Raw genomic sequence first — 60,948 nt, forward strand, 5'->3', positions numbered from 1 at the left:
GATATACAGTGTATTAACAGGGCCCCCCACAGACTCACTTGACCCCAGCACCTCTCCTGTCCTCTACTTTCTCATTCATGCACCAACCTCTCCCCTACATCTGAGCTCCAGTGGAACCAGCAGCCTTTGTTGGTCTCGTAGCCTGTATTGGTTGCCCTGGTATTATGATCAGCAATATGTACTTTATCTTTTTCTAAAACAAATATTTCCAAAAGACTTTTAAAAAGAAAGGCATTTCCTGGAGAACAAAGAGCTTAGGAGTCCAAGACTGTTTATAAGCCTCGTGGAGAAGTTAATAGATGAAACACAGCTAAAATGGCCAGTTAGGTGAGAACAAATTCACCCCTAATGACACTCGTTTGACTCCCAGCTGACTTCCATTTGGCCCCTCCCCTTTTAGGGTCAAACTTTTCAGCCAGCTTCCAATTTTTCATGCCTATTTCTGCATGTGCAATTGTTGTGACCACTTCTTTTGTGGGTACAAACCCCACACTGGTGCACCCATGATGGATGACTAACTTCCTGGTGTGCAAATGCTGAAATCTGTTTGCCCACCAGGATGTGGTAATGTTGGACACCAGAGTCAGCTGATCACTGCAGAGGGGGAGCAGAATGGGAGGCCAGGACTGGCATGCTTGTCCTTTTTGGTCTGACCTTCCTTCTCTGTAGCTTCTCCAATCCTTGCTTCCGGGGGTGGAGAGAATCCCTAACCTGGCAAATGTAGCCTGGCTGACCAAAGATGAAAACCTGCATGGTGAAAAGGTGACCAGTGGTGATGACTCCAGATGAAATTCCAAGAACTTTGATCCCTGAGGACAGGAGAGGAGCTGTCTCCATGGTCCATTCTATCCCTTGGTCTCTCCACTGAGGCAGCCAACAAAGGGCCAGTTAGTGGCATTTGATAATGTGCGCACCTGCTCAATCAGCCCTGGCCGGAGACATAAGAACATAAGCATGGCCATAGTGGGCCAGACCAATGGTCCTTCCAGCCCAGTATCCTGTCATCTAACAATGGCCAGTGCCAGCTGCTTCAGAGGGAATAAACTGAACAGGTAATTATCAAGTGATCCATCCTCTGTCATCCAGTCCCAGCTTCTGGCAGTCAGAGGCTTAGGGACACCCAGGGCATGGGGGTGCATCCCTGACCATCTAGGCTAATAGCTACTGATGGATCTGTCCTCCATGAACTTATCTAATTCTTATTTGAACCCAGTTATACTTTTGGCCTTCACAACATCTCCTTGGCAATGAGTTCCACAGGCAACAAGTGTGCATTGTGTGAAGAAGTATTTCCTTATATTTGTTTTAAACCTGCTGCCTATTAATTTAATTGGGTTTGTGTGTTCTGTGAAGGGGTAAATAGCACTTCCTTATTCACTTTCTCTAGACCATTCATGATTTTATAGACCTCTATCATATCCCCCCTTAGTCATCTCTTTTCTAAGCTGAACTGTACCAGTCTTTTTAACCTCTCCTCATATGGAAGCTATTACATATTCCTAATCATTTTTGTTGCTCTTCTCTGTACTTTTTCCAATTCTAATATAACTTTCGAGATGGGACGCCCAGAACTGCACACCGTATTCAAGGTGTGGGCATACCATGGATTTATATAGTGTCATTATGATATTTTCTGTCTTATTATCTATCCTTTTTCTAACAGTTCCTAACATTCTGTTCGCTTTTTTTGACTGCCGCTGCACATTGAGCAGATGTTTTCAGAGCACTATCCATAATGACTCCCAGATCTCTTTCTTGAGTGGTAACAGCTAATTTAGACCCCATCATTTTGTATGTATAGCTGGGATTTGTTTTCCAGTGTGCATTACTTAGCATTTATCAACACTGTAGTTCATCTGCCATACTGTTGCCAGGTCACCCAGTTTTGTGAGATCCTTTTGTAACTTTTCACAGTCAGCTTTGGACTTAACTACCTTGAGTAATTTTGTATGGCCTGCAGAATTTTCCCCTTCACTTTTTACCACTCTTTCCAGATCATTTATGAATATGTTGACCAGCACTGGTCCTGGTACAGACCCCGGGGGACACCACTATTTACGTCTCTCCACTGTGAAAACAGACCCTTTATTCCTACCCTTTGTTTCCTATCGTTTAACCAGCTTGTGATCCATGAGAGAACCTTCCCTCTTAGCCCAGGCCAGCTTACTTTGCTTAAGAGCCTTTGGCAAGAGGCCTTGTCACAGGCTTTCTGAAATTCCAAGTACACTATAGCCACGGGATCACCTTTGTCCACATGTCTGTTGGCCCCCCTCAAAGAATTCTAATAGACGGGTGAGGCATGATTTCCCTTTACAAAAGCCATGGTGACTCTTCCCCAACATACAGTGGCCATCTAGCTGTCTGACAATTCTGTTCTTTACTATAGTTTCTATCAATTTGCCTGGTAATTGCCAGGATCACCTCTGGAACCTTTTTTAAAAATTGGCGTTACATTAGCCATCTGCCAGTCATCTGGTACAGAGGCTGATTTAAGGGATAGGTCACATACCACAGTTAGACCCTCCCAAATACATTTTGCACGGGCCACCAAACTGTCACCGAGGGTCTGTCCACACCGCAGTGAAAGCCCCGTGGCTGGCCCTTGTCAGCTGACTTGGACTGTGGGGCTGTAAAATTGTGGCCTAGACATTCAGGCCTGGGCTGGAGCCCTAGCTCTGGGACCCCTACCTGAGCCCAAATGGCTACACGTAGTTGTGCAGCCAGAGCCCTGTGAGCCTGTCAGCTGACACAGGCCAGCCCTAAGCGTAGACAGACCCCAAACATCATGACTTTGCTCACTACAAATCTGGGCCAGGTTTGACTCAATAATTTAGGGAGAGGCTTCTTCGATCTCCGAGCTGAGCTATCCGCCACACACACACATGCTGTTTGTTTTAACAGTATCTTTGTTATAGATATAAAACAAACAGCAAAGCTCTCGTCTTCCACTCAGATTGTAAGCTCTCTGAGGCAGGGGCTGCCTTTTTGTTCTGTCTGTGCTTAATGCAGTGGAGTCTTGTTTCATGACGGGGGTTCCTAGGTCCTAGGATCATACATACAAATAAATACATAACTCTCAAGGAAGAGCGTGTCCCAAGACACCTTCTGAGCCCTGGCTCGCCCCCAGGAAAAGGGAGCCTCAGCCTTCGCAGCACAGAAACTAGGCACCAGTCACAAGGAAGTGGAGAAAGTTTTCTCCTTCTATGTAAGAAATCAAAGTCATCCTCATTTATACAGGAATCCCACTGTAACCAAAAATCTCCATTGTCTGAGCAAGCGAAACCCACAGCTAACCCAAAAGAGCTGTTGTGCTGCACATGCTCCACCCACCAGACAGCTGGAGCAATCTCCCCAGGAACAGAGGATCAAGTTTTGCATTGCTTGCATCTCAGGATCGCCTCTGTTGCACTCAGGGAAGCCTCAACCCTCACCTGAGGAAAACTCCTTTCTTGCTTCCATTGGACATTCGCAGTGTTATTTGCCTTTAGAAATTCTCTTCTGGCACAGACTCTGCTGCTCTCCTCTCCAGCACCTCCTCAGCCGTCTGCCCACAAAGACTCCAGTGCCTGATTTGCAGAGGCACCGAGCCCACTGAATTCAGCACTTCTTAAAATCAGGCCCTCAAGCAAGGGGTTGCCATGGCTGCTCCAACTGTAACTCAGAGTGCAGCCAGCCAGAAATCTCTCACTTTAAACGGGCCCCTCTCACCAAGCTGGGAACTGGGAAACTCATCAGACTTGTGACCTGTGTGTCAGTACTGAGATAGTACTAACCGCCCCTTGCACTGTGTCGGCTCTGAATGGGCTGGGTATTTCTCAGTGACATAGCAGAGGTGCATGTGGGGGTGATGGCGTGACTCAGTATTTTCAAGGCCTCGACTTGGCCTAGATTTGTGAGCCAGCAGTGCTGCGTGCAAAGAGAACGGTGCATGTAGCGGGCTTGGAATTGAACAGAAGCCGAGAGAGGGTTTGCATGTGCAAATTCTATCCCCAGTGCACCCGCCGAAAAATGCTGGTCCGTACAAAGTTGCACAGGCACCAGCAGCAGCCGTGCTTTGAAAGCGTGGCCCTGTGTGTTTAGCTGGATGCTGCAGAAATAAGAATGGGGGTCGGGGGTGACTACGTAGGTATGTGTATATGTGACTGAACGGTGTATGTCAGGGGTTCTCAAACCTCATTGCCCTGGGACCCCCTTCTGACAACAAAAATTACTCCCCGACCCGGGGGCAGGGGGACCGAAGCCTGAGCCCACCCAAGCCCTGCCACCTCAGCAGAGGGGTGTGGGGAAAGCCAAAGCCCAAACCCCTGGGCACTGGGGCTCGGGCTTTGGCTTCGGCACCGGGTGGTGAGGCTTGGGCTTGGGTTTTGGCCCCAGACTCCAGCAAGTCTAAGCCAGTCCAGGTGACCCCATTAAAACGGGGTCACTACCCACTTTGGGGTCCCGACCCACAGTTTGAGAACCACTGGGGTAGGTTATGGCCACAACGAGCGCTTTGGAAAATCCCACCCATTATGTATATAACTAGTTTGTCAAGTGCTCTGATTGTGAATAGGGCCACTCAGGTGCTACGTCCCACGGTGTGTGATAGCATCGTGTAAGGGGGGGTGTCGATGTGCATGTGATAGGGGGGTACATGTGGGTCGGACTGGGGTGCGTGTGTGCTTTTTCGAACAGTCATTTGTGTTTGTGTTTATTTTAGCATTCAGTGCTCATCACCAAACCAGCCCAGCATTTCAGCAAGGAAAGTATTACATTTCCCCCAACCATTTCCAGACTCCCATAAACACATTTTTGTTTCAGCATTAATGAATTACCTCAATGCATAGCCAGCCGCATGCCAAATACGTGGACACAGATTGCAGAAAAGCCACTGAGAAACAGAACTGGCTGCCATTCAACAGCTCCGATCGACACAATTTATTTTCTTGATTACAGCACGAAAATAAGTTCTAGGCACAGCATCCCATACAGGCAGGAGAAAGCATCTGGTCCACACTGAAACATTTCAAATGTTCATTTGCTATGCTTGACTTTTTTTTTTAATTGTTGGCAGAAAATACTATTTATTAGTATTTGTACAAAAGATACACACAATCCTGAGTTCCTTGAACAGCCAGGACTCTGCTGACTTGGCTGCTTTGAGTCTGTTAAGTGGCTCTGGGTGTGCAAGAAATGCAGGAAAAGACCTGCCAAATCAACGGGGCCATCATCCTTGAGACTTTTGCATAACCGAGTTTGTAAAATCGGTTGAGTTTGTACAATCCCAAGCAGTCTTATAGGAGCTTCTGTACTTCTTATCTGTGTAAACTCGAAAGCTTGTCTCTCCCGTCAACAGAAGTTTGTCAAATAAAAGATACTACCTCACCCGCCTTGTCTCTCTAATATCCTGGGACCGATACAGCTATAACAGCACTGCGTACATTACAGGAGCTCAGTTAATTATATTTATCTGCTGCAATCTCGAAGAAAAGAAAAATCTTTGCATGGACCACTTTCAGGAATAGCTGTTCAAAAGTGTGTACCCTGCCTTGTGCATGCATAGCCTCTGATGGACATACCCAAGGGAATTATGTATGCACATCAGTGTGCACAAAGCCCACCTTGCTTGTGGGTTTGGGGAGCAGCGTGAACAGAAAAGCACACATCTGTTTTCATAAAATCTTGTCCTAAAAGTGTTTACGCAGAAGTGAAGCTGCTGGAGAGGAAAGCAGGACCAGTTTAAGTGCCTGATATCACTCCTCTGCATGCTAAGACTTTTACAATAGGTGGTTTCCCATCAATCTTTGTATCGTTTTGTAATATGTTGCACACTTGTGTCCATGCAATACACATAGACCGATGCCCACACGCACACACAGTCCTTCTGCCACTAATCTACAGTAAGAGAAAGGTTTGCTGTGGACTGTTTTTCCATAGAGAGATAAGGTGAGGGAGGTAAAATCTTTTATTTGACCAATTTCTGTTGATGAAAGACACAAGCTTTCACGCTTACACAGAACTCTTCTTTAGATTTGGGAAAGGTACTCAGAGTATCACAGCAAAATACAAGGTGGAACAGAGAAGGAGCTAACACATGTTGCAAGCGACCATTCAAAGTGAAGTGAGCAGCTAACACCTCTACAGTCTGGGACAAAGGAGAGTTAGTAGGTTACAGATTGTTGTAATGAACCATAAGTCCAGAATCTTTATTAAGTCCATGATTTTTGGTGTCTAGTGGAGTTGTGAATTTACATTCCCAGGGTCATCTGAGGACTGGGAGGTGAGCTATGCAGTGAGTGTTTTGTGAAAAGTGCTCACCTACGGACAATAGGGTGTTTTTGTCCTTTACCATTTTTCTGCGTGAGTTCACTGGAGAGCACAGTGATTGTCTCGTTTCACCCACGTAGTTGTTCCTGGGGGCATTTAGCGCACCGGATGAGGTACACCACATGTTGTGTGATAGGCATGTGTAAGATCCATGGATCTTGAAAGGTGTGTTGGGTGGGTATTGATCAGTGGAGCTATGTCGGCAGGTTTTGCGTGTTATGGCAGGGGCTGAGTTGATGTACCCTGGTCTGTGGGGAGCTTGCCTCTGATGATGAGCCTGCTGAGGTTGTTTTTTCTTAGCACATTGTACTCCAGTACACTGGCCTCGTAAAGAGCTCCCCTCCCTTTCTGCTGACAGCAAAGTCTCTTTCACACCTGGTAGTGTCAGATCAGGTGATCTGCTGGAAAAGAACACCTCCCCCTTCTTGTGTGGCAAACCTTCTCTCCTGGGCTCCGCTCTGAGAGTTTCCTAATCACCAGGTTTCCTTTCTTGAAATTTATTTTATGTCTTGTTACTAAAACTTCATTTGATTGAAGATGTCATAAGAAAAGGTTCCACACAGCCTCCCAGAAAACAATGCTACTTTCAAATAAGGGAAATGAGTTACATACTGTGATGACAATTCAGAAGCATTTGAAAGCAAGGGCATCCCCAACACATGATTCTACGTTGAGTTATTATACCCCACTGCAGAAATATGGATACATGATTTTTAAATGCTTATGGCCTCACCCAGCAAATCCCAGTGCAAGAAAATATCTCAGCAAGTTCCAGTAAAGCACACCCACAAAGAAGGAAGTGGGCACTCCAGAGCTTGAGCTCCAGAAATACGGGCCTCTGATTGTTTGGGGAAGGAAGCAACCTCACAATCACAGAGCAGAGTCTCCATGAGCAGGTCTGTAACGCAGAGTTGGCTAGTGGTGATTGCTGCTCATACACTTCGCCAGATAGCACTGCCTGTCAGCCTGCAGAAACGCAGCTAAGAGTGAAAAGGAACATTCCCCCGTCTTAGAAGTATCTGATATAATAATGTAGGATGTGTACATCTGGGAAAGGTTTTCTGCTCCTCCAAACTGTTGTGTTCCTTGACATGTTCTAAGTTATAACAGACCATTACCTCACCAGCCTTCTGCAGATGGCTGCTGTCTGCAAAATGCACTAAGTAGTTTTCTTGCTTTCCCAGTTGAGTCTGCAGCCCTTTAACTGAGCTCCTTTAGGTTTTTTGGTCTGGTTTCCTAGTTTTGTCTGGTTTCCTCATTGTAACCTGGCTTGGGATTGGCATGCGCTTGTTTTGTTTGCATAGTGCTAGGCTGGGGGCTGGGGATACTGGAAATGTCTTGTAGTATGATTTGCACAGACAGGCTTCACTATGGAGTGGGAGGTTGGAGGTTGACCCTAAGCATGCAATGAAAGAACCCTGGACTTGCGTCTGATGTCACTACTCACAGAGTGGTGCCCAGGAAGCAGAATTCCCAGTGCAGAGGTGGTGAATATTACAGAAATGAATAGCAGCTTGATAACAAGAGGAACCCATTCTGGGGGGGGGGGTCGGGAGAGGGGGAAGGAATGTAACAGTAATAGAGCCCTGCACAGATATAAAATTTGTACCCACATCTGATCCGCAAACAAGATGTGAGGATATCCACAGATTCGCAGGGCTCTATGTGCAAATCTTGCCTTCTAGAGACATGAGCAGGGACTGATGTGTCTTAGAAGAACCAACATCAGCATGAGGTTCAGACTAATGATAACATTTAGAGTCACTCCTGATTAGACACAGCCATCAAATCCCATGATTCCAAGAATCGGGGGATTGACTCTGGGCTAGGAAGGGACCTCCTCTTCCAAAGCACAGCTTTGTGCAGTGGCTGGTTGCTGTACTGAAGGCAAAGTCACCGTCCTCAGAAACATCAGGAATTAAATGTGTGCCAGTGAGAGGAAAATGGATTTGAGGGACCATTTGTCCAATCTCCTCTGGCAAATCATACGATTGTATGGCTATGTGATATGCAACATCCACAGAGCATGTGTTATTCTTTACATAGGAGACAGTGGAACACATTGCAAATATCCTGAAATATGGCCAGCTAGGTAATACGCTCAGTGCATGATGTATACATGACCATGCCCAATAGATTTAAACTCAAATATGGCTAATTTCCTTTACGGGTTGCAGACTGCGAGGCAGCCTATAGATATCAGAGTGCAATGGATGTTCAGCTCCTATTCACCCAAGGCTGGGCAGGAAATGTCCAATCACTAGAGCATGCGTTTGGGGCTAAAGAGAAATGGTGTCTCTTTCAGACCTTGCTACAGACTTGCTCAGGTAATTCACGTCACAGCTCTGTGCCTCAGTTTCCCCATTTGTGAAACGGAGAGAATTTCAGGGGGCAGCAGGTTGACATTCACCCCAGGGCTGTCAGCCAACACAAGGATCAGCTGCACCACTTGAGAATCTGACAACAGCGAGGCTGCAGCTGTGCTGAAACCACTGCCTGGCACCCGGACCAATACTGTTTCCTTGTGTTCCCCTGTCGCTCTGTATCTAACTGTTATTGCTTACCTCATACTTAGATTGTCAGCTCCCTGGGGCAGGGACTGTCTTTTTGTTCCGTGTCTGTACTGCACCTAGCGCAGTGGGGTCCTGGCCCAGGACTGGGGCACCTAGGCGCTACGGTCACACAAATAATAATAATGGTAAGTGGTGGCCCACTGTCCAGGGGTGAAGCCCGTCCTATTGTCAGTAAAGCTCTTTGGAAGGAACCACTAGGAGTGCAAAGAGCAGATTATTATTGTCTGGCAGCGGTGCCTGCAAAAGGAAAGGCTGGTGGTCCCTCCCAGTTTCCTCTGCCACGACCCCTGGCTATTCCCATAAGCAGAGGGCTGGGAGGGGAAGTCAGCGGAAAGGAAAGGGCCAGAAGGAAGCTGACAGCATTACGTGGCTCTGGAGCCTCGTGTGGAGTCGCTGGGCTGATTAGTCAGCGTGGTTCCAGGGGCTGGGAGGAGGGGGAACAACCTGGATCTCACCTCCCTCCAAAACGAAGGGTCTCCCAGCCGAGGGGCAGGATGTGCCGGGGTCATTTTGACCGAGTGCTTCTTTCCTGGAGAGAAAAAAAAAAAAGGCCCAGAAGTTTTCTGTGAAATGACGGTTCCTTTTCTTCTCAGGCCTTGGCAGCTGAAGCTCTAGCTGAGAGGGTCAAGTGGAGAAACGCTTTTCCCTTTCAGCACTGGGTTTCAGAGTCAGCACTGACACCTCCTAAGATACGCCAGCCCCGCGCTCGACCCAGGCCTCCTACCAACTGCCATGCTCAGTCCTGAGAAAAGCGACGCTCCCGTGCAGGGTGGGTGCTTCCCCTCCACGGGGCTCCCAGTCAAGCCTGCCTGTGGCTCTTATCTGGCCTCTACCAGCGCAGTATCCAAGCACCTCACTAGCTTTAATTCATTTACCCTCCCGGTGCCCCTGTGAAGCAGGGCGGTGCTATTATGCCCAATGTACAGATGGGAACTGAGGCCCAGAGAGGCTCAGCCAGGAAGTCTATGATGAAGCAGTGACATGAACCTAGGTCTGTGCATAGGCTAGTGCCCTGGTCACTGCCTCAAGCATTTCTCACTGGTACTTGGCTGGCACTTGTCCTCCACTGCCCCCGCCCCGCACCCCAGCAAGCACTCAGGGTCCGGTCCCTGCACTGATTCCCATTCACAGGGTATGCTGTAAGCTGCGACGGGTTGGCAATACCGTGGGTGAACGCTCACAAATTCTGAGCCAGGCCTCAAAAAATCATGGCATTGGCTTAAAAAAATCAAAGGTAACAACTGCTGGGTTCTTTTTTCTTTGCTCCAGGCTTGCGAGGCTTCAGGCCGCACTCAGGACACGTGCTCAGGCTTTTCTGTTGCACGGATGAAGGCTAGAAATGAAACGTGCTTTGCACCAAACTCGCGCTTAATCGTGAGCGGATGCTGCGCTGCACCGGTGGGTGGGAGATGGGCGGAAGAAAGGCACCGCTGCTCAGCACAGGACCTTTGCCCAAAAAGTAGGGCTAGTGAGAGGGGTGTACCAGCTGCAGAGAAATGCGGGGGTGGGGGGGGTGACAGAGAGAAGGCTATTTGTGACAGATGGAGGTGTGAGTGGCTGTACAGGAAGTACCAGGGATCTGGAAGCCAAAAGGGTTCTCTTCTGCAGAGGAAGGGAGCAGGAGGTTATTGACCTGAGGGTTGGAGGTCACTGGTGGGTGGGGGTCATCGACTGGCACAGTGGAGAGCTTACTATAATTAGGGCATCTGTGTCTGTCACGGAGGGTTCGGAAGTCATGGATTCTGTGACTTTCCGTGACCTCCGTGACTTCTGCAGGGGCCAGTGTGGCTGACCCCAGGACTGCCCAAGCAGCTGGCTCCGGGGCCAGCTGCTCAGGTGGTCCCCGGAACAGCAACACCAGCTGCTGCTGGAGCATCCTCGGGGACAGCCACATCAGCCGCTGCTCCGGCAGCAGTCCCCGGGCAGCGGTCCCTGGGTGGCCAGCCAGAGCAGCCGCGGCCCGGGCAGCTGGTGCACCTGGCCCCAAGCGCCCCCCTTAGCAGCAGCCCCCCATGCCTCCCAGCTCCCCCCCCACAAAGATTTAATTACAGGTCACAGGCCGTGAATCCGTGAATTTGTGTTTATTGCCCATGACTTTTACTAAAAATACCCATGACTAAATCGTAGCCTTAACTATGCTCAACAGAGAATCGCTGCTCTGCTTTGCTCCTGCCTCAGACCAGGAAGGGGGTTGAGCTCAGGGCTCCTGCCTGGCATAAGAGCGTTGGGAAGTGCGAGGCCAGGAAGGGATCTTGCGTCACTTTGCTAAGATCAGTATGGAGAAAAGGTTGCCCTGGCAAAGGATCTGAGATCCTTGGCTCAGTCCTTTGCTGCAGGGGGTGGGAGAGTGTGGTGGGCTCTGGCGTTCACAGTGCTGCTCTTTCACTTCGCTCCTGAAGACCCCTACGTGTATGTGCCTTGCCCTGAGGCTGGCCGCCCCGGAGGATGCTGGGGTGGAGTTACTTCCCAAAGGAGCCAGCTGATGGCCCAATGCTTAGGGCATCAGTTGCCCAGGAAGGTGTCTCTATCCTGATATCTCGCTCCAGGGATCTTATAACACCCATTGTGATGCCATTCCCTGAGGAACCCTCTGTATATACCTCAACTCCTACCTCTCCCCATAACAGTTCCTCTTTCTTAAATCTTTGAACCCCATCAGTGACTAAAATCCTTGTGAGGAGCAAGAGAAACCAAGCACCAGAACTCCTCTTCCCCCCCGGGTCATGTTATAGCTGAAGAAATAAGGTTAGCGCTCTTATCTGATGGAGCTCGAGTCTTGCCAAAGCTTGCTGCTATCAGCTCAGGACACATGTACAATTGGCAAAGGCTCTGGGACAGAATAATACAAACAGTTTTCATTGTGGAGTCAACAATGATGGGAGAAGCAGCGCCACGCTATAACCAGTGTAAAAGGCACACTTCATGCAGGCTCAAGACAGGAGGATGCAGTCAGAAACAACAGCAGGGGCAAGCAGATTATTACAGTTATATTTGTATTCTCGAAGGAGAAATCTGCCATTGAAAATGGCTCGGAGCCAGAAATAGGGAACGGAGGGATTTTGGCTGCCTAGTAAAAGGCTATGAAATGAACTGAAATCAACTGCGTTTCCAGCTTATCTGGAGAAATGTGTACAAACAGGGCAGGTTTGCCCATGTGCCAGGGTCCACGTTAATCTATTGCAGCCTCATGTTGATCTGGAGGAGGAAAGAGATCCTGAAAGCTGGGGGGGGGGGAGATATTTCCAGAAAAGAAGTGATGCAACTGTGACAGTTAGAAATCTGAGGATTTGTTTCCTTATATCCAGATCCTCTAATTTATACGGTGCATGGCCCTGATTTTCAGAATACCTGGATGTGTGCAAAGTGTGTGTGTACAATTAAGCATCTAATTTGTGCATGCAGTTACCCTGGTTGTGCATATACTAGGTAATTACAATGAAAATATCAATAATTAGGTATTTGTGCATATGATCACCTTATTTGCACACACAATTAGTGTACATTAACTATGTGTTTTGCATGTGCCATTGTGAGGATAGGACAAGAAGCAATGGGCTTAAATTGCAGCAAGGGAGGTTTAGGTTGGACATTAGGAAAAACTTCCTAACTGTCAGGGTGGTTAAGCACTGGAATAAATTGCCCAGGGATGTTGTGGAATCTCCATCATTGGAGATTTTTAAGAGCAGGTTAGACAAACACCTTTCAGGGATGGTCTAGATAATACTTAGTCCTTCCATGAGTGCAGAGGACTGGACTAGATGACCTCTTGAGGTCCTTTCCAGTTCTATGATTCTATGAAAATTTGCCTGTGAATATACCATGAATTCTTTTCCAACCACATGATAAGTCTCCCCAAGTGACTACAGTTCTACCAACCCAGCTTCTTGTTATACCCCTGGTTCAGTATGGACTTGGGAACATAGGAATTGTCAGACTGGATCAGACCCAAGGTTCATCTAACCCAGTATCCGGTCTCTGACGATGGCTGGCACCAGATGCTTCAGCGGAAGGTATAAGAGCCTCACAATAGGCAGATGTGAGATAATCTGCCCCTCCATCAGGTCTCATCCAGGTCTTTGATAGTTAGAAATTGGCTTACACCCTGAAGCACAAGGCTTAATATCCTTTCCAGAATTTTTGTTAGTAATGACAGTTATAACTCTGGATATACTTTTGTATCCATTTAAAAGCCTAATCCCTTTGAGACACTTGTTAAATTCTTATCCTCAATAACTTACTGTGGTAATGAGTTCCACAGTCTAATTGCATGTTACATGAAGAGTATTTTCTTTTATTAGGTTTCAATTTGCCACCTTTTAATTTTGTTGGCTGGCCCCTTGGTTTGTGTTATGAGACAGAGAGAAAAGAACCTCCCAGTCTAACTTACCTCGACCATTCATTATTTGATGTACTTTTATCATGTCCCCTCTTATCCGTTTCCTTTGTAAAATAATCTTTTCAGTCTTTATTCATACAAGAGTTTTTCCAGGCCCTTGATCATTCTTGTCACTCGTCTCTAATCTCCCTCTAATTCTGTGATCTCCTTTTGACAAGGATTGACCAGTTCTGTGCAGGAGGCTGCAGCACTGATTAATATAGTGGCATTATAATATTTTCTATATTATTCTCCATTTCATTCCTTATTCATCTCAAGTCAGTTGGGTTAGCCATGTGCTTACATACCTTACTGGAGCAGGGTCTTGGCTCCAAATGAAATTGTAAATGGAGAATCATCTTCAAGTGGGTGTGTTTCTAGTGGGGTCCTGCAGGGATCAGATCTTGGCCCTATTCCATTTAACCTTGTGATCAATAATTTGGAAGAAAACGTAAAATCATTGCTGATAAAGTTTGCAAATGATACAAAGACTGGGGGAGTGGTAAATAATGAAGAGGCCAAGTCACTGATTCAGAACGATTTTGATTGCTTGGGAAACTTGGCTCAAGCAAACAACAATTTCAATATAGCCAAATGTAAGGTCACACATCGAGGAACGAAGAATGTCGGCCATACTTACAAGATGGGGGACTCTGTTCTGGGAAGCAGTGACTGAGAAGACTTGGGGGTCCCGGCTGATAATCAGCCCAACATGAGCTCCCAATGCAATGCTGTGGGCAAAGGGGCTAATACAATCCTTGGATGTATAAAGAGGAGAATCTTGGGTAGGAGTAGAGAGGTTATACTGCCTCTGTATTTGGCACTGGTGTGATTGCCGTTGGAATTCTGTGTCCAGTTCTGGTGACCACAATTCAAGAAGGGTGTTGATAAATTGGAAAGAGTTCAGAAAAGAATCACAAAAAGATTGGGGAAACTTGCCTGATAGTGCAAGACTCAAGCAGTTCAATCTACTTAGCTTATCAAAGAGAAGGTTAAGGGGTGACTTGATCACAATCTATAAGGAGCTCCATGGAACAGACATTTGATAATAGAGGGCTCTTCAGTCTAGCAGCTAAAGGAATAACAAGGTAATAAGATTTAAAGGCTGGAAGTTGAAGCTAGACAATTCCAGACCAGAAATTAAGCACGCATTTTTAATTAGCCATTGGAACAACTTTTGAAGGGTTATGGTGGATTTTCCATCCCTGGTAATTTGTAAATGAAGATGGGATTTTTTTCTAAAAGATCTGCTTTACTTCAACTGCAGATATTGGACTTGAAGCAGTAATTAATCCAGGGAAGTCCTGTGGCCTATGTTATATGGGACGTCAGACGAGATGATCACAATGGTCCCTTATGGCCTTTGAATCTATGAATTCTCCCCATGTAGGTTTGCATCAGTTTGTTTTGTGTGTTGCTACTCGTTGTGTTAGGTGAGTGTGCGTTTCTGCAGGACTGCTGCAATCCATCCTCTATACAGCTGGCATCCCCTGTGTAAGTGAAGGCAAGGCAGCTCTTGTCTTTATACTGAATTAGAGCAATGCTTAAAGTCAGCCCTGGCCTTGGACTGAGGTGTGAAATTCAGACGTTGCGTTTGAGGATGTTCGTTCCTTGTACAGATGTTGGCCGTTTAGCCTTGCACGGCATCATTCGCCCCGAATGTCGCTGTGGATGAATTTTAACACCCACCTGCCCAACCCAACCCCATGAATTTCCAACCCACCCCCCTGAGTTTGATTTTACTTTTCCCCATCTGGGAAGCTGCAGCTGGCAGCAGACTGTCCAGGAGTTGGCCTAGTGGCAGTCTCTGCGTTTCCATAGCAATAAGCACCGAGCAGGAAGCAGCGACAGGAGCAGGAAGGAAGTGCTTTGCTCCCTCTGTGTGGCGCTTTGGGGCTCAGGCTGCAGCGAAGCCTTGAAATTATGCCATGAAAACACAAAGCAGAGCAGAGAGGAGGCTGGGGGAAGGCGTGTGTGAAAGGTCGAGGTGAAGCAGCACCAGATGAAGAAGGAAGATCATTTCACAGCCCAAATTGTTGGAGATGGTCAAATAGTTCAGCTCAAAATTATACCTACAGAGTCTTCCAATCTGATGGCAAATGACTTCCAGATTCCATGCAGCGAAGGCAATATACATCCGTACCGCCCAGAGACATGCCTTCAATGACCTGATCCAAACTCATCTCTGGGGTGACTCCTGATGAAGTCACTGATGGGGTAGATTTGGCTTATGATTTTAATAGGGCCTGAATAAAACCAACCTTGTGTAATTTTGCACTTTTTCAGCCAGTTCTGGAGCAAAGGTGGATGCAGAGTTTCGCCCTATGGCAGTGGTTCTCAGCCTATTTACCACTGTGGGACACGTATGCAACTCTCTATGCGTTATGGGCTCATTCTCAAATGACAAGTGCAAACCAAGTGCGTAGGTTCAGGGCTTACTAATGGAGTTCACTGACCTCTCACCCCACTGCAATGAGGCTGACATCCTCACGTCATGAACCCAGCTCTGAAGAGTCCATGCTCTGGAAGAACATCTGGCTGTCACAGGGGAGAGGCCTTCTTTACACCCTTCTCCAGGGCTGGGTTCTCACAGCACAGGCCTGTGGCTGGTTCATTCTCCAGCACCGTTGCCTTTGCTTTCTCTCTGTGCTCTGGCAATTTGCTGGACACCGCCTTAGACCAAGGGAAAGCTGCAGGGAGACTTTACCGACCTCCACCTCCATCAACCCGCCCACTTCCTGTGACCCCACAGGGCTGTTCCCAGACTTCTGTATTTCCGTGACTCCAGGTCTTCCTCCTAGAGTTAGACTGGGCAGCTAGGGTCACTGGGTTCTCAGCCTGACTCTGCCACTGATTCCCGGCCGCCCTCGTCATGTTAGTGAGGGCAGCACCGTGTCTTTTGGGCACAGCCCTAAGTGGGCGGGGGATGGAGTGGAGCTTTCCCGCCCACTCAGGAGTGCAGAGGGCCGCACAACCCTTCCGAACTCCCCTTCTCCTTTCTGTGGGCTGGGTCCATGTCCCCACTGCTCCCCTATTCTTTGTGGGGTGACGCGTGCAGATAAGGAGCTTCCGAGCCTGACCACGACTGCCTCGCGAGTGGATCCGTATTCCTGTCTCCGCCTTGCCTCGCCAACACACCAGGGCGAGTACCCCGCCACGGCATGCGTCACCTCAGGCACACTGAGCAGAGTGGATCGGACAGAGGCTTCTCTTAGAGGAGAGTCTATTGATAGAGATTCTCTAGGTTCTAGTCAGGAGCAGAGGATGGAAGAGGATAATGTAAGGGCCAGATCAGATGAGAAACATTCACATAAAAAATCGGACACATCAGAAAAGGGCAGACAAATAAACAGTGACAAGTTTTTAAAGTGCTTGTACACAAATGCTAGAAGTCTAAATAATAAGATGGGTGAACTAGAGTTCCTCGTGATAAAGGAGATATTGATATAACAGACATCACAGAAACCTGGTGGACTGAGGACAATCAATGGGACCCAATCATTCCGGGGTACAAAATATATTGGAAGGACAGAACAGGTTGTGCAGGGAGTGGCACTATATGTGAAAGAAAATGTAGAACCAAATGAAGTAAAAATCTTAAGTGAATCCACATGTTCCATAGAATCTCTATGGATAGTAATTTCATGCTCTAATAAGAATATAACATTAGGGATCTATTATCGACCACCTGACCAGGACAGTGATAGTGATGATGAAATGCTAAGGGAAATTAGAGAGGCTATCAACATTAAGAACTCAATAATAGTGGGGGATTTAAATTATCCCCATATTGACTGGGAACATGTCACCTCAGGACGAAATGCAGAGATGAAATTTCTCAATACTTTAAATGACTGCTTCTTGGAGCATCTGGTACGGGAACCCACAAGGGGAGAGGCAGCTCTCGATTTAGTCCTGAGTGGAGCGCAGGAGCTGGTCCAAGAGGTAACTATAACAGGACTGCTTGGAAATAGTGACCATAATATAATAACATTTAACATCCCTGTGGTGGAAAGAACATCTCAACAGCCCAACACTATGGCATTTAATTTCAAAAAGGGGAACTATGCAAAAATGAGGGGGTTAGTTAAACAGAAATTAAAAGGTACAGTGACTAAAGTGCAGAGCCATAACAAGGAATTTTTGCACCCGTGGCAAGGGCTGGCTCCAGGCTCTTTGGTGGCAATTTGAGGCGGGTCCCTGAGTCCCTGTCGGAGGGAAGGACCTGCCGCCGAATTGCCACTGCCACTTCATTCATTCTTAGGCGGCAATTTGGCGGCAGATCCTTCCCTCCGACAGGGACTCAGGGACCCACCAATTGCCACTGAAGAAGCGGTGGCAGAGCTGCTGCCGAAGCGCCACCGATCGTGGTAGAGCTGCGCCCCTCCACTTTGCGCGCCCAAGGCAAGTGCCTCACTCACCTCGCCTTTGTTATGGCACTGCTAAAGTGAAATCCCTGCAAGCCGCATGGGCGCTTTTTAAAGACACCATAATAGAGGCCCAACTTCAATGTATACCCCAAATTAAGAAACACAGTAAAAGAACTAAAAAAGAGCCACCGTGGCTTAACAACCATGTAAAAGAAGCAGTGAGAGATAAAAAGGCATCTTTTAAAAAGTGGAAGTCAAATCCTAGCGAGGTAAATAGAAAGGAGCATAAACACTGCCAAATTAAGTGTAAAAGTGTAATAAGAAAAGCCAAAGAGGAGTTTGAAGAACGGCTAGCCAAAAACTCAAAAGGTAATAACAAAATGTTTTTTAAGTACATCAGAAGCAGGAAGCCTGCTAAACAACCAGTGAGGCCCCTGGATTATTGAGATACAAAAGGAGCGCTTAAAGATGATAAAACTAAATGGATTCTTTGCTTCAGTGTTCACGGCTGAGGATGTTAGGGAGATTCCCAAACCTGAGCTGGCTTTTGTAGGTGACAAATCTGAGGAACTGTCACAGATTGAAGTGTCACTAGAGGAGGTTTTGGAATTAATTGATAAACTCAACATTAACAAGTCACCGGGACCAGATGGCATTCACCCAAGAGTTCTGAAAGAACTCAAATGTGAAGTTGCGGAACTATTAACTATGGTTTGTAACCTGTCCTTTAAATTGGCTTCTGTACCCAGTGACTGGAAGTTAGCTAATGTAACGGCAATATTTAAAAAGGGCTCTAGAGGTGATCCCGGCAATTACAAACCGGTAAGTCTAACATCAGTACCGGGCAAATTAGTTGAAACAATAGTAAAGAATAAAATTGTCAGACACATAGAAGAACATAAATTGTTGGGCAAAAGTCAACATGGTTTCTGTAAAGGGAAATCGTGTCTTACTAATCTATTAGAGTTCTTTAAAGGGGTCAACAAACATGTGGACAAGGGGGATCCAGTGGACATAGTATACTTAGGTTTCCAGAAAGCCTTTGACAAGGTCCCTCACCAAAGGCTCTTACGTAAATTAAGTTGTCATGGGATAAAAGGGAAGATCCTTTCATGGATTGAGAACTGGTTAAAAGACAGGGAACAAAGGATAGGAATAAATAGTAAATTCTCAGAATGGAGAGGGATAACTAGTGGTGTTCCCCAAGGGTCAGTCCTAGGACCAATACTATTCAACTTACTCATAAATGATCTGGAGAAAGGGGTAAACAGTGAGGTGGCAAAGTCTGCAGATGATACTAAACTGCTCAAGATAGTTAAGACCAAGGCAGACTGTGAAGAACTTCAAAAAGATCTCACAAAACTAAGTGATTGGGCAACAAAATGGCAAATGAAATTTAATGTGGATAAATGTAAAGTAATGCACATTGGAAAAAATAACCCCAACTATACATACAATATGATGAGGGCTAATTTAGCTACAATGAATCAGGAAAAAGATCTTGGAGTCATCGTGGATAGTTCTCTGAAGACGTCCACGCAGTGTGCAGAAGTGGTCAAAAAAGCAAACAGGATGTTAGGGATCATTAAAAAGGGGATAGAGAATAAGATGGAGAATATATTATTGCCCTTATATAAATTGATGGTACGCCCACATCTCGAATATTGCGTACAGATGTGGTCTCCTCACCTCAAAAAAGATATACTGGCACTAGAAAAGGTTCAGAGAAAGGCAACTAAAATGATTAGGGGTTTGAAACGGGTCCCATATGAGGAGAGATTAAAGAGGCTAGGACTTTTCAGCTTGGAAAAGAGGAGTTATGATAGAGGTATATAAAATCATGAGTGATGTTGAGAAAGTGGATAAGGAAAAGTTATTTACTTATTCCCATAATACAAGAACTAGGGGTCACCAAATGAAATTAATGGGCAACAGGTTTAAAACAAATACAAGGAAGTTCTTCTTCACACAGCGCACAGTCAACTTGTGGAACTCCTTGCCTGAGGATGTTGTGAAGGCTGGGACTATAACAGCGTTTAAAAGAGAACTGGATAAATTCATGGAGGTTAAATCCACTAATGGCTATTAGCCAGGATGGGTAAGGAATGGTGTCCCTAGCCTCTGTTTGTCAGAAGGTGGAGATGGATGGCAGGAGAGAGATCACTTGATCATTATCTGTTAGGTTCACTCCCTCTGGGGCACCTGGCATTGGCCACTGTCGGTGGACAGGATACTGGGCTGGATGGACCTTTGGTCTGACCCAGTGCGGTCGTTCTTATGTTCTTATGCCCTGGTAGAGCTCGGCAGCTCATCAGTGGGCTGCAAACTGGCCACTTGCTGAGGGTGCAATGGCATAAGATGCAGAGCTGCTGCTTTTGGACTTGAAGTCCTGTAGTTCGTGCCCCACCAGGCAGAGGCTCCCCCATGCATGGAGAACTTCCACACAGCCCTGCATGTTGCCAAGGAGAGGGAAGGTTGCTGAAGGGCTAATGAAGAAAAAAAAAAGAGACAATGAAAGAGAGAAACCTACTAAAAAAAAAGAACCAGGGGAGGAAGGGGTAAAACTAGGCTCCAGGTCAGAAATTCATCAATTACCATCAGATAAGTGAGCTGGACCCTGGGGTCTGAGATACCCTCAAGTACAATGATGTCATTACAACGCCCGCGCTGCTGCAGCAGAGGAAGCAGGAAGCCTGAAGCAGCCAGCAAGTCTCTCTTCCTCAGCTTTCCCTGTGTGTTTCAATGAACAATGTGTCCCCACAGCGGACATGATGTGAGGCAGCAATTTCTGGAGAACGGGTCTGGTGTCCAGAGCTTCCTCCTTGCAGCTGATCCTGGCTCCCCTCGATTGAAAAGGCTCTTTGTAAGATTAAGGGAGAATCTCCACAGGGTCATGGTGGAAGGCTCATGGCTTGGGCCCTAAAAGGGATGTCTACACTGCAGCTCGCCGCTTGCTCCCCAGCCTGGGTCCGCAGACTTGCGCTAGCGGGTGCTAAAAACAGCTGGGGAGATGTTGCGGCTCAGGCTCCTAAGCCCGCCAGCCTGAGCTGCAATGGCAAAGCACCGTCTGCACAGCTATTTTTAGCAACCTAGTGTGAGCCCCATTAGCCCAAGTCCGTGGACCCGGCTGGGATGATCCCTCGCAGCTGCAGTGTAGACACACCTTCAAACTAGTGTAGGCTGGGCCAAGCACTAGAATGGTACAGGCGGGAACTGCCCCTCATGGGAGCTAATGGCCCTTTTCTATCTCCAGCTCCAAGCACGGCTCGGTGGACATCCAGCCTGCAGCCAGCTGGGCCCATCCTTATTTTCTCTCTTTCTTTCTTCTTGAAACAGTGCATGTGAGAAAGGCTCTGAATCCAGCCTTCCAGTGTACGAACCTGGGGCTCCCACAGAGCGGCGGGGGAGCTGGGAGTGGTACCCCTTGAGGAGCAGTGCTCAAAGGCACCTTCGAGAGACCTGGAGGGAGCTCGGGGACGGATGCCCCTAGCTACAGCTGTTCAGTAGGTGTAGCAGCCAGCGCTCCCTCTCAGTGCAGCTGTTCTAGCATGGCTTGGTCCCTCCCTGCCTTCTCCCAGTCCAGCTCATCCACCCTTCTCCCAGTCCAGCTCATCAATCCTTCTCCCAGTCCAGCTCATCCACCCTTCCTGTGCAACTCAGTGCTGGGAGACAGATTACACACCTGGCCCCTGGGAAGGGGCATGTGCAAGAAAGCCAGGTGCTCCCACCCAAAAGGAAACCCCGTTTAACCCCTAATGGTCAGGCAGCGATGCTGGCAGACTGGGAGGCAGGAGCTATTGCATTTGATTCCCGGCTCTGCCTCTGAGCCTGTCACCTTCACCTCTGTCTGTGTCCCTTTTCCCACCGATCCCTACCTTCCTGTGGTTGGGGCTAACCAGTTAATGCCCAGAAAGCCTTTGGAAAACACAAAGAGGGAAGTATCAGATCGAATCACCGCCTCTCTGCAGCCAGTCTCATCTACCTCTGGGGCTGGTTGGTTATACCGTGCCCATCGCCCTGCGGTCTCGGCATCTACGTGCTATTAGAATGGGTGCTGGGGCCGCTGCAGAGCAGGACTGGGGTGCTAGTTAGTTTTTCAGTTTTCTGAGCACTATAATTATGCCTAGCAAACATTTATGAAAACAGAAGACCTGACCTCTCTGTCAATAAATCAGTATCTGCTGGCTGAGGCTCCCACAAGGCATCTACCAGTGTGTATCTCCCAAGGAAGATCTTCCCAAGAATCAGTAACTAAAGGGACAACTGCCAGATTCCATCTCAGCCTTTCCTAGTGCTCCCCGCTGCGCTCACCCCACCCCATGCCCACACCCTTGTTTTGCAGAGGGCTGTGAGAAATCCCCACACCAGCCTTGCTGAGGGATGTGGCGGACTCCAGTTGCTGGGGGCTGGCAGCGAGCGTTTGTGCTGGTGCCGACAGGCCGGCTGGCATGCTTTTCCCCAGGGAGGCTTTAGCAGAGGCTGTGCATTTCTGGGAATTGTGTAGGTCAGGGAAGGAGGTTATTGTTTGAGTTACAAGTGTGCAGTGCGCTGATGAGATCAGGGCTTGGTGCTCGGTGGTGGAGCAGCGGAGCTGTCTGCACCGTGGCTGATGAAGCGATAAGCTGGAGATGGATTTTATCTGGGGCACATCCAGGCACATTGGTACAGTGAGAGCGGAGGAGCAGAACGCAGGCTCCTAAAACCCAGATGTCCCCAGCTCCAATCTTCTGCCCTGCTCGCTTTTAAGAAAGTGATCGAAAGACCTGGGCAAAGCCAGAAGCAGCGTGGAAGGGAATACGCCCACGTAACATACAGCTCTGCCACTGCTCCTCAATGCAGACAAGCCACACTCCTGATAATCCAACCCTGGGGCCCCATACCTCTGCCAGCATTCCTCCTGGCTAGCAACACCTCTGCTATCACTGTCTGAACTGTGCAGTTGGACGGTGCTGGCTAGAACAAGACATTATGGCCCAATGTTATGGACGTGTCCCGCACACAGCCTTGCCAATGCACATTCATTGTGACCTGCAGTGTCACTACCATTCTGCATCTGCATACCTCCTCCCCAGCTGCCGACCCATGGCAATTCTGACTTCCAAACCCCTGCCAATTCAGTCCTGGGTCCTCCAGCCTCCTCCCAGCCCCCTGCTGCCCTGTCAGGCACGGCCCTCTTAAAGCCCGTCCTCTTGGTCCCATAGCCCCACGAATCACACTGGTGGGGGAGAAAACACCAGTGTCCCGATTACAAAGGAACGGTGCAGCTGGGGGACGTTGAACGGGTTGCAACCCGAAGCCAGGGCTTTGCCTTCAGCCCTTTAGCACAGATGAGCCCGGAGCTGCTGGGGTTGGCACAAGAGATTGCGCTGCTTTCCCCTGCAGCAGCTCTGCCAAACAGGCTAAAGAGCTTCCTCATCTCCAGCGCACATTGCTCTCCAGGCTTGGAGCTGGCCTCTTGATGGAGCAAGCCATGCCACCCCGGCAGAGACAGCCCTGCGGCCCGGTGGGGGCAAAGCCGTTCTGGAGAGCCTCCTCGCCATCCCCGCTTGGCAGCTCGCGCCAGTGAGCAGGGACAATATAGGAAGTGCTCAATGAGGCAGCCCTGTGTGAGAGTTCGGGAGCCCCTGCCTTCCCACAGCAGCCTTTATCGAGGCCCCATTTCAGATCGGCGCTTTCCACGGGCCAAACGGGAAGTGCATTAACACCGGACTTCTCAGGGTCAAGGATGCAGGGCAGGCCGAGAGGAGAAAGGCTGCGGGAGGCCAGAGGGGGGGAACGCAAATAGCAAAATGAATGACTTTGATTTCCTATGCTTCACGTAGGCAAATAGAGCGACAGAGCCACCCACCCACGCAGACCCCAACCCAGAGAGCCAGATCCTCCGCCGGTGTCAACAGGTGTCTCTTCGTTGGCGTCGGCGGAGCGACGCTGTTTTAAGCCGGCTGAGGATCGGCTCTGCAGTCCCCAAAGAACGCCGCGTTTAGAGTTAAAGGCGGGTACTTAGCACTTCTTCCTCATTAGGCTGTTGCTATTTTGAGTAGCAGCCAAAATAATTAACACAGTGAAAGGGAAGAGAGCTAAGAAGCAGCCCCAGTGTCTCAGAAAAGCATCTGCAGAGCTGGCAGGCCAAATGCCGCCCTGGCATAAGCCCGGCGTCTAGCCCAGGGGAGTTTATAATCTCATCCCTTGCCTCGCCTCGATGCAGCAGGGGCAGGCTTTAGGTAGCTCTTCTGATCACAAGGGGTTGCTTGGACTATAAATCCTCCAGCCACAGCCAAATCAGGCGGTCCTCACTCATGCAGAACTCTCACCACTGTTAATGCGAGCCGTGATAGGGCAAATGCTGCATTTATTTCCCTTTTGGAACTGAACAGAAAACGATCAACTTCCTATTGCTTTTTTGAACTATCCTATGGAATTAATGGAGAATTATCATAGAAACATAGAATATCAGGGTTGGAAGAGACCTCAGGAGGTCATCTAGTGCAACCCCCTGCTCAAAACAGGACCAACACCAAGCCCAGCCAGGGCTTTGTCAAGCCAGGCCTTAAAAACCTCTAAGGAAGGAGATTCCACCACCTCCCTAGGTAACCCATTCCAGTGCTTCACCACCCTCCTAGTGAAAAAGTTTTTCCTAATATCCAACCTAAACCTCTCCCACTGCAACTTGAGACCATTGCTTCTTGTTCTGTCATCTGCCACCATTGAGAACAGCCAAGCTCCATCCTCAATTATATCCCTACTCGTCAACCAAATCTACAGAAAGATGCCACTCTCCATTAACTGCAGAGTCATTTTTGTGGAATTTTGTGAAATTTCTGTAGAACCCTATTGAGTTCTGTTGAAGAGCCTGTTAAATTCTGCAGGGTCTTTCACAAGTGTTGGTACACTGAGAGTTTAGACTCTCTTACAACAGCAAGATGATCCCAGATGATGATCCCAGCCCAGGCTGCAGAATTCAAGTCTGAATTTGGGTCCAAGCTTTCCCAGAGTTGCACGGGTGCTTAGATCAAGAGTTTTGGCTGGATGGCCTATAGGTCTACAGCCAAAACGCCACAAAGGTCAGGGTGTCTGAGCCAGAGATTTTATCCATTATATCGATACCAAACTGGTTCCTCAGGTGATGTAAGGCCGAGGAGAATCAGACCCTGTGTTTGGAATCAGCAGTGCAGTGCAGTGTTTAGTTACATCAGCGCAGCACAGTAAACGGATATATGTAGCAGATAGACATACCCCCCATCTCAAATAGAAAAGAGAATTTTGCAGTTACCCACTCATCCTTAATAATGGCCTGGATCCAACCCCCACATTCCCAAATTCTAGGTGCGTTCAGATGCCGATCAGACTAGCTTTGCGGCTCATGCCCATCTGTTGGTTAATCTGAGAGACACATTTCAGAGATTGCCCATGCGCTGAGAGTGGCATAGATTTCCTGAATTCATTCGTTCATGGGAATCTCTTGGGATTTTTCTGATTCAGATCTGTGTGGCATTGGCACCCTGGAGGTTGGCTTTAAGTTCTGGCTCAAATAAATCCAAAACTCCACTGACTCTGCCCATTTTCACCTGGCCCACCTGCCAAGCTGGAAATCATCTGAGGTTCACAACTTTCCAACAAACCTGAGTCAAGCTCCGGCCTTGGCATGAGACCAGCTGAGTTTCAGGTTTTGCAGTGAACAATTTTCATGGCTCCACTGCTCCCCCTTCACAAGGGGCAGATGAGAAGCCGAGATCCATGTGTACACAGATGTCAAAAGGTGGCTATCAGCATGCAGTGTTTAGCCAAAGTCCCCAAACTCTGCTCTAGGGGTAGAAGCAACCTGGGTCTCTTCTTAGCACATTCACGGGCTGGTTTTGCAAGAGGTAAGGGAAAGTTCATGGATCTGTTGACAGATCAGCCCAAGTGGGAATCTCTCTGGGAATTCCTGCTGCAGCAGGTTGGCTCCTGCGGAGGTGGAGTTTCCTCCAGTTCTCCACCCAGGCTTGGGGAGAATATGCTGGCGACCAACTCTGGACTCCGGAGGCTGGGCTGAGCGACGCCACCGCTGCTGCTTCACAGCGGAGGTCATCCAAAAAACCCAGCAAACTCTGAAAGCCTCCCTGTCTTTTTTAAAAGGAAGCTTGTGGGTGGAAGGGACTGTGTACTGGGTGAGATCAGAAATCCAGGCTCAGGATCTGATCTAAATCCCTGTTTCTGCTAGGGAGAGATGGGTGTGAAGGTTTTCAGCCCACACTAGGCTAGATGCAGCCACTGAAAGGATCGCAGGTGTAGAGTGTGTCATTGTTTGACCTGGGTGATGCCCCTCCTGGAACCCTCCTCCATTGGGCACTGGAGGTGAGGAGGAAGGCGCTGGAGCCAGCACTACTGGCCAGCATCACGGTGCACCGGTGTATGGAGGCAGTGGGGAAGTGGATAACAGCGTGTGCATCAGTCGAGACTTGCTGAAGCTTGGAAGGTAGCTCCGTGTAGGGGACAAAGGGGTAACGGTGCTCCACAACAGCGCCGACTGACTGAGCTCTCTGGAATCTGAGACACGCCACAGTCCATATTTGTGGTTATGAATCACGTTTGAATTGAGATGATACAAACCATATTTCCAGTGTCAACAGAGCCTCTTGCGGGCTCCTCTAAAGCAGAGTCCTGGGGTATCCCAATTTCCCCACCCATGGGCAGGAACTCCCCCTTTTCAGGGTCTCCTGCCTGGAGGGACTCCATCCCACTCCCACTGGGTTCTGCTTGCTTTGAGACATCTTCTCCTCCCTTTCAGAGACAGTCTCCCTCTGCAGTGACCTTCCCCCTTTCAAGCCCAGATGCTGTGAAATCTCCAAACTCTGGTCTGGACAGAGCCCTGATTTGTAAAGATGGGTCTGAGCCATGATGTCCCAAGGTGGAGCTACATTTCCACAGAGATGAGAGTATTTGGAGCGAGGCTTTTGGGTTTGGCCCATCTCTGCTCATCTATGGACTTTCAAGATTGTCCCTTTAGTAACAGTGTATTTGTTACTAAACGATCCCAAAGTGTTGATCATTGACTTCAGTGGGAGCTGCAGGTACCCAGCAATTCTGAATAACAGATTTAGATGCCTAAATATGAATGTTAGCAGCTAACTTGAAACACCCAAGTTCAGAGCTGTTGGCCTGACTTCATCAAAGCCACAGAATTCAGGGTCACGGTGAGGTTAGAACTCACTGGTTCCTGACTTGGGGTCCAGAGATCACAGCAGCAGACTATATTATCAACTCTCTGCATGATTTACTTTAACTCCCGCTGAAGCACCACCACCTCTGGGGCAGAACGCAGTAGCAGTCTAACAGCACACAATGGGCCTACGCAACCCTTAAGGAGAGAAATGCAGCGGGCCCTATTTAACTGCAGAGGCAATGCAAAGCCTCCTCCTCTGAGGCATCAGCTGAAGAAAGCAACATTTCCAAAATAAGTCCCATAAATAGGAGCTTTACATGTAATGAGTAGGACCAACTCACTAGTGAATATGCATCCAGACATAGTCTTTCTATGGCTCAAGAGTCCCATCTAGAGGAATTTTGGAGACATTAACACTACACTCACATAGCAGCAGACCCTAGAGTGGAAGGCCCAAGACTGCTGGTTGGGACTTTTTTGACAGTGTTTTTTCATTGGAAAATGTCCGTTTGTAGATACAGAAACTTTTCATGGAAGTGGATCAGTTTTTGAAAAACCTTTGGTGGGGAAATGGTTTCTCAAGTCCACGATAGAGTTCTGGGCAAAATCAGAAAGAGGGAGAAGAGCCTCTCCCCGCCACATTCTTTTCGCAAAAACCTTTGAAAGATCTCAGTTTCATCCTGATGCAGAGCAGGAATAATATTCAAAATCTTGAAAATCTTCATGAGACAGGAAAGTATTTCCTGCCTAGCTTTGCACAAGGGTCAACTTTGGTTTACCTTAAGTTGGCCTTTCCATTAACTAATTCTGGGAGGGCATTTGATGCATTATTCTACCGGAAAAAGTCCTGCCAACCAGATTGCCTTGACTGTTAGAGGTTCACGTGCTTCCGTGCTCGGTATTTGAAAAACAAACGTTGCTGCATGCATAGAGAATTTACATTATGTGGATGGCCTTAACACTCCAACACATTAATGTACATAAAGACATCTTGCTTTCAGACATCTTGAGACTGATTTTCAAAGCACCAGAAGATTAGAGCCATAGGAAAAAATAAGTTGGTGCAATTAATGCATATGCAATGCAAATCAGGTTTTGGCATATGCAAAAGGCCAGTTAGTAGCCTACCACACTTTTTGCATCCACAAACACCTCATTTGTCTTTGCAGATGTCATAAATACCTATTCAAACTACGTGTGCAATAGTGCGCACATTGCGGCATGCATCTGATGGTACAAAAATGAACCCTAGAATGTTTTGTTGCTTTATCAGTTTACCCCAAATTCTTTTTATTATTTTTAAAAAAGCAAGTAGGTACTTTTTTTTAACGAAGGACCAGATTTTTCACCAAATTAGTTGCACAAAAGATACATGCAAAATGTGTGTGCACTCATATGCCTAACTGATGTGTGTATTTATTTCAGTTGTGTGAAAACTGGGAGATTGCTCGTGCAAAAGGCCCACGAAGGCCATCTGAGGGTGCAAACATCCAATTTGTGTGCACAGTCACAGTAACTGCTTGCAAGCCAGGCATGCAATTGCTCTGCAGGTAAACAGGCTCTGTCAATGAAGCCCTGTATGTTTGAAACTAAATTTATCGTTTGTCTGGGGGAAAAAACGAATGAAGAGATCCAAAGGAAATGAATATCTGTGTGACCATGTGAGAAAGAAGCAATCTGCCCCAGCCACATGTCTGGGACCCTTCCTCCACGACAACCCCTGTTTCCGAGAGAGCATTTTTAACTTGACCTGCATCCATTTCACTAACCCTTGCAAAGAAGAAAGGAAGGAGAATATAGCCAAGGTAAGGAAAATATATATGCCCAGAAATAGCAAGTAAAGGGTTCACATATTGTACATGACATGAAGACAAGAATAGATGAGGCCAAATTCTGGAGTCATTAGTCAGTTTTTATTTCTTCAAAGCTCCGTGCCATGGACTTTTCTTTGCCATTTTGGGTTAGCAGAAGCCATTGGCATCAGCTTTTTGTATTTTTATAGCTCAGTGGTCTGATAAGCAGTGGCAGCATTTGTTGTTATTCCTATAAATGATGTCATGAATAAATCAAGCTTGCCTGTGGCTCTGTTCACCTCCATAGGAACATTTTTGGGGCAAGAACTCTTGTTTTCCTTGTAAAACCACCTAGCCAGAATGGCTTCAGTTTTTGGTAAAGGCAGCGCAGTCACACTGCCAGCCTGCTAGGCAGAAAGGAGAGGTTTTAGACACGCTCCAGGTGTAGAATATCAATGAGAAGCTGCAGCAGCGCTTTGTTACTGTGCAATATTATATGCATGCTGGCGTCTGGAATATTTTCTGTTGATCTGTTGCTCAGAAACACGGCGGTATCCTCCATACCACATCAAAGAGCTGTCACCCTGCCCCGTCGTTACATGGATGGCAGGACAAGGGTTGGGAATGACGCAACGCTATCTGTGTTAACCACCTGAACACTGCTAAACATGCCACTTAGAACACAAGCACCGCTGCACATACACGGCTACACATAGTGGATAGACCTTAATGCTTCATTACCTTCAATGGACTATGATGGATCCTGGTAGCACTATAAAGGGGGCGAGTGAAGCAGCAGCCCGGGGGTCAACCTACCTATAAAAACAACAGTAGCAGCTCCTGCTGCCTCACTAGCGCCATCAGCTGACTGTGCCATATCGATTTCTACAGAGCAGCTTGGCTAAGTGATGACTAGGGTGTAACATTCAGGAGTAGCTAAAAGGAGGGAGGAGGGGGGGAATCAGAGACGGTCTTTTTCTGATGGAAGACGAGTATTAATTATTGTCAGTTTCAGGTGAGGGTTGTTACTCTTCCCTTGTGCAGGCAGAATCCCTGATCCGTTAGCGGTCAGGATGGAAGGCTGGATTGGAGGCATAGCCCCACTGTTGGATGACATTCCCCCGTCTCTCCCAGTAGCAGGAGGCAGCATCAGATGAACAGACAAAATCAAATCTAGGACCAGGCTGTTGAAATTCAAGAAACCCCATGGCATGAGATTCTCTAAGCGTGACACCCATAACTTGGAGCACAAAGAGGAAAGAAGGGACACCAAACAAAGCCAAAACCCCTCCAGGGAAACCCCTTTTGGTTTACACTGGGTCTCCTGCTTCTTAATCCATGGAAAATGACCAGGCTGTTCACAGCCACCCTGCCAACGTTTCTAGTAGCCTTTCTAACCCAAACAATCTTCACTCAACAACAAGAAAACCTTGAGCAGTCTCAAAGCATATCAGCACAAATCCCATTTTTTAAACAAAGCTCCATCAAGGTCCCAGCATGAACCGTGGTTACTAACATGGCTTTGATTAAACGATTTTCAGCTTTTTCCCCAAAGTTCTAGGCTTCCTGGTTCATAAATCTGCTACTGTCACTCTCCTGGAGGCAGGCCAGGTTGGTTGGTCCATTGCCACAACACCCCCTCCTGTTTCAGAGGGGCAGCCGTGTTAGTCTGTATCAGCAAAAAGAACGAGGAGTCCTTGTGGCACCTTAGAGTCTAACACATTTATTTGAGCATAAGCTTTCGTGGGCTAAAACCCACTTCATCGGATGCATGCTCCCTCCTGTGGCGCTGCTGACCTATGGAGGAAGGAGACAGTAGAGGAGCTAACCAGACTCCTTTTCTTACTCAGCCTGCTGGTTCCTTTGTCCCACCTAAGCTCTGCGCACCATCCAATCACACACATTAGAAGGCCACTTCTAGCATGCACTTGTTGTATGGTGTTTCTGCACCAATGCTTGATTGCCTGAGGCCTTGTTTATACTAAAGTCACGCAGGCTTACCTAAAATTATTTTGTTTCTAAATCAGTTTAGTTAAAACAGTGCAAAACCCAGCATGGTCACTCTTACCCCGATTAAAGCCTAGAGAATAGTAAATGTCCGAATTAAGTGTAATCAACATAAACTAGGATTAAATCAAATTAAGACCATCCACACTGATGGGTTTTACAGCAGTTTTACTAAAGCTATTTAAAAACAAACCTTTAGTTGAATCAGGTCAATTCTGAATACAAGCAAGGCCCGAGAAGTGCCCCTGTCTACACTCAGGGTTATAGAGGATCACAAACCTAATATGAGTCAACAATCTATGTAATATGGTTGCCAAAAAAAAAAAGAAGCAGCAGCAGCAAACATTATTATGGGATGTATTAGCAGAAGTGCTGTAAGCAAACATGAGAAGTAATTCTTCCATTCTACTCAGCACTGATGAGGCCTCAAGTGGAGTACAGTGTCCAGTTCTAGGCACCACATGTTGCAAAAGATGTGGACAAACTGGAGAAAACCCAGAGGAAAGCAATAAAAATGATTAAAGGTCTAGAAAACATGACCTATGGGGAAAGATTGGAAAAATTGGGTTTGTTTAGTCCGGAGAAGAGAGGACTGAGGGGGGACATGATAACAGTTTTCAAAGATGTAAAAGGTTATAAAGAGGAGAGTGGTAGACTGTTCTCCTTATTCACTGAGGACAGGACAAGAAGTAATGGGCTTAAATTGCAGCAAGGGGGATTTAGGTTGGACGCTAGAAAAAACTTGCTAAATTAAGCACTGGAGGCTGTGGAATCTCTGTCACTGGAGGTTTTTAAGAACAGGTTAGACAAACACCTGTCAGGGATAATACTTTATCCTGCCTCAGTACAGGAGACTGGACTAGATGACCTATCAAGGTCCCTTCCAGTCCTAAATTTCTGTGATTCTATGTGTGCACATGCTCTACACAATTCTTGACTCAGCACTACACGAGCTGCCCAAAGGACAGCTGAGCAGTTCTCCATCTCCTAGAAGTTGATCCCATATCCCTCTCTAGCCTGCTGGAATATGGGAGAAGAACTCATTATCTCCCTTCCCAGCCCAAGTGGGGGAAGGAACTCCAAGACAACCCATACCAGTGATACCGTGAGACTTAAGCCTGATAACACATGATGCAAGTAGTACAAAAAACTCCCTGACAACAGGCACAGCCCTGCAAGGTGTTAAGCACCCTCAACTCCCATTGAAATCAGTGCTTAGCATCATGCAGAATTGAGCCCAGAAGTTCTATCAGGCTGTGGAATAGTCTCCCAGAGGGAATGATGAAAACATCCCTCCCAGACCTCTCCATAAACCGGGCCCTGGGCTCTCCTCACTGTGGGGTCAGCGGAACCCCAGGGCACTGGGCTAGCAATTGTGTTGCAGCCCTCGTTGTGTATTTGTTCTACACCAGTCAATGAAAAGACCCAGCACCTTCCAAGATGGGGAGGGCCGACTCCTCTCCAGCACCAGTGAGAGCCAGGCAGCCTGTAACAGCAGTGCTTTCCCAGACCATGTCTACACTGCAAAATGAGGTTAACCTCACTTACACCGGCATACAGCTACTGCAGTTATTAAATCGCTTGTGTGGGTGCACAGTTGGCTCCGTGTGTCAGCATTCTCATCAGGAGAGCGCTTGTATGGATTGTCCTGTGAGTGTGGGGCATTGTGGGATGGCTCCTGGAGGCCAGTAATGGTTGACATAAGCAATGCAGTGCCTACTCTGACACTGCATGGCCCGGGACGCTGCGCCAATCGGGGAGATGGTGGTACTAAATCGGCGCAGAGAGGCACTCACGTCCACAGCAGACAAATGTAAGGGAAGTAAGACACGCCCACAGCTAGGTCCCCGCAAGGCAGCTTACGGGGCCCTAAGCCTGTCGTATAGACCGGGCCTCAGGCTCAGTTTACCGCCTTCCCTTTATTTTCCCTTCTCTTGTCTTGTCCTTCCTTTTTCACTCCCTCCTCAAGGCCGCTTGATTTTCTCTCTTGATCCTTCTCCCCCATTCTCTCGTTTGTTCTCTCCCTCTCTCCATTATCCTTCCCTCCCTCCTCCATCCCCCCTTTTCCTCTCCTCCCCTCGCCCATCACTCATTCCCCCTCTCCGCCCCTCCCGCTGTACGCCCTCCCCCTCCAAACTGTCCCCCTTGAAAACAGCTGTAGCCCCAGCCACCCACGCCGGTCCGTTCTCAGCCTGGCCCTCCGGTGACTGCTGGGGCTTGTAGTCCTCGCCTCGCCCGGAGAGCGTGGGGAAAAGGCTAATGTGGACTACAAATCCCACAATGCCCCGCGGAGGGGGCGGGGGGCCTTGCCGGCGCACTGCCCTCTGGCGGGCTGTAGTCCCGCCGAGACGCCCCGCTGCGGGAGGCGGTGCGAAAGAACTACGAGTCCCATCGTGCCCCGCGCTCGGCAGGGCTGGAGATCGGGTGGACTGCGGACGCCGGGGTGTGTGAGTGCATCGCAGCCCCCCCTCCCCGCTTCGGCCCCGCCGCGTCCCCCTGCTGCGGGGAGCGGAGCCATGGGCGGGGAGGACGAGATCGTGCGCATCGCCAAGCGGCTGGACAAGATGGTGTCCAAGAAAAGCGCGGTGAGTCCGGTGGGCGGGGAGACCCAGGGGTGCCCCCAGCTCCCGCCCCGGAGCGCCCGATCCCGGGGTCCCCCCTCCGGAGCCCCGCCCCTCCCAGCGCCTTCCGTGCCCCCCTCTTCTCCCTTGGGTCCCCCCCTAGAGCGCCCCTCTTCCCTCCTCAGCTCCCGGGGTCCCCCCTAGAGCGCCCCTCTTCCCTCCTCAGCTCCCTGCGCCCCCCGGGGGTCCCCCCCCAGAGCACCCCCCTTCCCTCCTCAGCTCCCGGGGTCCCCCCTAGAGCGCCCCCTTCCCTCAGCTCCCGGGGTCCCCCCTAGAGCGCCCCCTTCCCTCAGCTCCCGGGGTCCCCCCTAGAGCGCCCCTCTTCCCTCCTCAGCTCCCTGCGCCTCCCGGGGGTCCCTCCCCAGAGCGCCCCTCTTCCCTCCTCAGCTCCCTGCGGCCCCCGGGGGGTCCCCCCCTAGAGCGCCCCTCTTCCCTCAGCTCCCGGGGTCCCCCCTAGAGCGCCCCTCTTCCCTCCTCAGCTCCCGGGGTCCCCCCTAGAGCGCCCCTCTTCCCTCCTCAGCTCCCTGCGCCCCCCGGGGGTCCCCCCCTAGAGTGCCCCTCTTCCCTCCTCAGCTCCCTGCCACCGGGGTGCCCCGTCCCTGAAGAGAGCCGCACCAGCACTTCAGTCATGTCCCCTGGGGTGCCCCCTCCCAGGCTGTGCCCTCCCCCACGAGAGCACCCCTGTCTCCCATTGTGTGTCTCCCCTCAGAATGTGCCCACAGGGGTGCCCCCCACTGTCCCTGGTTATCCCCTTCTCTCCTGAGTGTGCCTCCAGCCCTCTCATGACCTGGTGTGTGCGACCCCCCCCCCCATGCCCCTCTCCTTACAGCCCTACCTTGGGGTGTCCCCTTCTGAGCCCTTGGGTCCCCTCTCCCTGCTGCCTTTATGGAGCGTTCCCCACACCCCCCTCCTTTGTTTTCAGTTATGTCCCCACTACTGCACCCCCCGGTATCTCCCCAGAACACCTAGTATTCCCCAGCACAGCCCCCCAAAGCCTGCTGCTGCCCCTCGTGCGTTCTCCCATACAGCCCCCTATCCCCTGCCGTCCCCCACTATGTGTGTGCCCATAGCAACCCTTCACCTACGGTCAAGTGGATCTAGCTCCAGTGCCCTCATGTTCCCTATCAATAAGGCCCTACCAAATTCACGGTCATGAAAAATGCATCACGGACCATGAAATCTAGTCTCCCCCCATGAAGTCTGGTCTTTTGTGCGCTTTTACCCTATACTATACAGATTTCAAGGGAAAGATCAGGGTTTCTCAAATTGGGAGTACTGACCCAAAAGAGAGTTGCAGGGGGGGTAGCAAGGTTATTGGGGGGTTGGATTGTGGTATTACCACCCTTACTTCTGCACTGCTGTCTTCAGAGCTGGGTGGCCAGAGAGTGGTGGTCCTGACTGAGGGCCCAGCTCTGCAGGCAGCAGCGCAGAAGTAAGGGTGGCAATACCATACCATGCCATCCTCACTTCTGCGCTGCTGCAGGAGATGGCTCTGCCTTCAGAGCTGGGATCCCGGCCAGCAGCAGCCACCGCTCTCCGGCTGCCCAGCTCTGAAGACAGCCCGCCTCCTGCAGCAGTGCAGAAGTACTGCAACCCCCCCCCCCCACAATAACCTTGCAAACCTCTTCCCCCCAACTCCTTTTTGGGTCAGGACCCCTACAATTACAACATCGTGAAATTTCAGATTGGAAATAGCTGAGATCATGACATTTACAATTTTTAAAATCCTATGACCGTGACATTGACTAAAATGGACTGTGAATTTGGTAGGGCTTACCTATCAACCATCTTGCAGCAAAGCATTGTAATTCTCAGTTAGCCATCTGCAACATTGTGGTAGGTGAGCCACCTGTTGCTTTCTGCTCCAGCCCTGTTAGCCCCCCTCCTGGGTGCTTTCCTTGTGGAAATGCATGGTGGCCCCTCATCTACACCTTTCTGCCCCTATAGTCCCCTCATCGATGCCCTGCCGGAAAGCACATGCATACAGGGAAACCTCCTTTGCCTTTTGGTGGCCTTATTTACCATCAGACCTCCTCAGAAAAGCATGATGAGTCTGGGGGAGCCCTTCTTGCTGTCCCCAAATCCTTCCCTCAGCTCCCTTGTACCTTCCCATTGCAATTTCGCTGACTCCTGCAGCCCCCGCCCACCAGTATACCTGCAGCCACCATCACTTCCTCTCAACCCCCTGCAGTACAGAGAAGGGTAGACCTTGCAGCCCCCTCAGCCCTCTGAGGTCTCCATTATTTCCTATCACTTGGTCATCACTGCCTTGCCTCAGAAGGGGAGCACCATCACCTCCCCTTTCCTCCCCATCCTATTCTGCTGCAGTAGTGAGAGAAGGAGGAAGCTCTCATCATCTCTCTGTAGCCAGAGGTGTGAAGAGCTCCCTTCTTCCTCTCAAATGACCAGAGAAGAGGGGAAGCACACCCATCGTCTCCTTCTAGTATTACAGGAAGATTTTTGCTGTCTCCTATCTACTTCTGGATCCCAATTGCCTCCCAACCTAGAAAGCTTTGGTGGGAGAACACATAATCTTCACAGCTGAAGTGAGGGAATTCCTTCATTTCCTTTCTCCCCCCAGCTCCTCCTGTATCTCCTTCCTGGGGACTGATCCTTTCTTGCTCCCTCCTCACCTAGCAGTTCTCAACAACTTCTGTGATTGCCCTAGTTCTCTCACTTCAGTCCCCAACTTTCTTCCTCAGGGGGTGGATCCATGTCTCCTCTTAACCTTCCCTTTATACAATAGCTATTTCTCCAATCTTCTTCCCCTGGACTGCCTCCCAATACGCTTTCTCTCGACCTGCTCCCCAGTACTCTTCTTCCTCCCTAATTCTCTTCTGTCCCTTCACTATGAAGATAAAATGACAGTCTCTGCTTTCCCCTAAAATCACATCACTGAAGAGATCCTCAACCTCAAAGTGGTGGGGTGTTCTTCAGAAAAGGAAGCATGAAAGGATTGTTGAATTGGCTTCCAAGTGTCGGTGATTAGCAAGGAGAAGCAGTGTCTTGAGTGATTTGACCTAGTTGGCATTGGAGTGTAAGGTAACGGACTGTCCAGTTGGTAGTTTAACAGGTGGGTCACTATATCCTGTGATTTTGGAGTGTAAGGTAACGGACTGTCCAGTTGGTAGTTTAACAGGTGGGTCACTATATCCTGTGATTTTTGGCTACTAAACCATGTGCAATTTACAATACGCGAACCAGCATCCAAACCTTTGGTTACTGCAGTCGTGGTCCTTTGCTACTGGATCCTCATTTTGGGTACTTGTGCCCCACTCTGCCCCCACCTTGTCAAATGAGGAAGTTAACCTTAACATACACTGGTCCCAATCCTGCTTTCACTAAAGTAAGTGGCAAAACTTCCTTTGAGGGGAATAGGAATTGGGCCATTATGTGCACTGTAAAGGCTGCATTTATTTGACTCTCGATCTCGGAATGTCAGAAAGAAATTTGGCGAGTCATTCATTCATTCGTTCTGGGTAAGTTGCTGTAAAGCTCCTGAGGGAGTGAATTGCCTGTGTGTGCATATTGAAATCTTCAACTTCACTTTGATTTAGCTCTCACAGCCTGTGTCCTGCAGGATGATGCTGGCAGCTGGATCTCTTCCTGAGATGAATCGGAAACAGCCTTTCTGCATGGAGGGGGAGGGATCTGAAGCTGAAATTTGTCAGTTCAGGCTGCTTCACACCACAGCAATTACAGTCTCTGTAGGTTTTGTGTTTCAAATGGGCCTGGAGTGGTTAGTATTTTAAATGAGCTGTTAAATATGAACATTAGAAGTCCTTGTCAGTTAGGAGAAGAGAGGAAGAAACTGCAGTCTGAATGGAAGCTGACAGATTCCAGGCTATAGTTTTCACGGAGAGTATTGCAGAAGTGAGGATTTGCTTACATCTCGCCAGAGTTTGCAATTGTACCTGATATTTTAAAATGTACATATGGTGTAGTTAGGGCCATGCAGCAATTGAGTTTTCTGGATACAGTGAAGCAGATGAATGAACATTTTACATACCATATTCCAGGTGACCTGCTCCCTGACTTCCTTGCTTCTCATCAGTTTTGATACAGTGGTCAAAGCTTTTCTAAAGGGCAGTGGATGGACATCCTGAGTACTTTTGCAAAGCAAGTTTCCCTTCTAGCCACAAATCCTACCAGGGACACAATGCCAGCAGCTCTCTACTATCATAGGCAAAATAATCACTACCCCCAGGGGTGATTGTGAAGTGCTCTGAGAGCCTCTGATGCAATACCTTGGCAAAGGTATCCGCATCATCAACCAGGTCACCTAAAATGGTGATTTGCTAACAGGATTATTCCTAAAGGAAAAATGTTGTGGGAGGGTAGTTTTTTAGGTGTCAGTTCTTATCTGAGGTGCATTGCTTAGGAGTTCTAATTAAACTATCTGGATAAGGATAATAGTTAACTGTGTAAGTAGTAGGCACAATAGAAATGTGCTGCGTGCCCGGGCAGATCTGTTACATAACAATGCTTCTCTATCTTGCTTGGTTCCCATACTTTAGCTAAGGCCTCCTTATATACTGTAATTTCAGGAATATAATGAGGATTGTTTCTAGTGTCATCTAAAATATTAGTCTCAAGATTGGCTGGCTGGTTCCCTCATGTTCTAGGAACAATTGTTGCTTTATTGGCCTGTGCAGGTTGAGTTTAAGTAGCTGTTCTTTTTTAGATGATATGGAAGAAGTGGCCTATAATTTTTTTTTTAGTAACTAGTAGATTTTTTTTTCCCCCTCCACCCTTCTTTCACAGGATGGTGCGATGGATTTGCTGAAGGAACTGAAAAGTATGCCTATCACTCTGGACCTGTTACAGGTAAATCATGCAACTAAGGCAAGGAAAACTAAAATCCAGATGTAGGTGGAATAAATGCTGATTTTTTTGGGGAATGAGATTAAGACAGTCTCCCCTGCCATTTGTTCCATCCTCCCAGAAACATCAAACAAAGCTATGCAATGTTGTATTTATAAAGCCTCACCAACAGAGGTGCTTAGGGTATCAGAACAAATTCAAAATTCCATTTGTAAACATGAAATGAAAAGACCACGCTTTTCAAAACCAATGGAGGGATCGGAATAAAGAAGGGGAAAATAGACTGGGGAAGCAGCAAATGTGAGGCCAGCAGCAATCATAGTTTTTAAAAAGCATTTGTAAAACTACTAACAAAAGAGAGCATCATGGTATGTTTTAAGTGGTGAGACAGGGACTGAAGCAGAGCTTGAGGGGAAGCACAACCTAGGGCCCACCAAACTGATGAAGTTGATGGAGTCCATAAAAGTTGGGGGGCATGTTCCATCGGGATGAGAGTCTCTGGAAAACTCTCGGGGGAGGAGGGGCAACTCCATTCTGGTTTTTAGAACTAAGTTAAATAGTTAATAAAAGTTAAAGGCTTTAGTAATATGCTGAAACTTAAAAACACTCCTTCCGGGCTTCGGTAACAATTAAGGTGCTGAACATCCTTTTAAAAGAAAATCCTGTTAGAAGAGTGGTTGTGGTTTAAAGGCTTGAAGTATCGTGTGTTACAGCTATACATCTGTTTATAATTTTGGCCCTGTTTTTAAATTTCTAGGACTCTCTGAGGGATTTTCTTTCAAATCCTGTTCAGTTTTGAGTAATTTATATATGCTTCTAGGTGGTTAGGAAGGGGAAAAGGTGTCATGGGAGATGGAGTTCTCCAAGAGAGAGCCATATGCTATGTAAGCCAGATATTAAAGACTCACTGAAGAAGCCAACTTGTTGGTAGCTGTAGAAGCATCAAGCAGCTGGCTCTGTCTTGGTCAATGCTGCTGTGTCTTGTAGTGGAGATCTGTTGTTCTCTAATTTTAGTGCCATTGGCTAACTAGTCAGTTCTTGAGTGGTTCACTTCTTGAATGTTGATTTGCAGTCCACCCGGATTGGGATGTCGGTGAATGCGCTGAGGAAGCAGAGCACTGACGAGGAAGTGATATCACTTGCCAAATCACTTATCAAGTCCTGGAAAAAGCTTCTAGGTAAGAAAATAAGCAGGGTTTATTGGATTCAGTTTACCAAATAGCCAACTCTAGCAGCTTTGCTATCCTGTAGGCTGTGTTACTCCTACAAGCTTCTGTCTGCATCAATAGAGATAGGAAGTTCTAGCAGGCCACAGAACTTAGAACCTTAACATTAGACTTCTCATCTGGAGGGTTTCAAGTACTACACAGTGAATTCCATTTAATAACATTGAGTTCCTATTTTAAAAGAAAATGGTCCCTGCAGAAGAAGTGGAATTAAGGGCCAGGACTGCATGTAGTTAATGTGCACTTGCCCAGGCTTGCGAGGTTTGAAATAAGAATAGTTAGCATGCCAATGATAGTAATACACTGATCTTATTTATAAAGTTCTTCATTTGCTGACTGAGGTGCTCAGGGTGTGCTGCAATTTAAAGTAAATGCAATATCAAAATATCAACAAACTAGCACAACAGATAAAAAGCCAACTAGTGTAACGTCGTAAGAAACCTGCTAGAAAACATTTCCAGTGGTGATGAGTTGGAGGGTGAGGTCTTATTTAAAATCTTAATGCTTGACTATACTTCCTGGAATGGGATATTGTAATGCTTAATGAGCAAATGTTCATAAAGCTCTTTGAAGACGGTACTTTGCACAAGGGTAGCCCTTTGCTTGCTCAAAAGCATTAACCCATTTAGCCCCCTTTCAAAGTAGCTAATTAGTACAGTCCTCCATTTTTCCAAAAGTCAGTCAACTTGTCTAAGATTACTTTGTGAGTCTAGCAGGCAGGGATTAGAGCTCAGGAGTTTCACTCCCACTTCTGTGTTCATTCCTCTAGACCACCTTGGAAATAAAAGTGCATTATAAACAACCTTTTCTTTGGAATTTCTGAGAATAAATGGAAATACTCCACCCGAGTACTAATAAAGACACTTTATAGGGCTTATGGTGCCACTGAATTTTTTTTTCCTGATTGCAGACCATGAAATCTTAAGCCCTTTTAATTTCAAATCAGCAGAGAGGCTATGTCTTGAGTGGGTTATTTGTGTCATTGGTAACTGATGTAATTATCTTTAGCATAAAGCATCCTTCTAAGCCTATGGCAGTACCTGTGTGTGAAGCTCAGAGTAGAGTGTCCTTTCATCAAAACTGACAAGTCTGTCTGAGTCAGTAGAAACAAATATCTTCTATATTTAATACCATCAGGTTGTTCAAGGTGTATGTGAAATGAACTGCTAGTTCCAGTCTGCATCTCAAAGAAACCTCCTACAAATAACTTGGCAAAGAAGCCAAAGATTAGACGGGTATTGGAGATTGAACTCTTTTTTTTTTCCCTCCAACCCACTGCCGGGGCTGGTCCTTCTATGTCAGGGTGGATACATAATGGTGGGACCATGAGGGGAAGCCTTCACTGCCTGCTCCTGGCCTGTATCTGATCTGCATTTAACCAGAACTTCTGTCTTCAGGACTGCGAAGCCATCACCTTCCAACAGCACTGAACTAACTGGAAAAGAAATACACTTCTTAAAAGAATAAATTGTATCCCTGGCCTTCCAAACACCTACCTTGAGAGAGGGGCTAGCCCTCATTGGCGCTTTTGAAAATTGGATTGGCTTTAAGTCCCATTTTCAAAAGTGTTTTTTGAAAATTTTACTCAGTCTGTACATTCAGCAGCAGGGGCCTCACTAGAAAAGAAACTTTGGCTGGGATAGGTCTTCCCTCATGAAGAAGCTAATCTCATGGAATGAAGGATGGGTCCTTTCACACTGGCTAGCTAGGGAAAGGTTTGTGGTACGTTTGCCAGTTGCTTGACTTCTTGCCAATCAAAGGCAAGTAGAAAGATTACCATGGGTGCATTGCAAAGTACTTTAGCCTGTATAGACCTATTCCTCCATGCTGCTCTTCTGGAGCTAGTAACTTGCCTCTGACCAAATATCCGGGCTCCCAACCATCCTTTGTGCTCTGCTTAGTGTAGTCAGGATTGTGGTGTGAAGATGAACCCTGAACCCTCTGTAGTATCTGAGTGTTTGTTTTTTCCCTCTTCTCACTGGGTGCAGATGCTTCAGAGGACAAAAGTGAGGAGAAGAAGAGGAATTCTTCCTTGTCGGCATCCTCCTCAAAAGAGAGCGGTGACTCGAGAGACCAAAGGTAACGCTTCCCTTTAGCCCAAGATGATGCTGTTGTACATGTTGTTCCATCACTTGGGGCTTTCTGTGTTAACATTTGATCTTTAACATGTCTATGGGGCTGTGCAATTGGTCTGCTCAAATGCCTCATTCTGATCAGACCTGCCAGGAGTCCAGCCTATCCAGCAAAGGTGACAGGCTGCCTGTAGATCCGTGTGGTATTCTATAATAAAGAGAAACTACAACTGTAATGGAAGAATAAACATCTACAAAATACAGTGGCTTTAGTGAGTTTTTTTTGCTTTCTGTTCTACATGATTTGTTTTACCTTCACGTTTCCATTTCCTTCTGTTTCATGCTGGTTTCTTTCTCTGTTAATAAAACATTCCTTTGGGTTTGATTTTGTTTGTGTTGCATTTTTATATTTTTTCCCTTGTTGTAAACCCTTGGAGTCCTTTAGAAGAGCTGTGACTATGCTCAGCTTTAGCCTTCTATCCTGATGCATGGGAGCCAAGTATTCACAGATGCTCCTAGCAGGAGCCTCACCCCCCTCTCCTGCCTGCACGATGATCTCTCCTCCACGAGTGGTGGAAGAAGTCCACCTGCCCTGCAGTCGGCATCTAGCTGGTCTGCTGCTGACTCACCCCTCTTCATGGAGTGGGTACTCCCCAGCCTGTTCCCCTTCTGGCAAGTGTAGTTAGAACAGTTAGCAAGGGGAAGTGGGGCCCGAGTGGAGGGCAGGGAGGTTATGAGGTGGGACCAGCTTCACCAGAGTCCCAGCTGTGCCTCCCAGAAGCAAGAGACTGATCCTTCCTTTTAGCCAGAGCGCTCCCAAGAATCCCGCGCGGACTCCAGGAACCTGGCCGTTTCATAAGGTGTAAAACACCTGTGGATTAGTCAGTTTCTTAAGGATTAATATTAAGAATGTAAGAATGGCCACACTGGGTCAGACCAATGGTCCATCTAGCCCAGTATCCTGACTTACGACAGTGGCTTGTGCCAGATGCTTCAGAAGGAATGAACAGAACAGGGCAATTTTGATAATCCACCCCCTGTCATCCAGTCCTAGCTTCTGATAGTAAGAAGTTTAGGGACACCCAGAGCATGGGGTTCCATCCCTGACCATCTTGGCTAATAGCCATATTCCAGTTTCTGTTTATTGGTAACTCTGGTTTACGAGTTTTCCCATGCTCATTAAAGTCCGTCCCTGCGTATGCCAGTCAGTCAGTTCCTATCCAACTAGCCTCTTTACCATGTCTCTGTTTTGTTTCAGAACTGTCACGTGACTGCTGCTGCAGCTTAGTTATTTTCAAACCCCAGTACCTTTGTGCAGGGCTGGTACTGTGAAAGTTACCAGCATGGTGGCTGAGCTGCAGCAGTTTAACTTGCTACATCAGTCTCCTCCTCCACTTGTGTATAAACTGGAATGAAATGTTCCAGAAGACCATGATTTGGCATGTGCCTTGCCATGTTTTTAATGGCAGTGGATCCCTCTGGTTTTGAGGCCATAAGCCCAGCTGCAATGCAGTGTAAAATTGGAGCAGGGACCGTCTCTTGTTCTGTGTGTGTTCAGTGCCTAGCACAATGAGATCCTGGTCCATGACTAGCGTTTCTAGGTGCTAATTCTACAAATAACATTAATCTGGAATCTCCCAGATGAAGTTTTCCCTTTGCATTGTGCAAAGACAAGGATTTCTCTGGGACGGGGGTGGCAGGGCTTCATGTGTTTTCGGTGAAAGGTGTGCTTTTGTAAGCTGGGAGAGGAGGGGTGTGAGCACAGGATTGGGACCCAGGAATACCTGCCGTCTAAATCCTGCTTCTGGCGCTGGATCCTTCCGTGCCCTTGGGCAAGTGCCTACGATTCTTACCCCCATTTCTCAATCTGTAAATAGAGAATGATACTTTCCAGCCATATAGGAATCTGGTGAATCTTAGTTCATTTGTGTCGGCAAAGGGGAAAGTAGTATGTTTGTGCTAGGCTGATGGTATACTAGAGTCAGGAAATACCACCTCAGAGAAACCTCTGGCTTGGCCTCTAGTAGACTTTCCTCAGGAAATTCTTGTGAGTCTGAAGTAAGGGGGTTTTCCCGGCACATTGCCCAGAGTTCCTCAGCTGCCCCCAAAGCACCTGGGAGAGTGAGTAGGGTGAGAACTGTGTGAGTAAAACAAATCCAGTCTGCTAGGACACTCGCAGTTTGGATGAAGTGGTCTGGAGTTGTCACAGCCCGAATAACACACCAGTTGTGGTCATGGAGGCAGAAATATGGTGCTACCGGCTTTTTCAGCAACCAAGGACCAGTGGATTACCTGTCAGTCTCACCAAATGCTTTGTCCTCCACTAGTAAGACTCTAGGAGCCACTGCACGGCTACTATTACTTTTTCATTTCAAAGTGCGGTGCAGACATTAAACCTCCAACACCCCGTCAGGTAGAAGTACCCTCTCCCTTTTAGAGGGGGAAACTGAGGCAGAAGTTAGGTGTTAGAGATATTTAGCCCCTGTCTCCCAGCCCGTAACCAGTCCTGTACATCATGCTGTCTAGTTACAGAGAGAAGAGCATATGTTCCTCTGATGGTACAAAAGAGACTCCCAATGCACCCTGACAAACTCAGAGAGCTTACTGGCTAAGAATTGCCCCGGCGTCTCTGTGAAGAACAGGCTGAGACTAAATGAGTCAGTCGGTATGGCTGATCTCTGGGCGATGAGTGCACTCCTATGCTGTTTGATGAGGCTGCTATCAAAGCAGTAGAGAGGCCAGCCAGTGTTGAAATGTTCTTACTTCAGCCCTGGAGTCTGACAGATTTTGGCTGGGCCTTTCCCCTTGGGATATCTCTTGGCCCATAACTTTTCTTGATTTCTGCAGTGCAGATGGGAAATTTCTTTTGCAATGACATGGGAATTAACATCAGTGCAGTTGTATCCAGAGCGTCTCAGCCCTCCAGTGTGGAGGTGGAGCTTGTTTTGGTAGGCGAGGTTTTTACGTGATACACTAGTATATGGTATCCCTTATAAAATTATATCCTGCAGTTCTGTATTATGGTTCAAAGCACTGTATCTCACTACTGGATGGTGTAGTATTGTGGACTATTACTACAGTATTTTTTAATAGGTTGCGTATAGAGTGTCTTCATCTCTGGCAGCACTGTGGTTTCTTTTTTGGCCAGAACTCTCATCAGGCCACTTATTGGGAGTGTCTGGATCTGTTGCATGTCAGTGTATTACTTTTATGGCAATTTCCTTTCCACTGCAGTCCAAATTCTATTATGAGTCTGGCCATCACACATGTCACCATTTTGTTCTTGGGTCACTTCTTTTGTAATGCAGAGGACTTTTTAGTCTTCTCTTGGGTAAAGTGTACAGCCTTATTCCCATGTTTGACAGGAGCAGTATGAGCCCACAGGATTTCCTGAAGCAAAGCAGCTCTTTGTGGTGAGGGTTCTATTTGCCAACTATTGTAATGACAGACGAACCTTCTCTTACACAAACTTTGTAAGTGTGGGCTGGACTGCTGTGAAATCTGTTTTGTTTGATCCAAGAGCAATCAGCTGAGGTTGTTCTCAGGCTTGCTATGGTTTTAAACTGCAGGAGTGAGGAACAGCTTGTTCTGCTTCCCTGCCGGTCCACTGGACCACAGCCTACTCTCAGGGCTTCAATTACCTTTCATTCTACTGCACAAGCAGGCAGCTGGTCTACAGGGTTTGGGGGTTACTTTGAGCCATAACCTTCCTGGGGCTGGCCCAGGTGACTTCTGTTCCTGAGGTAGAACTGCACTGAGACACACAACACCTAGTGAGGTTTGTAGGGCAGAATATCAAATTCTCTTTGAGGTTGGCAATGACTTTTTATACACACGTCCACAAATGAGTCTTCCAAAGCTTTGGTGGATGGTTGTTTCTTGGGCTGTTGAATTCTACCAAAGCCACAAGCTCATGTAACAGCTTCTAGATATGGCAGGCTTTACACATTTCCCGGGATGAGTTTTTCTTGGTCTCTTTAAAGCATCAATTGCTATAGGCCCCATCTGCATGTGTGCAATCATGTGTGCACTCAAGAGTTTGCAGGAATGGTATGTGCAAACCGCTCTGAAAATCAACAGGTACTCCACACCTTTCAACCATCAGGCCACTTTTCCTTAGTTCCCTAAATATTGACTTAGGAATCGAATTTTCGGCATCCAGATTTGATGTTTTAACTCTTAAAGCACATGGAGCTTATTTTACTCCTTTTTAAAGATGTTTAATTAGCAGAGATGTGACAGTTAATGGAAGCGGAGTCCTAGAATGGAGATTTTTGCTTTGGGATACTTTTGTGGCTCAATGTTTCTGTGAGGCTGAGACAAAGGACTTGTAAAGTTCGCCCAACAGAAGCACCAGTCTCATTGGGAAGCATCTTAGAACCCCATGTGATCCACAGAAATACACATTCAGCCATGTATGTGTAGTCTGTACAGAGAGACCTAGATTCGTATTTACTGCAGTAACTGGTGGTACTTGTTCCCTTCGAAACAGCAGCTGTTTACTGGCAAACCACCATTTGCAGCATCTCTTGCAACCCTAAGCTGCATACATACATCTCTTGCAAGTCGCGCTGTATGTACTCAGCTTAGTGGCGTTAGTTTTTTAGTCTACATTTAGCCTACATTTTCAGAAAAATGCACACGCAAATTCACTTGTGCTGATAACCTGTTGTACATCTCCATGACTATTTGGGCCATTGTAAATCTGGCCCATTGTAAAGCCCCTTTGCACAGTCAGTTACTACAAAGATGTTTAGACACCTGAAGCTGCAGATGAACCCCTAGTGGATTTTGCAAAAATGCCTAAACCAGTTTCCTGCCCAGTTCTCATTGAAAAAGCTCAATGGGAGTTAGATGCCTAAAAGCCTTTGAGGACCTGGATCTAAAGTCTTTTGTTCAGCCCCTGAACAACCGCCAGGGATCAAACTCCCTACGCGTCACTGTGCCCTAACCCTTGCAACATTTCCCCGTAGGGAGCACCAGTAGGCCTGCGCTTCCATTCCCATTGCAGCCTTGGCTACGTTGCTGTCCATGCCCGCAGGGTGCCATTTGGGGTAGGGTTTTTAAACGTGGGATAGGTACGTCTGGAACTAGAGTCAAACCACTGCCTCCTCTCATGTAGCAATGGGCAGCTTAAGATTTTGGGGTGCTGATATGCTGGGCTGGGTTGAAACTTCCCCTACTGAACTATTCCCGTGTCAATGCCTTGAGCTGTCTGAGTCCCATTGTCGGAACAGCAGCGGTAGCAGCTTCATGATTAGGGATAAACACACAAGGTTTTAGGACAGCTTCGTTGCCTTGCGAGTAAACCAGCAGACCTAGTATAGCAGAGTGGGGTCTGTGTCGGTGGCTATAAATGTCAGCTCGAAGGGAGTCATTCTCTCCCTCTTCCATCGAATGGACAGAAAACGGGTTGGGTTCTCTGCTGCCCCCTACAGGTGGGGAGCTGGTTATAGATTCTGTGCCCCTGCCCCCAAACAGGTCAAACAGCTGGATATGGTCCCTAGGGATCAGATAGCAGAGGCTAGCTGGAGTTCATGGGCTTTGGCCACTCCTCCTCTCTGCTGCTGCCATGTCCTCTGCCATGGGGGCTGTGGAAAGGGAGGCATCCAGCAGGCCTATGGTTTCTGCTCCCTTTGTGGTGCCTGAATGTGCAAAGAGAGCAGAAGAGGGCAGAGAACCTGGCTGTATACGCGGGGGAGCTGAGCGTGCGATAGAGGCTTTCACCTAGTTGAAGTTCAGCCTAAGTCAAGAGGAGCAGACAATATTACCCTCCTGTTAAGTGGCCTAGAGGGAGTGAGTAGGTGTTTTCAGGCTGTTTCCTAGTGGTGGTCTGTCCACATTACACTCGCTCTTGTTAGCAGCTCAGTTAGTGAGGGCTAAGCCTGAGGGCATGGACACTCACCTGCCCTTTCAGCCCGAGTAGTGGGCCTTCCCGCCACAGAGTTAAGCTTTGTGGCTAGAGAAGCTTGCACTGTTACTGTCTGGGCTGTACCTGCTCTGTGAATACCCAGAGGACTCCAGTCTCCAGGGCTGTCAAACCAGCCGTAAGTGCATCTGTAAATAAAAACTGTAAACACTAGGGGGCCTGACTTTAGAGAACCTGGGTGCAAATGACTGTGCCTGCACATGAAAATGACCATGATTCACCATTACAGGTGCAGTTAGTCAATTAGCATGTTAATTCACAGCTGTTGTCCATGCTTCCCATGCCTCTGGAAATTTGGGCCTCAAATGATTCCAACTTAGAAGCGTCAATGTCTCCCTCCTAACCAGTGTGTTCTAAGGAAAGTTTCGGGCGGGGGGGGGTGCTCTGGTTGCATGACCCATTGTGACTTCATACTACAGTACAGACAAAGCCCAGGTCTCTCACCTGCTACTTCTCGTTAACTGCTGACCTTTTTTACAGATTTTATAGCTCTCTTCCAACTCAAATCCAGGGGATTTTTTGAACTGTTTTGATGGCAGGAGTTGCTGCATTGAAGAGATAAGGCTTTACATAGAAACCAAAGAGGTTAGAATCTGTGCTGAGAGAAACTTCCATGGGAGAGAGAGGAGGTTCTCTGCCTTTATCCTGCCTTTGGCTAGTACTCTCGGTCAGGGCCGGGCTTCCTGGGGTCATAAACAGGGAACATCTTCAGCTGGATTGTACTAATCTTCATTGAAAACCCCCTCACCAATAGGGAATTTGCTAAGCAGCGTGCCATTACCAATGCTCAGAAATCAAGTCACGCTAGTTGTGGGTGGAATTCACCTCTTCCCATTTAAAGCCGGGATAGGAGGGAACTGAGTCGGGGGCTGAAGATGTAGAATTCAGACCCCTCTACCTCTAGGCAGGAAGTGAGACTGCAGCACGGAAGGACTGCTCCCCTGTATGGGGTTTTTTGGTGGCCGGGTCCGCATAGTCACTTCTTTCCTGGTCTACTTCCTAATAGTCCTTCGTGCTGGCCTCCCATTGCCATGTCCAGGGGGCGTAGAGGCCCTACTGCATCCCTCAAGAGGCCCCATATACAGCCCTACCACAGTGCAGATATGGGGTGAAGGGCCTTGATCTGATCTTCCTCTCTGGCCTGCATTTCGCTCTAGATTTAATTTCAATCACTTGGCTCAACCGAGAGCCTTGTTTTCCATACAGCGTTTTTGGTCATGAGACCATAGCCCCGGTGAAAGATGTTGGCCTGCCAGCCCTGGAGACTAAAGACTTCTATCTCTGGAGAATCTGCAGCGCAGTCAGTAGCTGAGCAAGCTTTCCCTTATTACCCTGCCCATGTGCCTCAATCTTGAGCTGGAGGAACTGCCTCTGGGGGCATGAGTCTCCATGGCCCATCTGCTTCTGGGGCTCTCTGATGAACCTACCTCCCAGGGTGGTACTTAGAGGAGCAGTTTCTGATGTGGTCACTTAGGAACTGGACTGCGATCACCCGACTCCTTCAGCAAATACCAGATTCATGGGGGGAGCAGAAGGGGTGATGTTTACATTTATTGCATTTTGATGGGGTGAATAAGGGCATAATTTGGGTTATGTGATGCATAGAATGATAAAAGTACTGATGGACCAGCTCACTAGAATGGCTAGACATTCCTGACCCTAGCATTTCACATATGGTGGGAGTTCATGTTGTGGAATCCTTGATTGTGTTGCATTTTAAGAATGTGCAGAGGAGCACATGGTGTTTATTTGAACAAACTCCTTTATTTGACTGGCTATTCTGATTGCTCGCTGAAGTGCTTTGCAATGCATTGTGTGGTGCGTATAGTGCTTCAAATAAAAAAGTCTCTTTTTTCCATACAAAACACTCCAGGAATAAAAACATCGACCCTACTCCCACAATCCTAGCCCAGGCACCCCTTCGCTCCACCCCAGTTCTAACAAAATTCACTCCCGAGAGCAAAATTAATTTTAAACTCCCCACAAAGGGGGCATCTGTGAAAAGAGTCGGACAATCCCTGAGGATCCCATCATCACTAACTGGCATTGACGTCACTGGGAGCTTTGCCTCAGTAAGGCTCTTCCTCAGGTCTCGGCATGTCATTCCAGGAGGTTCCATGTTCCAGGGAGCTCTTTCTTGGAGTTGTGAATTCCTGTATGGCTGTGTGCCAAAGTACCAGCCCCAAACACCCCGGGCCCCATGTTGTCAGGTGACAGAAAGTCAAAACCCAAGCATGGAGTATTGTCAGTGTCCAGTAGCTGTGTAATAGCCCTTCTCATTGGGCCTGTTAGGAGATTTTAAATGGGGAACTCTGTGTTCTGAGGCAGGATTCTTGGGTCAGGCTGTGTTAGGGGAAGCTCTAGGTCACCTCCTTGCTCTGCTGATGGAGGGATGACCTGGGATCGTTCTGCACCAGCCCAGAAATGCCCCATACAGAGCACCATCTCTGCACGGCAGTCCTTTTGCAAAGTGGATTCACTGTATGCTCCAGTGCTGATTGTCCAATGTAGGGACAAGGCGGGCGCGGTAATCTCTTTTATTGGACCAACTTCTGTTGGCGAGAGAGACAAGCTTTCGAGCTCCATGGAGCTCTTCTTTGGATCTCGGCATGTCATTCCAGGAGGTTCCACATTCCAGGGAGCTCTTACTTGGAATTGTGAACTCTCATATGGCAGTGTGCCAAAATACCAGCACCAAACTCCCCAGGCTCCATGTTGGCAGGTAACAGAAAGTCAAAACCCAAGCATGGAGTATTGGCAGTGTCCAGTAGCTGTGTAATAGCCCTTCTCATTCGCCTCCAAGGGTATGAGCATTTTTCTTTTTGTTCAGTGGGGTAAATCAGTTTGCATAAACAATATCATAGAATCATAGAAGTGGAAGGGACCTCGAGAAGTCATCTAGTCCAGTCCCCTGCACTCATGGCAGGACTAAATATTATCTAGACCATTCCTGGCAGGTGTTTGTCTAACCTGTTCTTAAAAATCTCCAATGATGGAGATTCCACAACCTCCCTAGGCAATTTATTCCAGTGCTTAACCACCCTGACAGTTAGGAAGTTTTTCCTAATGTCCAGCCTAAACCCCCCCTTGCTGCAATTTAAGCCCATTACTTCTTGTCTTATCCTCAGAGCTTAAGAAAAACAATTGTTCTCCCTCCTCGTAACAACATTTTATGTACTTGAAAACTGTTATCATATCCCTTCTCAGTCGTCTTTTCTCCAGACTAAACAAACCCAATTTTTTCAATCTTCCCTCATAGGTCATGTTTTCTAGACCTTTAATCATTTGTGTTGCTCTTCTCTGGACTTTCTCCAATTTGTCCACATCTTTCCTGAAATGTGGCACCCAGAACTGGACACAATACTTCAGTTGAGGACTAATCGGCACAGAGTAGAGCGGGATAATTACTTCTCATGTCTTGCTTACAATACTCCTGCGAATACATCCCAGAATGATGTTTGCTTTTTTTGCAACAACTTTACACTGTCGATTCTCATTTAGCTTGTGATCCACTATGACCCCCAGATCCCTTTCTGCAGTACTTCCTAGGCAGTCATTTCCCATTTTGTGTGTGTGCAGCTGATTGTTCCTTCCTAACTGGAGTACTTGGCATTTGTCCTTACTGAATTTTATCCTATTTGCTTCAGACCGTTTCTCCAGTTTGTCCAGATCAGGGGCGGCTCTAGGCACCAGCAAAACAAGCTGGTGCCTAGGGCGGCCAAATCTAGGGGGCGTCCCCTGCTGCCGGGGGGGGCGGCAGGCTGGGTCGGCGGACCTGCCGCAGTCATGCCTGCGGGAGGTCCACCGGAGCCCCGGGACGAGCGGACCTGCCGCAGGCATGACTGCGGAGGGGGCGCTCGTCCCGCGGCTCGGCTGGACCTCCCGCAGGCATGACTGCGGCAGCTCAAGCGGAGCCGCCGGACCCGCGAGCCGTCCGCAGCTGCGGGCGGTCCAGCCGAGCCACGCGGGAACAGCGGTCCCTCTGCAGTCATGTCCGCGGGAGGTCCGCTGCTCCCGCGGCTCCGGGGCGCCTCCCGCGCATGACTGCTTGGGGTGGCCAAAAAGCTAGAGCTGCCCCTGGTCCAGATCATTTTGAATTTTAATCCTATCCTCCAAAGCACTTGCAACCCCTCCCAGCTTGGTATTGTCCGCAAACTTTATAACTGTTCTCTCTATGCCATTATCTAAATCATTGATGAAGATATTGAGCAGAACTGGACCCAGAACTGATCCCTGCGGGACCCCACTCGTTATGTCCTTCCAGCCTGACTGTGAACCACTGATAACTACTCTCTGGGAACGGTTTTCCAACCAGTTTTGCACCCACCTTATAGTAGCTCCATCTAGGTTGCATTTGCCTAGTTTGTTTATGAGAAGATCATGTGAGACAGTATCAAAAGCTTTACTAAAGTCAAGATATACCACGTCTGCAGCTTCCCCCCTATCCACAAGGCTTGTTACCAAAGAAAGCTGTCAGGTTGGTTTGACACAGTTTATTCTTGACAAATCCATGCTGACTGTTTATCACCTTATTATTTTCTAGATGTTTGCAAATTGATTGCTTAATTATTTGCTCCCTTATCTTTCCAGGTACAGAAGTTAAGCTGACTGGTCTGTAATTCCCCGGGTTGTCTTTATTTCCCTTTTTATAGATGGGCACTAGATTTGCCCTTTTCCAGTCTTCTGGAATCTCTCCATCTATAGTATCAGGCTTCATTGATAGGTTATAAGGACTTGTCAGCATCCACATGTGTGCAGAGTCACCCCAGCTCCTAGGAGCTCTGTGTTCGTATCCAGGGATAGCCCTATTGGTTGGCATATTGTCATCTTTGTGAATTTGGGGGGTGGCTATTGGCCAAGGTCTTTGCTCTGCTTTTTTCTGATTGGTTTTACGTCATTGTAATGAACAGGATAAGTGACCACGTTGCCGCTGCGCCCTGCGCTGCGCTCAGTGACCTGAACCGAATCATTCTGAGAGGTGAAGTTTCTCTAGGGTGACCAGACGTCCCGATAAAATCGGGACTGTCCCGATTTTTAGGCGTTTGTCCCGTGTCCCGATCGATGTTTGGTCGGGACGCAATTTGTCTCGATATTTCGCACTCCTGGTTTTTTTGTTTTGTTTTGTTTTGTTCCGCCGGCGAGACTCTGCTTTTTTTTCCTTCTTCTTCCCTCTGCCGGCGGGACTCTGGGACTCGGGTTTTTTTTTTTTCCCCTCTGCCAGCGGAACTCTGGAACTGCGGAGTTTTTTTTGCTGTGCCGGCGGGACTCCCCCCCCAATGTGTCCCGATATTTTCTTCATCCCATCTGGTCACCCTAAGTTTCTCTTCTAGCTCCAACAAAAGGCAGGACCCACCGAAGACTCCAACCACGCCGAAAATCACCACCTTTCCGCCGGTGCCCGTCACCTGCGACGCTGTCCGCAACAAATGCAGAGAAATGCTGACTTCTGCTCTGCAGACCGACAGTAAGTAGGGCAATGGGCTCCACTGGGCTGGCTGCAAAGTCCCACAGAGGCCCCTTTGCTGTGCATTCCTCCTGAGCGTCAGAACCGTCTGTGCGTAGAGGTCAGTGCTGCGGTAGGGAGGAGTTCCAGGCACAAACAAGAGGACTGTAGCCCTTAATCCCCTGGCCAAAGATTATTTCATCCAGGGGATCTGGGGATCGACCTCTCTGTGCCATAGAAAGGATGAGAGTAGGGATGGCCAACTTCTGCTGGGAGTATTCTGCTGGGCATCTAGTTGGGGTGACCTCAAGCCAGGGGAGTCCCATAGGCATTGGGTTCACTCCCCATCGCCTGCTCTTGTCTGATTCCTTTAAAACTCAGCTGACATCCCCATTTCCCCGCTGGGAGAAAGTGGAGCTGGAATGCAGTGGGCTGGATATGTTAGTAACCACACTGCTGCCAGTAGTGTTCTGCGGCTAGGACTGGACTCTTAGGGAACGCAGCTATTAGAACGGATCCTCTTGAAGGTCGTACGTCTATAACGGCTTGTCCCTCAGTTACACATGTGCTGCCCCGGTTGAAGTCAATGGGAGCTGTGGGTGCTCGGCCCCTCGGAAAAGCAGTCCCTGAGTGTCCCACGTTGGGCCCCTAATACTTGGGATGTCCAAAAGGAGAGGTCGCCTTTGAAAATGAGGGCCTGGCTGCATGCTGAGGCTCTGCATGAACTTGGATTGATGAAGCGTAAATGACAGATGGAGAAATGCACAAGTGACAAAGCTTTGCTCAAATCGCTCCTGTATGTCTGACATGCCAGAGAGTGTTAATTGCAAGAGTTTCATTGTATCGTCCCCTCACCCCATCCCTTGTCTGCTTCAAGGAAGCCCAACCCCTGGCTGTCCATCCCCTTCTTGCTCATCGGTCATTTGCCATGTCCAGGCTCCAGCCACACAGTCATTACATCACTCAGGCTGTTCCTTATACAGTAAAGGTTGTTTACTGGGTTTCAGCAGCTCTTTGCTCCAATTAGAGCAAGTAGGAAGTGGGGGGAGATAAGGGTGTGGGTGGAGGGAGGTTGCAGGCCATTTGGCCAAGAAGAAGTAAAGTGAAGGCCTGATTCTGATTACACTAGCTTTACTGCTGTGTAACTCCATGGATCAGAGTGGAGTTATCGCCAGGTTACACCGATGTGAGATCAGAATCAGGCCCTGCGTATTCATGTTAAGGCTAAGTTATAAGTTCCTGATATCGTGTTGGTTACTGGCAAACAATGTGTATTACTGCACCTGGGTGCCAATCGTTGCTTTAGCTCTGGACACCCCTCTTGGAGTCAGTGGAGCACCAGAGGGCGAAAGTTAGCTGGGGTTGTCTATTTTTGTCATTGTATTTTAAAATGTGTCAAGGGGTGCCTAGGCACTGCCTGTGATAGAGGGAATGTGTGAGTCGAGATAGGCAGAGTGCTCGGTATTGGTCCCCAGGGTCTCCCTCGATGTTCGAAAGTGATCAGTAATTGTGCTTGTTGTTCTTTTACAGGTGACTACGTTGCCATTGGTGCTGACTGTGAGCACCTCTCTGCCCAGATTGAAGAATATATCCTTGTGCTATTGAGGGTTCCCTGAGCAGCACCCCCGTGGAGGGGTGGGGACATTAACAGGCCAGCAGAAAAATAGGGGCGAATGGTGTTTGTGCAAAGTTCTCGCTCAGCCTGGGCTCTGGGCTGGGTCGCAGCGTTGTTCTGGAGTAGCAGAGCTGCAGGGTAAAGATGAAGCCCCTGGATGGATTTGTCATCGGCTCAGAACTGACCCCCTCGCTGGTGTGATTGTGCATGACCGCCTGTTTGTACTGCCCTGATTGCCCCATCCTCCTGCGCACAGACGTTCCCGGACAACTCCCCCACACTTACCGCCTTGATGGCTCTCATCTCATGGGGCAGGGGCCAGGCAAGATGTAGCAGTTGGTGTCAGGTAGCCTGCTAATTTCAGAGAAGATGGAGCGCCAACAGTGTGTGTGTGGGGTTGGGGGGGTGTTAGTTACATGCTGTTAGTGTAGGGTTGCACAGCTTTCCAGCCGCTCTAACAGATAACAGCATGTGGAGGTACTTGAGGATAGTGGAAATCAGCGCTGGGGGGAAGTCATTCATTAGAAGGGAATTAGCTGCAGCACTGGGACCGCTCCCCTCCTCCCTGTCCTAAACTGGCTTTGGGGGAACCCCTTGGCAATTATTTCTGGGGAGGGCGGCAGCTCAGCACTGGTCCCGGCCCACATTTGACAGCTCCTGCTGTGCGAGCAGGGAAAGAGCCCCAATGTCTCCCAGTATTAATCCCCGGCCGTTACAAGTGCTTGAGTTCAGTTAAATTAAACAAAACCATGGCCTGGCGAGTATATGTGGCCTGCTGGTCAATGTGTGGGCCTGGGAGGCCTGATTCCAGCTTCTACTCGCAGCTCTGCCACTGACTTGCTGTATGCCTCTGGGCCTGTCACTTCACCCCCTCAGTGCCTGTGTCCTCATCTGTCCACTGGCTGCAGTCACGGGGGACTGAGGCGAAATTCCTTACTGCTTGGAAAGTGCTTTAAGATCCGTGAATCCGAGCAACGGTAGGTGTAGGCTGACCAGACAGCAAGTGTGAAAAATCGGGATGAGGGTAATAGGAGCCTATATAAGAAAAAGCCCCAAATATTGGGATTGTCCCTATAAAATCGGGACATCTGGTCACCCTAGGTAGGTGGCAGGACTAATTATTCCCCTGGTAGCCCCTTAACTGTCCTTGTACATATCTACCAAGACGTCAAGAACACCGACATGAAGTACAAAAACCGCGTGAGGAGCCGCATCTCCAACCTGAAGGACTCCAAAAACCCTGAGCTGAGAAAGAACGTGTTGTGTGGAGCAATCACCCCGGAGCAGATTGCAGTGATGACCTCAGAGGTGAGGAGAGGGGGAGGTAGGGAAACCTTCATAGGCATTATTCATAAGGGATCGTGTCCCATTGATTAACTTCAAGGTAGCAGCCGGTCTGCTCTCAAGATGGCAGCTCTGTTATGGTTCAGATCAGCAGCAGCCACTGATGTGCATGTCAGGGTCAACCACCTGGGGGGGGCTTTTTAGTAAAATCGAAGGAGTTTGGAGCCAGAGATTGGTCCTGGACAGCTCTGGAGACTGAAGCCCTCTGTGTATCCACAGAGCACTATAGCACACGCTTCCCTGCACTGTGTCTCAATGCTGGCTGGAGAAAGCACCGCTACAATTAAATGGCAGTTCTGTACTTGGCCTCTCAGCTGAGAATCCCACACAACGGGGCCAGGTAGTGGTGGAGACATTTGTCTACTGGAAGCTAGACTGAGCATCCCAGTCACTTTCCATTGGCCACAGGTGACACAGGCTGGGTTTGAGCTGGTAACCTATAGCTGAGAGGCTGCCTAGCCCATTATCCGTCCCGTTAGCCATCCGGCCCTGCTGCCTGTGTTCTCCCTCTGCGTCAGTGGGACCAGCAGCAGTGTGGTGCGGAAGTTGAGCTGATGTGCCTTTGTTGGTATCCTAAAGGAAATGGCCAGTAACGAGCTGAAGGAGATTAGGAAAGCCATGACGAAGGAAGCGATCCGGGAGCACCAGATCGCTAGGACGGGAGGGACCCAGACTGACCTCTTCACCTGTGGGAAGTGCAAGAAGAAGAACTGCACTTACACTCAGGTGAGCCACCATCTTTGCTTATAAAGGGCCCCGTCCTGCAAGGTTCTGAGCAATCTCCACTCCGGTCAGACCAGTGGAAATTGATGATGTTCAGCATCTGCCCAGCTGCCCTTGGCACATCATGGGATTGGGCACTGCCAGGTGGCACGGATCCTGCAGCTCACCAGGAGAACCTCAAGGGCCAGATTTTTCAGGGTTGGTTAGGTCCACAATGTATTTGCAAAATGTGCTCCCTTCATTTGAATGTAGTTACCATGACTGCCAGTTGGGTCACTGCACATGCAGAGCACTGTCATTATCCTTGAGCATGTACTGTGACCTGAGCTGTGCAGGTAGTTGCAGTGATTTGACATGCAAGGAAGCACCCAGTTTCACCTGCACGCTTTGAAAATCTGGTTTCTGGAGTTTAGTAAAGTTCCTGTGTCTGACAAGCCTGTTCGGAGGCAGCGGTCACAGGGTTAAATACCAGGATTCCCTATAGGTTTAAATACAAACCAGATTGGTAGTTTGCAGGCAGCAGTGACAGAATATGGCCCTGGCAGACTGTAAAGCTGGAGTTAGGAGTAGCCTGTAAAAGAGAATGGTTTGAGTGCTTTTTTATGTTTGCCTCGGAAAGCTGTGGCTGGAGGGTTGGGAGATGCAGAGGCAGTTTCCTTAGGCACTTGCCTGCACTGAACGTGTGACTATCATGGATTCTCTCCAGATTTTAGAATGGGAACGGAGCAGCTGTGAGCTCGAGCTAGGGGGACCAGATGTCCCAATATTTGGGGTTCTGTCCCTATTGCCCCCCACCCGATTCTTCACACTTGCTCTCTGTCACCCTGGCTCGAGCGCACACAGCGCCACTGGCGTTCGGAACGGACGGCATTAGGCTGGGGTTTTCGCCACTCTGCTGCTTCAACACTAATCAGTTTCAGCGGGTGTCATGCCAGATGGCGGCAGATAGATGGACCATCCCACATGGCAGTAGGTATCAGCCACATAAAGACCACTGGGGACCCATCTGCAGAGTGCTGCCGTGGTGATGAACAGAAAGAAAATGCCCTCCTTGAACTAGCCCAGCCCCAAGTGTGCCCGAGCCAGGCTGGTGCCAGTCTAGAGCAATGGTGGGCACACTACTGTCGTGCAAAATGGCGTTTTCACCACCATCCTGTCTACGCCTGCTGTTGGCAGTCATCCAACACACTGGTGACAATCCCAGTGCCCTACCTCCATGACAGCTTCCACTGTCCGTGCCGTCAGCTGGGACTAGTGCCGTGGGAGGACGTGGCTGGAAAGCGTCTGGGGTAGAGACGCAGCCACAGTGTTCCTTGTACATGTCAGCAACGTAGTGTCTCTCAGGGGTCTGCGTTCTCTTGGGAGGCAGCCGATGGGCTCCCTTCCACTGTCGGCTGCAGCCTCACGCCGATTGAATGGCCTGCCCGCATTGCTGCCAAACTCAGCCTCCGGTAGGTATCAGGGCTTTGTGCAGGGTAGCCGTGGTAGCACCATTTCCACACGCATTTAGGGGAGACCCTCAGGCTCCTAGCACTGCGGTTTCAGTGCTGTCAGGGTTGGGCTCTCCTGCTCCGTGCCCACAGTATGGGTGTGCTGTGTGAGGCCTGAGTATGGAGACAGGTATTGAGGGGACGTAAGGCCATCTGGCTTCATCGCACTCACTGCTTAAAGAACAAAGCGTTTTCAGTAGGCTCTGCAGCCCAGCCTCGGCGGTGGGGATGGAATGGGAGCCCAGGGAGAGGAGGGCAGTGACTAATCAGACTTATAGGAGTGGGAGGCTCCTTTTCCCTGCTCAGACCAGGCCTGCTGCCCCGGCTCACAGGCTGGGTTCTGACTGATGAATCCAGAGGCTATTTGAGGACTACCAGGGAAAGCCCGTTGTGAATCTCTTTGGAAGGTCCAAGTGGGGGCTCTTCCTTCCCATCCCTTCTTCTCTCCTTCCCACAGGTGCAGACCCGCAGCTCCGATGAGCCCATGACCACCTTCGTCGTGTGTAACGAGTGTGGGAACCGCTGGAAGGTAGGGCGTGAATGACACTTGTTTGAATGAGGGTGTGAAATTTATGAAGATAGGTGGTGTCGACAGCTGTAGTGTGTCATCTTAGGAATAAATCCTTAGCCCCCTTCCAAGCCCCAGCTGACTCTAGCAACTGCTGTCACACCCAGGCTAGAGGGAGAGGGAGAGACAGAATGTAGCATGTCCAGCGAGTCTGTCGGGATGGGACCAGCACTCAGAACTTCTGCTCTGGTCACTGTTAGGGTGGACTTGGCTGTTGGGTGTATAGAGCACAGATCTCCTTCTGTGACACGGTGGGATGCTTTGCAGCCAGTCACTTTGCAGGCCTGGCCAGATGTACATGCTGGCACTGCTGGGAGGTCAGTGGGGCAGAAGTTCTTAGAACAAACTCAGCCTCCATGGCCCCATTCACCCACTATAGCCCCAGTGAACCAGCACTGCTTTCCATGCCCTCGCCGGACATGCAACACTTCTCTGGAGCTCCCCTCCTGCCACACACCCAGGGGCGGCTCTAGACATTTCGCCGCCCCAAGCATGGCGGCATGCCGTGGGGGGCGCTCTGCCGGTCGCCGGTCCACCGGAGCCGCCTGCCGCCCTCCCAGCGACCAGCAGAGCGCCCCCCGCAGCATGCCGCCCCAAGCACGCGCTTGGCGTGCTGGGGCCTGGAGCCGCCCCTGCACACCCCCAATAGAAAAGAGGCAGGAGTGACAATTATTCAGGCTTTTCAAGCTCTCTCATTTTTGTCCCTTCACGCTGTGCCCAGACTTGGATTGGAACAGAAATGTTAGCTATAGAGTGAATGGTGACCAGCAACAGCACTGGCGCCTGCCCCTTGATGAGAGTGGCACCTCCTTATGCCCAGCTCTCTACCCCTCCTTCACACAGGGTGGCTCCTGTAGCTTCCCCTGCCATGGGAGCCGAATGGTGGTGCTGGAAGTTAGCGAGACCACTCGTCTTTAGACGAGAAGGTTCTCCCTACTCCAGGAGCAGCATGTACTGCTTGTGCAAGATTCCCCAGCCCCATGAAGAGGGACGCTATCAGCCAGATCCATGGCTCCTTCGTGGCCCCGAGTGCTGCCCACGGCCCTTGTTTGCAATGGGGTTTTCTAATCTGGGTTTAAACTTCAATCTTTTGCAGTTCTGTTGAGACGTCTGTGAGCCCGGTGGCGGCGGCCGAACCTGGACGGACCACAACCTATATTCTCTGACTTCTCCAGCCATTGTGTACTGTATCCCAAGTGAGTTTCCTTTGTGTCACACACTAAGTGCATCATCTTGGGGGGAGGCCTGGCTCTCAGGTTGTGCACCTGTGGAGAGGAGCAGCTGTGACTGGAACCCAGGGGGCAGGCGGACTGGCGGGAGAGTTCACTCCATGCATTTTGGCTGTATTTTCTCATCCAGATAAGTATTGTCATTTTTTCATAACAGTATTAAACTTCTTTTGTTTTGTTTTGTTTTTTTGCCAGTTTCTGACTTTTATTTGAACTTGCTGCTTGCAGCACTTTGCATTTCCTGCCCAAATGTCATGTGGACTCGGTGGATGAGCACTGCCTGAGATACCATCCAGCCAGAAGCCACACCGCTTACCATAGATACCCTGAAATTTGGTCTTCCTTCTCTGTTGGGCAGTAAGGTTGTGTGTTAGCCCACTGTGCCATCAGAAAAGGGGTCGGCCTTCAAACCTCAGCTGTCCGAATCCTGGCTGTGAAAAATGCCCTGGCAGTTTTACTGACACTGCAGTTTTCCTTGGGACGCTTCCTAATCCTAAACATACGACATTTTGTTTTTAATCAGCTCGTGAACAAAAAACCCTGAGCCAAATCTTGCACCCATGACACAGGCCACATTCCAGCTGAGTTAGTGGGAGCTTTGCTCAGATCTCAAGTGCAGGACACAGCTCATTGACTGTATGTAGTGGTGGGGCAGTGCAAGGCCTCGATTCTGATCTCAGGTACTGCTGGAAGTCAGTAGAGTTACTCTGAATTTACAGCAGCATAATTGAGAACAGTGCCTGCGTTAGTACAGATGTCGGGCTTCTGGTTTGGGGGGGGTTGTTAATTTCATTGGAGGGGTATTTTTAGCCATTTTTGAATTTTATGGAGGTGTCCAAAAATTGGATTTTTGGGGGGCTTTCTCTTTGCATACTCTAATGAATAATATATATTATCTTTGCAGTGTATATTTTTAATGTACATTATTCATTACAGGCGTATATACTGTAACCTCTGTAATGTTCCCTAGTGCACTTTGACGTCGTGCTGTTCAAACAGTGTTACATTAACGCACGCTAGGGAACGTGTAGTGCACCACCTTTAGGTGTCTGGACGAAATAATGTGCAACACATTAGCGCGTGTTAGAAAGCACACCCCCATAGCCCACATTACGGCTTAGTGTAGACTAGCCCTTAGATACAAGCATTATTGGATAAACACCAATTTCCATTTTTTTTTGTAGCGGGGATGTTCTAAAAGCTAAAATCAGAAGCCCTATCCACAGCTTGCTCTTGTCACGTACCTTTTAACACCGATGTGAAGGAGGGTTTTGTAAAGACAAATCAAGGACAGATTG

The 60,948-nt window shown here is 48.5% G+C and overlaps 1 protein-coding gene across 1 annotated transcript; it reads left to right on the forward strand.

The window, feature by feature from the left end:
• The first annotated feature begins 32,945 nt into the window (after positions 1–32,945).
• On the forward strand, positions 32,946–59,812 carry TCEA2 (transcription elongation factor A2). Its single transcript, XM_044986185.1, has 10 exons — positions 32,946–33,151; positions 37,952–38,014; positions 39,084–39,189; positions 41,226–41,316; positions 52,569–52,702; positions 54,212–54,268; positions 55,450–55,604; positions 56,220–56,366; positions 58,311–58,382; positions 59,518–59,812. The coding sequence occupies exons 1-10, from the start codon at positions 33,083–33,085 to the stop codon at positions 59,524–59,526; spliced, it is 903 nt and encodes a 300-aa protein (XP_044842120.1). The 5' UTR covers positions 32,946–33,082; the 3' UTR covers positions 59,527–59,812.
• The last annotated feature ends 1,136 nt before the right edge of the window (positions 59,813–60,948 follow it).

This window comes from Mauremys mutica, chromosome 13, assembly GCF_020497125.1.
Source record: "Mauremys mutica isolate MM-2020 ecotype Southern chromosome 13, ASM2049712v1, whole genome shotgun sequence".
Lineage (NCBI taxonomy): Eukaryota > Metazoa > Chordata > Testudines > Geoemydidae > Mauremys > Mauremys mutica.

Bases quoted from the DNA above. Each gene is read 5' to 3' on its own strand.
- TCEA2 (XM_044986185.1), top strand. From the start codon at position 33,083: ATGGGCGGGGAGGACGAGATCGTGCGCATCGCCAAGCGGCTGGACAAG. The intron at 41,317-52,568 runs GTAACGCTTCCC...TTTCTCTTCTAG, and splicing joins GGTGACTCGAGAGACCAAAG to CTCCAACAAAAGGCAGGACC. The intron at 54,269-55,449 runs ATATCCTTGTGC...CTGTCCTTGTAC, and splicing joins CTCTGCCCAGATTGAAGAAT to ATATCTACCAAGACGTCAAG.